Consider the following 71,806-nt stretch of genomic DNA (forward strand, 5'->3'; position numbering starts at 1 on the left):
TTATTTGTCAATTAAGCAACATGGTGAGGTCACCATGGAAAGCTGAAACTCCCGCCCATGCAAACCGGCTGATTACAAGGTCCTGTGTAGATTGTATTTCCCTGTATTATCAGGAAATAACACTGATCAATTTTCACACTTTTACGGTGTTAGTTTCATCAGCTGTTGTACAATATGATATATAACACAAGAAAAAAATATTTTTAAAGAGGCATTAGAAGACAAAAAGGTTCCATCAAACGCATTTGGTGTGTCATCATAGTGGTCTCTGACTTGTGGTCATAAAATTGCTTAGATGAAACAAACTTAAACTTTGCCTTTTTTCAATGATAAATTGAATGTCATTGAGAAAACAGAAAGGTGTCAATGTATTTTTTTTCCCACAAACATTTCTGAATTGAAAAGTAATCCAATAAGTAATCATCTAGTTTTTCAAAAGTATCTCATGTGATTACAATATTTTTGCTGGTAACGTAACTGATTAGTTAGTAAAAAAATAAAATATCAGATTACATGTAACTGATACATGTAATCAGTTACTCCCCAACCCAGTCTGCGATTGCAACATTGATAGCTACTGAATCTGTCTTACCTAGTTAAATCCCGTATTTATGGTAAATACTAAAATGTCTCTCGGACCCATTATCCTAGACTACATCATGTATTTGTTCGTCACCACTTCAAATAGTGCTTGTTTTAGTCTTGCTGTAGGGATTACGCAACGTTCAAGGAATGAATCACTGTAGATAAGATGAAATCAGTGGGTCTGCTGTGCTACTATTGCCCAGATATCTCCATCATATTCCCTCTTTTCAAACAAGACAAGCTTTAACATTAGTACACAGTCAGTGTACTATCTCAATATTGACCTTCTAATCTATTCAACTGGGGACATAGAACCTTACCTCTCAGGAGAAAAATATGGATTATGAGACCACTTGGATTATTTTAACAGTTTTTCACATTCATTTCAAAACAATGACATTTGTATTGAAAATACATTTTATTACACTGAGTAATAAATACATACAAAGATGCAAGTGTAACAGAGGTCAGTGTGCTGCTAACAGTTTAGCTTCCTCCACTGTCCGACTGCCCCATACTGGGCTAGAACCAGTGATCCTTCTGCTTCTCAACGCACGTGACCGCCCTCCTTGTAAACGTGCAAACCGATTATTGAGCCATACAAAAAGGTACACCTTGGATGGCTCCATCGGCGACAATTCCAGCTAGCTGTGGAGTGAGTTTACGGCATGTTCTTAACTCCTACATAAGTAAGAGCATTTATCATTAATATCAAAAAAGAAACTCAACATGAATAAACCAACGTATTTGGCACTTTTATGTCCTTCACTTGCTCACCCATGTGTTAAAAGGATCTGGAATTCAGACCAAAGTCTATCAAAAAGAGTTAATCTCCTAGTCTAACCCTGTACAAGCCATGCAATGTCTACAATTAAATAAAGGCCATGGTTGACCTGTACATTTGCATGCAAAAATCACTGTTTGTTATAAATATGAAGACAGGAAACTGTGACCCCAAAATGGGGCATGAAGAAAAACCAAATCCTTCTCATTCTGATTTCTATTCTGGTGTCCCCTCTCCCTCCCTTTCTCAAATCTTAACCTTTCAGAAGCATTTTCTTGACCTTTTTAACCATCCCTTGTTTTTTATTTGTATTCCTATTTTTAGAGGATGTGCCATGCAGCAGTCTTTTACATGGTGAGTGAGAGTGTTGGGTGTTGGTTCTTCTGCAGGAGAGGGTAATATTTCTGTAGCTAGGACCTGGCATTTCTCTCAGTCTCTGCCAAGCACTCCCGCACCAGTCCCCTGGCATGGATGATACCTTTGGGGAAGAGGACACACCAAAATGAACAGTCTGACTGATAACTCTCTAACCAAGTTAGGAAGAGGACTATTGTATAGTCTAGAATATGCAGTTTGTTTCAACACACAATAGAAGTATTGTATTAGTACAGAGGTTTCCACATTACCTCGTTTTAGTCTCTCCATTGCGCTCTTGCTGCCGGCGTAGGTGGGCCGGATCTCCTTCCCCAGCTCCTCGATGATGGCCAGCAGCTCTGAATACTTACTCTGGGGCACCTGGCTGCCACTGGATCCCTGCACACACATGGATAGGAGAGAGACACTTTACCAAAGGAGATACATATGATGTAACAATTCATTTCTAATAACATGGCAACTTTATTTCCTGCATTGTAGAAGTAGCAGACGCAATGTTGGTGTCTGTCTGTCGTTCTTTCAGTCTGTGAATTCCTGTACCTGTGAGAAGCCCAAGGAGGGCGGTGCGTAAACGTCATTCACCAGCGGCCTGTAGGACTGCAAAGTGGCCAAGTTGGCTGCAGACGGAGACTGGATGTTTCCTTTGATGTTTCCAACTGTTGGGAGACAAATACAAACACATCTAGGGTCAAATATGATATTACAGTTAACAGATAGTATAAAACAGGAGGAAAATAAGTTAATACAAATTTTACATATTGCATGTTCACGTCGCCAACAATGCCCACAGTTGTTGTGGGCATGTTCTTCTCAATGCAATAAGCGTTGTCAAACACTAGATGTCCTCGAAGGGTCATAAAAGAATACCCTAGCAGATCAATCAACAGCTCCGCGAGAGAATATCATGGAGGAAGCGGAAAAGGGCTGACTTAAGAAGCCAAAGTGATACATTTTTGTCACAATGTAACGATACCCTCCAGGACAGAATAGGACACAGAACGGGGATTATTTTTTCGAAACATAAGGAATTTCACACCTCTGCCCTTGTTTAGCCGATGCATATGAGGATGGGGCTTTTTTTACATTAGTAATAATGGCGGATATGAATTAGCCTAGCTCTCAGGATCTGACCCTATATATATAACTGGACAAAAACTACAGTCTTTCTGCAGGTATTCTCCGAAACCCCGATTTTAACACTCGATTTAACGGTTGGATGGTTGGATTTTTACCGATATTTTTCCCTTACCCTGGTTCCCGGAAGTTCCTGGAATGTGCTGGTGGACATTGGGTTTGTAAGACATTCCCAGAGACATAGTAAATTAAAGAAATAAATTTGACCCGAAATTCGGTGAAGCGTCTGTCTCTCACTTTTTGTTTACAGCAACGGCACCCGGCAAATATGGCCGTCACTTTATATTGACACCCACAATGCACATATTCTATCACCACAATAGTCAATTCGGGATAATCTGACCTAAAATGCTTCAAACAGATTTCAGTACATTTTAAAATATTCCTACATTTTATATTTAAAATTACATTAAGTAATAATTCAGATTTTTTTCCCCCCCTTCCTCCTTTTATTGAAATACACGGTAAATCCTACTGCTCCACAGCACACATGAGGAACTGTTGCCATATCTCTGGACCACGTGGAACTTTAATTTTAGTCGAATTTCAAGCGTAATGGACCATGCAACTATTTCATGAACTTCTTGAACATTTATTAATTCGTCTCAATTCCATTACTCCGAAATACCAAATAGTCAAAAGTTTAAAACAATATAATTTGCCTATAAAAGCTCCTACAACATGTGATACTAGTGTGTGTAAAGACTAGCCTATATAGACCCAGCCAGTTAAACGGTTCCTCGGATGGTGACTCATGCAACAGTATTGCTTTTGCTCGGCAACACTTATTGGTAGTAGACCACCACAGCAGAACGGAAGAGGATATGAAACAGAAAACAAACTACATTTAAGACAACCCCTCTTTGTCTGGGGAATGCATCCATTGTTCACACTCTCCCCTCCCAGAATGTCCCTCTGCTCTAATTATTAACAGCAGAAATCTCCACTACAAGGCATGTGCACTGGAAGCCCCTCTTCTGCACTTCCTCTGGTCCTTTTGACCAAGCTGTTATTTGGCCCGTGCTGATACGATGTAACTCCTCTCCAATTCGAGATGACACGGTCAGTCGCTTGACCATTGGTGGACCGGCAGCGGCCACGTTCTATGCCCCAATCATAACGTTCAGCATCATTATCCATAGGAAGTTGTGGGAAAGTACAGACCCCCAAGTGATGGCCTGAGCTCTAAATACAAAAAAGAAAAGTAGTGGGGGGACATCATTGGCACAGAGTGATGATGCTTTAACAAACATGTCTTAGGCATTTATAATATGCTTCTTTCATTAATAGGTCTAAATCCTGTTATGACTACAGAGTACATACAGCACATAATAAAACGTTGAACAATAAGTATATACAAATATCAGGAATAAAAAATAAAAAGTGAAACTGGATTCAAACTTTCTCCTTGGATTTATTGGTCATATGCAAGAGGTAGAAATCTTGCACTCAGTTAAATCATTTAATACAGATTATTTGTACAAATCAGTCCGAAGTGCAACTCGTGCAAGGATGAAACACTGTCCAAGTGTTTAACAAACGACTATTTAAGCAAAAAACGTCTTATTTCCAGATATGACAATATACACATTGGTATACCAAAAGGAGTATCCTAAACTCAACAGGCTGACCATCATAACTTCTTACAGCACTCTAAACCAAGAAAAGCTTTTAGAAAGTCTTCAGCCCCCCCTGTGCATCATGTCTCAAGTGATGGAAAACTGAAATCAGATGTAAAATTACTAGAGGCCAAGCAGTAATGTTGCTGACTGGGGGAGAATGGAGGTTAGGTTCCTGTTCAGAATCAGTGAGGGAACAAGTGCCCAACCCCAAAAACCCAATGCTGCTGACCCCTAGGTACTTCATGGATATCTAAAGGATCAGATAGATATGAGTGAATATGCTAATGAGATCCACCTCACCCTCCAAGGTGCTATCGTTACCACATTGGATACACCTATCCAATCCACACCAGCACATACAGGAGGTAGAAGCAAGTGGTCGGTTTGGAATTCAGCAAACTTTCTTGAATACTAACTTTTACTGTAGCAGTATTAAACAGCTTGTATCGACAAACAAGATCTATGACCTTCCAAGTACAGTTGTATAATACCACTCCAGGATTGTTATCTGCTGTAGTTTGCCGTAGAGTTTGATAGTACAAGATGTTGAATCTGATGCCACATATTAAAACAACCCGTTCCCGAAAATCTTTTGAATGCAGAGGAATTAATGTAGGAAAATAAAACAGGTATTTTATACCATGCACGGTCACAGTTCTTAATAGTCAAGTTGTAAAAACAACTGCAGGTTTACGGGATACACCCATGTTTGATACACTTTTGTTAGTCAATGAAATTACACCCTATTAGCTATATGGTGCACAACGTACAGGTAGTGCGCTATCTAGGGAATAGGGTGGCATTTTATGATTCAGCGACGATGAGAGTAGTTGTCATGCCTGAGACTTGAGTCATGAGAGTAATTACTAAAATGAGGCAAGAAAGCAGTTGGTTTGTGTGTGTAGTCATGCATCTCAGGTAAACAGATTAGAAAATATCAGTTTGCTTGAAAAACCAAAAAAAGGGTCACTAAAGCTTAACGAACCCCTGAGCACTGACCTGTCACCAGTAGAAAACAAAAACCTAGATGACGCCCACCCCAGCTTTCAGTACAGAAGGCAGTGGTAGGAACAAGTCACCGACAGAAAGCACAGGGCACGTTTACACAGAGCTTAGAGGGGGAGGAAAGAAAACAGAAAAACAGTCAGGCGTTATAATTATGCCTCTCTTCTCCACTGACATGCGTCCTCTCCCCCCTTTATCACCACAGCCTCTTCTAAATCTTCAGCTCTGAATCTCAGAGGAATAATAGTAGTCAAGCCAACTCCTCGAGCGAGACAGTCTCTTCTTTGGACATAAACCCTGAAATCTTAACACTGCCACCGCGGTTAAGCTACAGGGAGAACCACAACTCAGCGCTCGCAGCACCTCAGGTTCCTCAGGAGGAACGGAGAAGGAGCTAGGGAGAAGGGTGGGGGTGGTGCTGCTGCTGTCGTGCCACAGTGCGGAGGTGGAGATCCAGATAGAAATATGGTCGTATCCCATCAGGTCGGGTCAAGAACCCAGGGCTTAGAGGCAGAGATGGGGTCGGAGCCCATCAGGTCAGACTGGGTGATGAACCCATGCTATGTGTTGTGTACATGGCTGAGGCTCTGAGGGTGCAGCTGCTGCCACTTCTGCTGCTGCTGAACAGCCAGTTGCTGTGACTGGTCAGATGACGACAGGATGTTGGTCAGAGGAGAGACGCAGTTCGCTGGAATGATCAGGCCTGGAAACAAGAGACGGAAAGAAATAGGAAATAACCACATTTGCTAGCGTCCACGTAGTCCAACCTCATTTTAACAACTGTTTATTTAAAATGTCACTTGTTGGGGAGGAGAGGGAGCAGCTTCTACTTTGCTCCTCCGGTAAAATACATTAAAGGGAACATTTTCAAAAGAGTAAAAGAAAATATTTTGCCCAAAACTCTTCAAAGACTTCCAGCATCAACTTACCCACGATCCTCTGCCCGTCCTCTGTCCTGAGGCGGACGATTTGCATCTTGACATTGGTTCCGCTGACAGAGGCCAGGACCCCCTCCACCTTGGTCCACACGCTGAGCACAGAGCCACACAGCACATAGTACGTCCTGCAGCGCAGACCCACCTCACACTGCAGACCCACTGACGCCTTCTTACAGTTACCACGCCTAGAGGGAAGAGACAGGGTTTATAAACACACGCTTCACCTTTTCCTGACTAGTTCATACAACTATACTAGTAAAGCTTAAGACCGGATAGTGAACTTGATGACTCCGCCAAACCCACCACTACAACTTCAGTCATAGGAGAAACAGCACCTACCAGTAAGCATGAGCGCAGATCTCAGCTGAAGACTTGTACTGGTCGATCCAGTGCTGTTTGGCATCATCTGACAACACCTTTTTACACTTCTTCTTGATGTCAGCGTAGGCTTCCAGTTTAAGCTGTTTTCCCGTGTTAGGTCTATAGACCAGGAACAGCCTCTTCTTGCTGTTCACCTCCTGCACCAAGATGGCCGTCTTCTTGTTGTTCCTTATCTAGGAATCAGCAAAATACAGCAGTGTTACAACAAGTTTTTTTGTTTTACAATGTTCTTAGATACATTTTATGGCACAAAAGATATACAAACGTAAGCAAGGTTTGAAATGATTGTTTTAGTCAAATATTATACGTTTGGAGTTCTTGCGTCCAATTCGCAGTCTACAATTTGTATTTATTTTTTATAATTCTTACCCCCTTTTTTCTCTCCAATTTCGTGATTACAATCTTGTCTCATTGCTGCAACTCCCCAACATGCTCGCTAAAGGTGAAGGTCAAGTCATGCGTCCTCCGAAACATGACCTGCCAAGCTGCGCTTCTTAACACCGGCTCACTTAACACAAAAGCCAGCTGCACCAATGTGCTGGAGTAAACACAGTTCATCTGACTACCGATGTCAGCCTGCAGGCGCTCGGCACGCCACAAGGAGTCGCTAGAGCACAATGAGCCAAGTAAAGCCCCCCCCCGGCCAAACCCTCGCCTAAACCGGACAGACGACGCTGGGACAATTGTGCACCGCCCTATGGGACTCCCGGTCACGGCCGGTTGTGTGGGATCGGACCCCAGGCTGTGGTGATGCCGCAACACTGCGATGCAGTGCCTTAGACTGCTGCGACACTCAGGAAGCCCTACAAGTTTCGAATTATGTTCCGGCCACCTGACCAGCAGTTTAATAAAAAGAGAAATCTTCCCGTGGCTGAATCTAGTTGATGATGCCCGATGTAGAGTTTGCCAAACTCAGTTGAGAAGACAGGAAAACATCTTGTTGGTCTTTTGGTACCTGTACATAGAAGCCATCGTCTGGTCCACTCTGCTCGGCCCAGGCGTGGGTGGCATCCTCCCAGGACATGCCTCTCTCCACACTCACCTGACAGACAACAGAGACAGTATTTACAACATGGAAAATGGCTACCAGTCCATTGGAGATGTAAGATAAGAATTCCAGGTTAAACCAGTTTCTGTTGTCGCCTAGTGGGAAAAACAACAATCAGTCGTACCGTGTAGAGCTCCACATGTCCTGAGGTGGAGTAGCCTGGGGTCAGGAACTTCTTGGCTTCCATCTTCTTTACCTTCTCATCCCCAGAACCCAGGTCTACAAGACAAGATAAACCCCGTTCTAATCAGTTGTATAATACTGCAGGTTTCATTCCCAGTATAGTCCCTCATTCCCAGTAGTTGTCATTAATCTGATTTAACAGAAGAAAAAAAAGTTCCTCTCCAGTCTTACCCAGGATGCCCATGTCGTAGCGTCCGTTCTTCTTGGCGTTCTGTATGACAGCTGCCAGAGTGTCAGAGAAGTACTGGAACAGAGCGTTCTGCTCCTGCACTGCCATCCCTAGGATACGGTTCAGGAACTTCCCTATGTTGTTGTAGTCTGGGAAGGAGAGAGGAAGTGTTATGTACAGCATGAACCGTACACTCTTAGACTTCCTTAAAGTTCGAGCCAGTCTCACCTTTGTCCAGAGACAGAATCCCTGATTGGTCCTCCACATTGATCAGACCCACTCCAATCAACCCATGACGGATCTCTGCCAGAGAACAGGATGAAGACAAGATCACGTCAGATGAAAGTAAGACCACAGCCACGCACCAGATAGGTTAACTCAGTTTTTGGGCTGAATCATTCAAGTGTGAATAATGACACTATGAAAGAATCCCCAGTATCAAGCAGGAGGATGCAATTTCCCCTGGCTCAAAATATGGATGGGCAATTCCACAATAACAGAATGATGCCGAGACTCAGCATCAAGGACTTACCTTCAACAATTTCCACTGAAAAACTTACAAAAAGAAATGTACTTTAAGTAGTGTTGTTACGATGCCAACATTTTACTATTGATATGATACCAGGCCAAGTATCACGATACCGAGTAGTATCGCGATCCCCCGGACACAGATATGCATCTGTTGCTCACAGATACATAAAAGTAGTGGCGTGGATCAGAAAAATCAGTCAGTACCTGGTGTGACCACCATTTGCCTCATGCAACACGACATTTCCTTCACATAGTTGATTAGGGTGTTGATTGTGTCCTATGGAATGTCCCACTTCAATAGCTGTGCCAAGTTGCTGGATATTGGTGGGAACTGGAACATGCAGTCGTAGACATTGATCCAGAGCATCCCAAACATGCTCAACGGGTGACATATTTGGTGAGTATGCAGGCCATGGAAGAACTGGGACATTTCCAGCTTCCAGGAATTGTGTTCAGATCCTTTACGATATGGGGCCGTGCATTATGTGGCAACATGGTGATTGCAACGGCACGACAATGGGCCTCAGGATCTCGTCATGGTATCTCCGTGCATTCAAATTGCCATCAATAAAATGCAATTGTGTTCATTATCTGTAGCTTATGCCTTGCCCCATGGTGGCAGTGGACCTCTCAGTTCACAACGTTGACGTCAGCAAACCACTCGCCCATACGACGCAGTACATGCTGTCTGCCATCTGACTGGAATAGTTGAAACCGGGACTCATCCTTAAAGAGCACAAACTGGAGAAGGTGAGCATTTTCCCTCTGAAGTCGGTTACGACGCCAAACTGCAGTCAGACGAGCACGCAGATGAGCTTCCCTGATTTGGTTTGACAGTTTTTGCATAAATTATTTCAGTTGTGCAAACTGACAGTTTCATCATCTGTCTGGGTGGCTGGTCTCAGAAAATCCAGCAGGTGAAGAAGCCAGATGTGGAGCTCCTGGGCTGGTGTGGTTACACGTGGTCTACAGTTGTGAGGCCGGTTGGACGCACTGCCAATTTCTCTAAAACAACGTTGGAAGCGGCTGATGGTAGAGAAATTAGCAATAAATTATCTGGCAACAGCTCCGGTGGACATTCCTGCCAATTGTACGTTCTCTCAAAACTGGAGACCTCTGTAGCATTGCGTTGTGTGTCAAAACCGCACATTTTAGAGTGGCTTTTTATTGTCCAACACAGGTACACCTGTGTAATGACTATACTGTTTAATCAGCTTCTTGGATGGATTATTTTTGCAAAGGAAAAATCTTCACTAAACAAAATTGGGATCTTTTAATTCAGTTAATGAAAAAACACTTTACATGGTGCATTTATATTTTTTGGTCAGTATAGTTTAGGCTTACATTAGGCCTACACTAATCCTACCTTTGGAATACATCTCATGACTTGCAGACCCTTTTCCTTTATTCCTGTGCAAATCAAATTTGCCTAGACATATTGTCAAGTTAGCTGGTTGCTTGCTAGCTAGCCAACATGACTGAATTGTATATCAAACCAATAATTCATGACCTGGGATTAGTTAAAAACTGCCCGCGATATAAAATGCAGGCGAAATCACATAGGAAGAACAAAAAAGGTAGGTGCGGTAATATGGGTCATATTTCTTCTACAGACATGCTTGCATGTCTGTCGCGAACCTGTGCTCCATTTTTCTTCTCGGTCACTCAGGCTGCGTGACAGCAAACTTGCAAAGCATACTCAGACTGGCCTATGCGATTGGTTATACCAGGTGATGAAATTATACAAATGTATCAACTTTGATCACTGCGCCCTGCACCAATCTATCAAATGCACATGTATCCCCACCCGCCATCACGGCCAAATTACAGTACCAGTCAAAAGTTTGGACACACCTACTCATTCAAGGGTTTCTCCTTATCTTTACTATTTTCTACACTGTAGAATAATAAAGACATCAAAACTTTGAAATAACACATGGAATATGGAAGCGCAAACCAGAAGGGAGGGCATATCGCTGCGGTAGCCATACTGGTTAAGTGTGCCTTGAATTCTAAATAAATCTGTGTCACCAGCATAGCACCTCCACAGCATCATACCTCCTCCATGCTTCACGGTTGGAAACACACATGCGGAGATCATCCGTTCACCTTCTCTGGGTCTCACAAAGACATGGCGGCTAGAACCAAAAATCTCAAATTTGGACTTATCAGACCAAAGGCCAGATTTACACTGGTCTAATGTCCATTGCTCGTCTCAAAGCAATATTTTCCAGACTAGGTAGCTATTGTCCAATAAACATTCACGTGGGCGTGTTCTGGCAAATAAATGCATATAAAACAGTCAAGGATATTCGTATTGTAACAAAACTTGGTAAACATGTTGCAAACACTGTCAAGACTACATATGCAAGAACATTCATATCGACCAGAGTGGCACTATAACGGGCACATGTTTATGTCTCCTGATCTGTGACTCAGAGTGATGAAATTTGGCACACATGCTCAGGGATATGAGTCTAGCTAACCCACGCAATCTCGGACAACACTGGCCTGATTTTGACTAAAACTTGGGTGAATGATGCGTCTTGCCATAGAGAGCCTTTAATTACAAAATTATTCTGATTGCCCCAAGGCTGGATCATTAGTGGGGGACAGCATTGTTACTGTTGCCTTGTTTAACATGGCAATTATTGGGTTTTGTTTGGTATACATTTTAAAGTTAACATCTGAGTCTTAGCATCATTCTGTTACCAAGGAATTGCCCGGACATAAATCCTATGACTGTATTACAAGATCTGTCCAGACACACCTTTGTAGAAATCCCCTTCGAAGTCCGAAGGAGGATTCACTAACGGAGAGTCCAGGTTGACAATAGACTTCATCACGATCTCCAGTGCATTTCTGCCATACTGTGGAGTGGAGCAGAAAGTTAGAAACTGAACCCCACACACACACAGCGTGTTCCTATGTGGTGTATCTACTTACTTTGTTGTCGAAGTTGAACCTGCTGAGATCTCTTGTCTCTGTTGCTCTTCTGTCTCCATGCGTGAGGGCACCCTGTGGAATACACAGATCACATGTAGCATCAGCAGCCAAACTTCAAGAACTCAAACATGGGGGATAATATCCATATTTTCAACTGGTCAGCTCAATTGAACCACTGACAGGACAGGTTCTTACCAGGCTCTCCAGTCTCTTGGCCACAATGGAGGCAAACCTCTGTTCCCCAGCCAGCTCAGAGATGAGGAACACGTACTCTGGAGCCGTCACCTGGTTAGACCTGTGGGTCCTCCCTGAGAGAGAGATGGAACGAGATGTCAGACAATGGTAGCATTACGCAGAACACACATTTCATTATTCTAAAATACCTCATACCTACTATTCCCATTGTAACAGAGTGGAAACCCCCAGAGATATGCCAGGTAAATTAAGTACAATGAGCCACATTATTGAGAGACAAGTAAATCCCACAAGACTAGAGTGAAGACAGATTTGATTTCTATAGCATTTTTTACAAAAGTCTCAGTGCGTGAGATTGTATGGGAGTAATGAAACCACAGCCAGAGAGAAATTTCTCACCAAACTGCTGTATGGCTCTGTCTGCGCTCCAGGGCAGCTCCAGGGTCATGTGGACCCTCCTCCTCTGGTTCTTCACCCGCCGGTCAGCCTGCAGGGAGATACCGGAGCTAGCTGCCTCCGAGATGATGGCTATGTTCTGGAGAGGGAGGAGAACAAGGTTAGGAATAGTTCTGTGCTATGGTTTGTGACCAATATATTCAACTGATGCTATAATTTGTGACTCAAAGAAGGAGACCGCGCCACAACCTACATTTCTCAAGTCATTGTGCTTGTACCCCTCGCCTAAGACAGAATCATGGTGTATTACTTTTCCCTCCTCCCATGTCCTTCTCTCAGGTAGCCTAGCATATAGAGCAGTTGGCTCGGGGCTCTACCTCTCATAGTAGTACAGCATCCCTGGAGTAAATTAGGGTTAAGTGCCTTGCCCAAGGGCACAGACAGATTGTTCACCAGTAATTGAAAGGTCAATGGTTAAAAAAACCCCAGAGCAGACAAGGTTAAAAAAATAAAATCTGCCAATGTGCCCTTGAGCAAGGAAAATAACCCTAATTTGCTACAGGGGCACCATACTACTATTGCTGACCCTGTAAAACACCACATTTCACTGCACCTACACGGTGTGTGACAATAAAACATTTGTTTCTCCTATTTATCTCCCAGTCCTCCCTTACTTTCTCTCCGTCCATGAACCTCTGTTTCTCTGTGAGGTTGAGGATCTCCACAGGAACATCCAATTCAGAGCGGGACTCGTAAGAGATGCTGCCGTCGTCGTTACTGACCACCCGACCTTTACGGCCCGTCATCTGGAATACAGCAGAGAAAATGTGTGAACAAAACAAAAAGGATAAAAAGAGACGTAAAGACATTGAAAAAGGTCCAAATGTTGCTACCTACATTCCGGTTAGCGTTGTGAAGCATAAACAAAATAAACACGGAACACGCTGACACACCAAATGCTGGGACTCAGATCTTGAGGATATATTATTTGCCTGCCTGTGACCTACTGTTATTCATCACCAGCCCCAAGCGTCAACATTTCTATTTTACACAACATTTACACCAAACATCTTACAAGGTAAGCTTCCATTTGGTCTGTGTTGGAGCTATAGCTACATGGGGGGTATCAAATTAATCCTTACTAGCCTATTGCCAATGTCATCTGATGATGTAGAACTTAATGGCAACAACTTGCAGACTTGTTTACGTGCTGCTGTGCGTTTTGTTGCCGATCTTACTTTGCTACCTGACTACATCACGTTTTTTTCATTCAACTTTTTCACCCCGGAGGTTTTATCTGGACATGGTTCGTCAGGACTTCAAACAGCCGAAGCTAAGTAACATTAACATGATGCCTTCTAATTGCAGTCTTTGTACTTATAATATACAGGAGAACGATCGCCTTACGGCAAGGATAGCTGTGCTGCAAGCCCAGCTTCAGACGCAATCGTTAGGCAAGGGTAATTTCAGTGTAGGAAAGGATGAAACAGCGTCTGTGCCACCAGTAAGTACAGATAGTAACGTTAGTATAAACCCCCTCGCACGGTCCCCGCAGCCGGACCACTTTTCTCATGGCTTTTGGTGGGAAACGCTGTAGGAATGCTCAACCGGTGTCGCTTATTCTGCCGACAGAAACTTTAAACCGGTTCTCCCCATTAAGCGAGTCGGAGGCCGAAACTTCTCTGGTCTCTGCTCCTCCCGTTGTGGGGTCTGAGACGCCGAAGGCTCCCACCATTAGCTCTGACAAATTGAAAACCCTAGTCATTGGCGACTCCATTACCCGCAGTATTAGACTTAAAACGAATCATCCAGCGATCATACACTGTTCACCACGGGGCAGGGCTACCGACGTTAAGGCTAATCTAAAGATGGTGCTGGCTAAAGCTAAAACTGGCGAGTGTAGAGAGTATAGAGATATTGTTATCCATGTCAGCACCAATGATGTTAGGATGGAACAGTCAGAGGTCACCAAGCGCAACATAGCTTCAGCGTGTAAATCAGCGAGAAAGATGTGTCGGCATCGAGTAATTGTCTCTGGCCCCCTCCCAGTTAGGGGGAGTGATGAGCTCTACAGCAGAGTCTCACAACTCAATCGCTGGATGAAAACTGTGTTCTGCCCCTCCCAAAAGATAGAATTTGTAGATAATTGGCCCTCTTTCTGGGACTCACCCACAAACAGGACCAAGCCAGGCCTGTTGAGGAGTGACGGACTCCATCCTAGCTGGAGGGGTGATCTCATCCTATCTACGAACATAGACAGGGCTCTAACTCCTCTACCTCCACAATGAAATAGCCAGCCTGCCAGCTTAGTGGAGTCTGCCACTAGCATAGTCAGCTCAGCTTTCCCCATTGAGACCGTGTCTGTGTCTCGATCTAGGTTGGGCAAAATTAAAGATGGCGGTGCTCGCTTTAGCAATCTCACTAGTATAAAGACCTCCTCCATTCCTGCCATTATTGAAAGAGATTGTGATACCTCACATCTCAAAATTGGGTTACTTAATGTTAGATCCCTCACTTCCAAGGCAGTTATAGTCAATGAACTAATCACTGATCATAATCTTGATGTGATTGGCCTGACTGAAACATGGCTTAAGCCTGATGAATTTACTGTGTTAAATGAGGCCTCACCCCCTGGTTACACTAGTGACCATACCCCCCGTGCATCCGGCAAAGGTGTTGCTAACATTTATGATAGCAAATTTCAATAAAAAAAAAAAAAAAAAGACTTTTTCGTCTTTTGAGCTGAAACATGGTGAAGCCCCAAAACTGCCCTCGCTAGAAGCCTGTGTTTCAGACATAAAGTGGATGGCTGCAAACTTTCTACTTTTAAACTCAGACAAAACAGAGATGCTTGTTCTAGGTCCCAAGAAACAAAGAGATCTTCTGTTGAATCTGACAATTAATCTGGATGGTTGTACAGTCGTCTCAAATAAAACTGTGAAGGACCTCGGCGTTACTCTGGACCCTGATCTCTCTTTTGAAGAACATATCAAGACTGTTTCAAGGACAGCTTTTTCCCATCTACGTAACATTGCAAAAATCAGAAACTTTCTGTCCAAAAATGACGCAGAAAAATTAATCCATGCTTTTGTTACTTCTAGGCTGGACTACTGCAATGCTCTCCTTTCCGGCTACCCGGATAAAGCACTAAATAAACTTCAGTTAGTGCTAAATACGGCTGCTAGAATCCTGACTAGAACCAAAAAATGTGATCATATTACTCCAGTGCTAACCTCCGTACACTGGCTTCCTGTTAAGGCAAGGGCTGATTTCAAGGTTTTACTGCTAACCTACAAAGCATTACATGGGCTTGCTCCTACCTATCTTTCCGATTTGGTCCTGCCGTACATACCTACACGTACGCTACGGTCACAAGACGCAGGCCTCCTAATTGTCCCTAGAATTTCTAAGCAAACGGCTGGAGGTAGGGCTTTCTCCTATAGAGCTCCATTTTTATGGAATGGTCTGCCTACCAATGTGAGAGACGCAGACTCAGTCTCAACCTTTAAGTCTTTACTGAAGACTTATCTCTTCAGTAGGTCCTATGATTAAGTATAGTCTGGCCCAGGAGTGTGAAGGTGAACGGAAAGGCTGGAGCAACGAACCGCCCTTGCTGTCTCTGCCTTGCCGGTTCCCCTCTTTCCACTGGGATTCTCTGCCTCTAACCCTTTTACAGGGGCTGAGTCACTGGCTTACTGGTGTTCTTCTATGCCGTCCATGGGAGGGGTGCGTCACTTGAGTGGGTTGAGTCACTGACGTGGTCTTCCTGTCTGGGTTGGCGCCCCCCCCTTGGGTTGTGCCATGGCGGAGATCGTTGTGGGCTATACTCGGCCTTGTCTTAGGACGGTAAGTTGGTGGTTGGAGATATCCCTCTAGTGGTGTGGGGGCTGTGCTTTGGCAAAGTGGGTGGGGTTATATCCTGCCTGTTTGGCCCTGTCCGGGGGTATCATCGGATGGGGCCACAGTGTCTTCTGATCCCTCCTGTCTCAGCCTCCAGTATTTATGCTGCAGTAGTTTATGTGTCGGGGGGCTAGGGTCAGTCTGTTACATCTGGAGTATTTCTCTTGTCTTATCCGGTGTCCTGTGTGAATTTAAATATGCTCTCTCTAATTCTCATTCTTTCTCTCGGAGGACCTGAGCCCTAGGACCATGCCTCAGGACTACCTGGCATGATGACTCCTTGCTGTCCCCAGTCCACCTGGCCATGCTGCTGCTCCAGTTTCAACTGTTCTGCCTGCGGCTATGGAACCCTGACCTGTTCACCGGACGTGCTTGTTGCACCCTCGACAACTACTATGATTATTATAATTATTTATGAACATTTTAACATCTTGACCATGTTCTGTTATAATATCCCCCCGGCACAGCCAGAAGAGGACTGGCCACCCTTCATAGCCTGGTTCCTCTCTAGGTTTCTTCCTAGGTTTTTGGCCTTTCTAGGGAGTTTTTCCTAGCCACCGTGCTTCTTTCACATGCATTGCTTGCTGTTTGGGGTTTTAGGCTGGGTTTCTGTACAGCACTTTGAGATATCAGCTGATGTACGAAGGGCTATATAAATAAATTGATTTGATCGAGTGACTATCTTTGCGCATCAAAAATATGACGTCGCCTGCTTACGCGCTGTAGGCATCCATTACAGGGGATTGGCTATTATGGCACCTTGACAGTCTTGTAGCCAATGATAAACTTTCCAGGGATATGCCGTTGACCTGGGTGGGACAAAGCAAGGCCTAGAACCTTTTACACGCAATGCAAACTATTGTTACCTGGCTCAGAGACCAGACGCACCGAGCACGCTACATTGTAAACAGATTTCATCTCTTTAGCATACTGGATCCACTTTAAGACTTTTTATAGCTTTGGATTTAGTTTACATAGGCCTATGTAACAAGACATTTTAACGTTAGACTACTTTGGGATGATATATTTTTCATATTAGTTCACTGTTCTAACTTTAATCCTTGTAACTTGAGAGGCCACTTAACTCATGGCCATTTGTGGTTATCACCTCTGCCTTGGTCTTCAAAATGTTACTGCTTGCATCGTGTGTGTGTGTGTGTGCTTCACACCTATGTGAGTCACTTGGCGTTTTAGTTTAACGTAGTCGTTTTGTAAATTTAGTCAACTGTAATTCTGTGTGTCTTACAACAATACATCCCATTATTGTATTCACCACAGAGTGGAGGATGCAGAGGATCTGGATGACGACGTTTGGGAGCCCCCCGTGCCCAGCAAGCACCCCCCGCCGGTCAAGGTCTTCACTCCCCACTGCCACGTCAATCACCCTGTCTGATGGTTCTACATCCACTTTTCATAGACCTCTTAAAAGGAAATAGGATGAATGCTGCCACAAGCCCCTAACAGAATCGATTTCCCAAGGTAAACAACATGACAAAGACATCGGAGAGAGGGACCATACGTTGAATCAAGACTAACAAACTGCTTTTTGTGAAATGGAAGGACACTAGGGAAGTAACCATGCTCCCCACACAGCATAAGGCATTCAATAACGACCATGTCTCAAGGAGGGTGAAAATTGCCAATGGGGCACAGGTGAGGACAAATATCCCTATTCCTGTGAAGGACTACAATGCCAGCATGGGGGGTGTCGACCTATCTGATAGAGGACCTGGTAGTAGCCTACAAGACCACGAAGTGGGTTAAGACGTTTTTTTTACCACAAGAGTGTGCAAAGCTGTCATGAAGGCAAAGGCTGGCTACTTTGAAGAAACTGAAATATATTTTGATTTGTTTAACACATAATTACATGTGTGTGATTTCATATTTTTGATGTCTTCACTATTATTCTACAATGTAGAAAATAGGACAAATAAAGAAAAACCCTTGAATGAGTACTTTTGACTGGTATTGTGCATCTGTTTTTTTTATATTGTTTTTGTAAACAGTTCATTTGTATGTGAGACCAATACATTGGATGTGCCTAGGCTAAACGTTCAGGCACTTGAGGTAAAAAATAAATAAAAAAAAACGCATAATATTCCCCCTGACACGACCAATGTTTTAGAGGAGTTGGTGTTGTTGAAATGACATTTTTTTATAGTGAACAATAACATTTAGGCACATCCAGTGTGCAATAACAGTGCAGTTACCACATTGACACTTTGGAGAGGTTGAAAGGACACTTGAATGTACCCTGGATACCTCAAAACACCACCACGTTTGAATGAGGTTCATACGGTAGAAATTGTGTTTATACTGAACAAATTAAGGATTGCAAATATGTAATAGCACTGGAATGATATAATTTACAGACATATGCCACTTTGGAGAGGTTTAGGGACACTTGGAAATGTCCCATGACCACACCTGACTTAATAAAACAACTGTCCATTTCTAGTTAGGTTTATCGATCCCATTTGTTTTTCCTGCCATTGTTCACATGTTGCGGAAGCCATCTGATATGTATCCAGCTCTAGTCATCAATAATTCACTTAAAACGTTTCAATGAATTATGAAATAAGTTATTTTGTGTGTGCTTGATCTTGTGAACTATGTAACTCCCATCTTCTGATCATTTCCTAATAATCTCCCAGATGTCTTCCTTCCATATATACCAAGTTTTTCATGTCAGAATCATGTAATTACACACGAATAGCAGTTACTTTTGGGTATGTCTATTTAGGCGGAAATCTACATTTTGCCATCACATCTAAAAGGTTAACCCGTTACCTCAGCCACATTGTCCGGTCCTCCCAGCTCGTCTATGAGTTCATCCAGAGTGTTGGGGGGTAGATCCTGAGCCAGCTTTTCCAGCTGGTCCAACAGATCTCTCTTCATCTGCTGAGCATCTTCCACAGCATCCTGACTGGTCATACAGCTGTCATCTGCCTCTACCTTGGCTGATGGAGGGATTAGAGGGAGGGAGAGAAGGTAAATAAATAAATAAATAAATAAATAAATAAATATATATATATATATATATAAGCTAATCTTGACTGGTTATACAACCCTAACTCATGCTTTAGAAAATACATAGATGGCAAAAGGGGATTTGCACAGCAGTTCGACACGACACTCACCTATGGCAGGTGCGTTGTTGCTACTAACTCACCTATGGCAGGTGTGCTGGAGGTCTTGACTATGGGGGTGGTGAAAGCAGGCCTGATGGAGCCCAGACCAGAGGCTAACAAGGCACTGTGGATAGAGTCTGGGTCAATGCTCTTCTTCTTTTTCTTCTTTTTATTCATCTTCTCCTTGCCTTTCTTCACCTCTTTCCTCTTTCCAGACAGCCAGGGGTCTAAAAGAGGAAGAAAGTATAAGACAATTTTCGGTAGTAATCAAACGTCTTAAATATCATTATCAATCTCCCTCGCTCACCATCCTCCTCATCCTCACTGGAATCATCCTTGAAGGGGTTGAAGTCATCATCATCTTCTCCAGAGCTGACCGACTTGAAGCTGTCGTCACTCTCCGCATCATCCTTATCAGACTCCTCCGATTCGCTGTCGTCAGAGCTACTCCCCGACAGACCACCAGACTTTCTCTTCCGCTTCTCAGGTTTCTTTATCTCAGCACCTGCTGTAAACAGCCAAAACACTTAGTCTCCCACAATAAGGCCTTTTTAAAGATTCACGTCTCATATGTGGAACAGTAAGCCGGAATATTACATAAAACACCTAGGATGAGTCACAGGTTCACACAAAAATATAGGCAGGCCTCCCGAGTTGCGCAGCGGTCGAAGGCACTGCATCGCAGTGCTAGAGGCGTCACTACAGATCCGGGTTCAGTCCTTGTGACAGCCGGGCACATGCACACTGACTTCGGTCGCCAGCTGTACTGTGTTTCCTCCGACACATTGGTGTGGTTAGCTTCCGGGTTAAGCGAGCAGTGTGTCAAAAAGCAGTGCGGCTTGGCCGGGTCAAGTTTTGGTGGATGCATGGCTCTCGACCTTTGCCTCTCCCGAGTCCGTATGGGACAAGACTAACTACCAATTGGATATCACGAAATGGGGGAGAAAGGGTTAAAAAAAAATACAAAAGAAAGAATGTAAAAAGAACACCGGATAGGCAAGTAGAGATGTTGTTGCTGAAGTAACCAACTGAACAAAAACTAAGAGCAAACTCTTCGCTGTCCCATCAGATCCATCACCTGCTAGGGATGGGCATCTTCCCTTTTCAAGACGATTCGATACGCATCTAGATAGACGGCCTACAATACATTTAGTTTGATTAGAGGAAGGAAACTGATGCAATACGGTGCTATACACTAACATTTATTACATAAAAACATGAAATTAAAATCTGCTGCTGATGGAGCTCATGAGCTGTGCCTCTGAGCTGGATTGATTCGTCTGAGCTGACTTCTGAGTGTAAATGATGTATGTTGGCATCTGAGCTGAGCCATAAGGGAAACTGGGCATCTACCACCCCACACACACTTTTGTACTGAAAACACTCCAAATGAGCTTCTCTTCTCCCGTGTCAACCATGCAATGCGGGCAGCAAAAGTGATTGCTGTCCTCGTCATGACATTATCAACTATACCCTGTATATCTAAAAATGACCATATACAATGATTGTTTCAAACAAAACTTCCAAAACTATTGTTGATGAACTTGGAACAATTGAAATTAAGTCTAATGTAAGCCCTGATCAGCATGTAACCTACCTATAGCCAGATGAGTTGACTAGGCTACTTTTACTCCGGTAAAACGCATTTTTCAACAGCGCATTTCATAAAAATAACCTAGCAAATTACATTATTAGTTGAGTGACAACCAAAGCCTTATATTGCGCAAGCCATTTTACAAACATTTGAATGCTGAAGGTGACACGCAGATGTGCCAGCTCAGGAATACGCCTACCTCTCGTTGGACAGCGCACAACTGCGCAGTTTGACAAGGCTACTGGGGTTGTTCGGCATGCAAAATGACTTGTTGATCAATGACTGTCGACCTAATTCCAGTGCCTTCAGAAAGTATTCACACCCCTCGACTATTTCCACATTTAGTTTTGTTAGACGGAATTTAAATTAGTTTACATTTAGATTTTGTCGTCACTGGCCTACACAGAAAACCCCATAACGTCAAAGCGGAATCACGTTTTTAGAATCGTTTACTCATAAAAAAATGTAAAGCTGAAATGTCTTGAGTCAATAAGTATTCAACCCCTTTATTATGGCAAGCCTAAATAAGTTCAGGAGTAAAAATGTGCTTCACAAGTCACATGGACTCAGTGTCTGCATTAATAGTGTTGAACAGGATTTTTGAATGACCTTCTCTGTACCCCACACATACAATTATCTTTAAGGTCCCTCAGTCGAGCAGTGAATTCAAACAGATTCAGTGGTGGCTGAATCATGTTATGGGTATGCTTGTAATCATTAGTGACTGGGGAGCTTTTCCAGGATACATTTTTTTTTTACAAAATGGAGCTAAACACAGGCAAAAATCATAGAGGAAAACCTGGTTCAGTCTGCTTTCCACCAGACACTGGGCGATGATTTCACCTTTCAGCAGGACAATAACCTAAAAGTTCCTGAGCGGCCGAGATACTTAAATCTACAGCAAGACCTGAAAATGATTGTCTAGCTATGATCAACAACCAATTTGACAGAGCTTGAAGAATTTTGAAAGTAATAAAAATGGGCAAATGCTGTACAAACCAGGTGAGGAAAGCTCTTAAACTTACCCAGAAAGACACACAGCTGTAATAACTGCCAAAGGTGCTTCTACAAAGTATTGACTCAAGGGGGTGTGTATACTTACCTAAATTAGTTATTTCGGTATTTAATACATCTGCAAAAAATTCTAAAAACATGTTTTCACTTAGTCATTATGGCCTATTGTGAATAGATGGGTAAGAAGGCATTTTGAATTCAGGCTGTAACAAAATGTGGATTAAGTCAAGGGGTATGAATACTTTCTGAAGGCATGGTACAAATTTTGTGAACCTGCGATTCGTAACGTTTGAATCGATTTCCGGTCCCGCGGACCAATGCACTCATTTCTTAAACATTTGAAACCAGGACCAATGAGTATCGGTGAATCATTTACAACCCTACTGCCTGAACCTCAAGTACCTTTCCTCTTCTTGCCCTTTTGCTCTGCGGCGGCCTCGCTGGGCGATGGCGTCTTCTTGGCCGACAGGTCGATGCCCAGCAGACTGAACAGCTTTTGTCTGTCTGGAGCAGGGAAGTGCTTCTCTATCAAGGACTGCAGAACACCTCTGGGAGGGGAGAAGGCAAACAGCTTGTTAAAGATAGTACTAGCATACAGCTAGCTAGCATTACAGCTGTACAATACTAGCCCCAATAAGACAAAAGTATCACAATCCATGTTAAATATAATGTCCTAATAGATTCCAAGTTGTTTCTCAATATGTTCTCTTCATACAGGGCATCTGCAGGCTCCATGAAGTTTAACTTGGACTGCAATTTAATAAAATGTTGAAGTCAGCACGCACCACACACACACAATAATATTCCACACCAGAAACTAGCTGAGGAGCGGTCAACGCCGTTCTCATATATTAGTCAGAGTTGAGTATTGATTACTAGTCGCGCAATTTGCTTGCAACATTGAGGCGCCAGTCGATACTTGCAAAAATGTCAATTCCAAAAACGCTTTCATGTAGCTCTTTGTCCTGTACAACTGCGCTCCTTCCGTGGGGTGATGACATTTTATTGAATACAACCGACTTCTCCCTCATTTGTGTTGCTCAACTGGAGACGTAGCGGCGTACTATGTAATCTGAGATTCAATTGACACAAGCGCATTCGTGCTGAGTGAGCATCACAAATAAGGAAAAGGTCTGTGGTTGTATTCGATAAAAGTTTATTTAAAACTATGAATTTCAGCACCGCAGTTGAGCAAACAGTTACAGGTAAGCGTTTTCAGAATAGACATTTGTATAATTATCGACTGCTGGTGACTTAATGTTGCTGCTAGGAAATCATACAACCAGCTATCAATTCCAGCTATAATGATACCACTGGGGGGGGGGGGAATAATGCCTTGAAGTCAAACATACCCCAATTTTACTGTGTAAAACGGGGTTAAGTCTCCATCTGGAGGGCTAGGCCACTGGGTGTGCAGGCTTTTGATCCAGCACTGCTCAAACACACCGAGTCAGCTTAACAAGGTCATGAGCAGTTGATTTGTAGAATCTGGTGTGTTGGAGTGGATTTGGAACAAAAGTAGGTACACAGCCTGTAGCTCTCTTGGCGGTATTACGCGATAAGATTATTACGTTAGCTTACAACCAAAAAGTAAAAAAGAAATAATATTCCTTCATTCAGTGAATCAGGTATCAAACAGCTATACTTCAAAAAGGTAGCTAAGTTGGAGGGCTCTAGACTGACCTTTTCCAGTGCAAAGTAAGACATGAAAGAAGTTAGCTATTACATCTAACATGTTCAGGGAATGTATAATGGCACACACAAGCACACATTTGGATAGCTTACTATCATCTTGAAAGCATGCCTCCAGTATTATTTAATGATTCTTTAACGGAAACACTGCAGTCCTCTCCTTGCGCAGAAAAATACTTCTAAAAGAGTTTAAATCAAATGAATTAATTTAAGACGTTAAGGACCAGCGGACTCCCTGCCTGGGTGAAAACTTACTTTGCGGTGGAAACAAAGTCGTTCAGCTCTCCTCCTCCTTCCTCCAGGGCCTCCAGTGTTCTGGCCTCTCCTGTCGACTGAAGACCAATCACGACACACTACAGAGAGAGACACAGGCCTCTAGTCACACAGTCTGGGTTCACAGGAAAACATACGGGAGAACACCAGTCACCTCCTCTCAAACAAACCACAATACACTAAAACCAATATGCATGTGGCAGTATTCCTAAACTTCTGAAATCTGATGTAAAAAAAAAAATCCTGTAAAGACACAATCCCGTCTTTTTATCTTCTGAAACATCCCACCCACCTTTCCGTTTTTGACCTCCTCCCTGGCAAGCTGCACCACCCTGCGGACCTTGGAGGCGATGCAGAGGTACTTGAAGAACCTCTGGTGGGCCGACCAGAACTGACCCCACATGGACTTCTTCATCCGCTGCTCTGCCTCCATCAGGTTAGCAGCCGCCTGGAACTTCTCCCGCGCAGCCACCCACTGAAAGACAGGGTTAAAACAGAGTTTCTGTTTCTGAAAAGACCCCAGGGAAAATGGTTAAGGTTAGGATTAGGTCAAGGCTCCTTACCAGGCGTACAGACTTGTTGTACATCTTGATGTAGTGGGTTGTCAAGGGAACCTCCTCAATCTTGAACGTGACGCCTGTGAAGCTCAGCTGCCTGGCAATGTACATCCCCCTCAGCTTCATATCCATGGCAACTATCTCCATGGCACCAACACCTCTGAGGAAAATGGAATGCAAGGGAGGAAAAGGTTTATTTGGAATAGATATTTCTTCAAGGAAAGTCATTTGTGATACGCTAGACACCATATCGATAGACATAGACAAGGGGAGGTATAACAAGACTTCAGCAGGAGAAGTTTTTCTACAAAACACAGATTGATCTGCATATTCATGTTTTGTATCAGTTTAAGGGTTGAAGACATTCTGCCTCTACAGATTCCATCTGCCAAGAGTCATAACTTCAAGATCCCTTGCTGCCTCCATTCTGTGGCCGTTTTTAAACCACAAATACTCTGCACCACTATGACGAGTTACTAGTGTGTGTCTCCCTCACCTGCGTTCCACAGCCTGGATAAAGTTGCTGAACTCTCTGAAAGGTGTCCCCTCTCCCCAGATTCCCAGACGGTTCATGTAGGCCATGTTACGGGGCTCAGACGCACCTGAAAATGTTTTATCAAATAATGATAAAAGACCACACACAGATGGAGAACACTTCTGTACATTTAGGTTATCATATCTTGTACTATATTTCCCACCATCTTCTCTATATAGCACATATAGGAGCTACACAGATGGTTCAGCTAGAATAATGACTCTGCTCATCATTTGAAGCATGAAAACGCCAGCCGCCTCCTCTCTAGGTGGTTAGTATCTTACCAGTGGCGCTAGCGTACACCACCCGTGCCTTGGGCAGTTTGTTCTGCAGCTCCAGGACCGCCAGTCCCGTCTTGGTGGGTTTGGATGACCCGATGGGACAGACATTTTTGGCTTTGTGACACTCGTCATACACAATCTAAAAGGGGCTTGGGTTAAGGAAAGGTGTTATCGTCACTAAACTACTGACATTTCCATCTACCAGTTACTACAACTCCTACTTTAAGGGCAGTTACAGATTACATACTCAGTATACATTTGGACAAGTTGTGTTAAGGGCAATTATGTTTTTTATGATTTGTTTTTACAGTAGTCATCTGTTGGTCAGTGAAAGGATACGACTCCGTCAAAGTCCTCTCCACACCAGTGGAGCAGCTGTTTGAAGCGGGTCTTGTACTTCCCTCCAGACTGGCTCTCTCCGATCAGAGAGGAGTACGTAGCGAAGATCACCCCCTTCTTCACACTGCCATTGTGTTTGGACGAGATCTTACCATACTTAAACTGGGACAGACAAAATAGGATGGGTTTTGAGTGAACGCGAACAACACCTTTACATGCATGTGAACACGTCCTTTTGGAAGGCAGGTATGAAAAGCATATCCAGTGTGAAGGATCCTCTTCAATTTATTACCATGGACAAAAAAAAGCGTGGAGAAGTACATCTGCACCCAGCGGGCAACCTCTTACCTTGTTTAGTGAATGGACCTGAATGTTCTTGGCTCCTATGTCTTTCAGATCCCTCTCCGCATCATACTTCAGGTCATTAGAAACACTGAACCTGTGAAGATGGAATAGCGTTCATGAAATTAGTGTGTGTGAATAGGTATGTGTAATACGTGTGTCTTGTTTCATTGATGGGATGTATCAGGTAACCCTAGTTATAGTTTTACCAGAGTGACCTCTTTCTGCCGAGGAGGTAGTTCTCGTAGATGATCCCAGCGATGGTCCGGCCCTTGCCCACTCCGGCCCCGTCTCCTATCAGATAGGACGCTCGGTCGCCGTTAGGGAGGAATGTCTCATGTTGCTATGGAGACAAGAAACATTTCGGTTTGTGAATGCTCATCTACACTAGTACATAAAGCAGTGCTAAGCTGTAGTAGGGTCTTTATCTGGCCAAGTGAGCAGTGGCGTAAATGTGTAGGCTCTTTACCTGGGCAGCGTATGTGATGGCCTCCAGCTGCAGGGCAGACAGCCAGCCGCGGTCGACAGTCTCCTCTGGTATGGACATTCTGTACCAAACGTTTGGAGGCTTCACACTGGACAGGGAGCTGGTCTCCACCACTGGGTCTGGGTGACGCAGCCCAATCCGCACTGGAACCATCAATCAACAAATCAGCCAACTGACCAATCAAATCTTTGTTTTCCATTAAGCCTTCTGCTCCCTCAAAGCAAACACTCAGTGTGCATCTCTGCATGGGCTCCACCCATCTTTCATCAGTCAATATTATTTGAGTATGATAAATATTAAGCCTCACCCACACTTCAGGATTCAAAGCTCAAAATCAGGTTTGTTTTTAAAATCCATTTTGGAATACTGACTGTCCAAACAGCAAGTGACCAAATCGGATGTGTGCTTGCTCAGACTGTAGTAATGTTTTTTGACCTGGCTATGCTAGTTGCCATGGTAATGGCGGGTCTGTGTGCAGAGGCGTAGGCTGATTGGTGGTGCTCATGCTCCCTCAATCCATCAGAAGTTGTTGTATAGCAAGCTAAGGTGACAACGATGGAAGTCTCCGATTTGCGCTGAATCTTTGAAATCATAGCGTAAGAACACTTACAGCCTCAAAGGATAAACAAGATTATTTTTGGCTAGCCACAACAGTCACCTAAGCTAGCTAGCCGTTTAGTTCCTTAGCACATTCACTAATTTTCTGGTAAACAATTAAGTTAATTAGCCACCACGTATACTTGTCAAACATTCAGAGTAGCTACCAAACTACAAGATATGCCAAATAACAGACTAAAAATCACGTGAGGGCAAATCAAATTTCACCATTCAGACAAGTTCCATGGACAGGAATCAGATTTGTCTCCGATTTTAAACCACCTACGAAGGTGGCTTGAAATATCGGATTCCATACAATTTTTGGCTGTTCAGGCTACAGGAAAAATATCAGATTCAAAAACGGATATGCCCCCCCAAAAATTTGGTTTGAGTCCCTTCAAACAAGGCTTAACTGCTTCAGTAAACGTGAAAGGAAACTAAATAGTTAAGCTTACATTTCATGGGCATGTACTCAGCGTATGTCTCAGCATGACCCAACTCTTCATCCTCCTCTTCCTCAGCCTCCTCCTCCTCCTTCATTCCTGGGAGTTTCTACACAAAGACATAATCACTCGTTACTAAGCTGTCTGAAGCATTTCAGAAACTCAGCAGGCTATTGAATTAAATTCTCAGAAGGCTCTGTTGAATCCTAAAGAAAATAGTAATTATTAGGGAATCATTGTGTTGTTGCCGTTTATCGATAAGGGGGCTTCCACACCAAATTGGTTTGGAGCTTTTTTACTCACCCCCCCCAAACTCCGTTGCTTTTTCCACCTTAGTTTGGACTGGTATTAACAATACCCGCAGTCGTGAGCAAACTAAACAGAGCACAGTGGTTCACTCAAAAAGGGTGGTCTTGGTCCAATTCCATTAGTACCATGGTACAGTTCTCTGCAGGTGAGAACGCAGTCCGGACCAAACACAGGAAAAGAACCAGAGAACTATTATTGGTTGTTTGACTGCGAGCATTTGATGAAACGCACGCAATACCATAACTTGATATCTCTGAAACATTCTGTCAGTAGCAGGGAATTTATGAGCGCGTCTGGGGGAGACGGGGGTTTATACCGGCATATAGGCTACTGAAGATAGCCTATTCATATCGCAGTTATAGCGGCTATTGCATTGTTTCCTCCCACATGTTGTTGGAAGACCAAAGCGAAAGTAATGACGTTTGGGGACGCGCAAGTTAGACTTATTGACAATCATAAACGGATTTAACGTGAGCATTTATCTCCAACAAACAAATGACTAGTATGAACACATGGTTTTGTTGAGGCATTTTAGCTTGTTAGACATTTGGCAATGTGAAACCAACTCGAACAATTTTTTTTTTTTTTTTTTTTTTTAAATGTAACAAATAATTGAACTCTGATTCAAACTAATGCTCAGAACTGTGTGTGTGAAAACTTCTTGAGACTACTAGAGTGTCTGTCATTGAACAGGGGGAACGGGTTTTACTAGGACTGCCACGGCTTTCGCCTTTTTGGTTAAGAGTCAGCGATTGGACGACACCACTCACTAGTGTAGGTGAGAAGCTCCGCACTTTCATGTCGTCGTTCACCCAGAACCGAGCGACATCTTTACTTGACACCTCCTTCTTTATCCCGTTGTTCAGTTCCGCTGTGAGAAGAGGTACAGAAAGAATACAGAAATCATTAGTGGAAGTACAGACACGTCTACTGACCACGTCCATTGGAAACAAAGACTTTCAGACACGTAGGCATGATTCACTTGAACTGCCCTTGCGCAAGGTCACTTCTTGCTTTCAGTTTCGCTTGCTTTCAGTTTCACATACACTATAGAAGTCTAAACCAACCACATACAACTGAAATCAAGTGGTTGAAAGTGCTTTGAAGGTGTGAAAACTGGACCCGTTTATAACAACCCTCTTCGACGCTGTTACACGATAACACTAGAATCAGATGATACCTGATCTTGATCCTGTCCATACCTGGTTTGTGGATCATCTTTGTCGAGACCAGTATAATATCTGCGAGGATGAAAGCATTGAACACTGATTGAGCATGGACATGTTTGGTACACATTAATGATCCTGTGAGTGAAGTTAATCATCTGTACAGGGAAGGGTTTTGAAATGGGTTATATCCTGATCAGCGCTTTCCAAACTTAAAGAGCAACAATTTGACAAAAACTGATACGGATAGGAAAGGCGTGAATGGATTGCACCCTGGGGCTCAAAATAACATGGCCTGAAAATGTCTTCGGCCAATGCGGTAGAACGTTCCGAGAGTGCCACTTCTCCCTCCATGGCCATTGCTGAGTAATAAAATGAATGCTTATGAGTAGTGCTGTTCGCATCTGATATAGTTTTAAAACCTATGAAAATGTCCAGTGAAAGCAGATATGCAGTTAGCTGACACCAATATACAGTAAAGACTTAGACACACATTATCCCGAATGCTAATCAGTAAAAACTGATGAAATTCGCTGCTCCGTTTTGCTTTGTTTAAAGCCGGTCATTTCACAGTGAAATGTCGGAGCGTCTCTCGTATTGTTACGTCGCCAACATTTCAAGAATAAAGTTCCATATGGGCGCTAACATGGCGACTGTTCTAAAACCTGGCCTAACTCTCCATATATATGGCTCTGGCCTCTAATCCAAGATCTGCACCTGTAAATATGAGCAGTGTTTCCATCCACAGGGTCACTTCTGATCTTAGAAAATGGTACAGAATAGGTGAGAGACAAATGGTAGTGACATCAAGTGTTCATGTTCTCGCAGACACCAAAAGACGAGTGGGAAAAGAAAAGAAACCATTTTGGAGTCATTGGAACCCAGCCAGGGTTCCATGAGTACCGTGACTCACTGGTGCCTGTGGCTGTTGCCGTGGCGACCGGCTGGGCGATGTCTGGCGGTGGCTTGAGCCTCATGAGTTCCACCAGACTACTGCTCTTCATGGTGCTGCCGGTCCTCAACAGGTCCTTCAGCTGAATCTGACACAGAAGGAAATATACATGTTATTACAAGGAAGGCTCTAACTCAAGTTTCCCCTCTTTTGTTGCTATTTTGCAGATGGCAGCATAGGAACTGAAAGGCATCTTAGCCCTCGTGACACCTACTAAAATCAGAGCGTGCACACACACTTGTTTATTTCATATTTTCAGCTGCAGTTTTGTTCCCAATGCCATTCCCAGGGTAAAAGTGTTTCCTCCACTGACCTGCTCTCTGTTGGAAGGAACCACTGTGGAGACAGGGGAGGGGAGAGCAGTGGAGTAGGTAAGTGTGGAAGATGATCCCCGCAGGGCTGACGGAGCTGTATGGACCACCTTAGTGACTGTGATGGTGTGTCTGGCCGTGCCTCCAGTTGAGGGCTTGGTCACAACAATTGTTCCCAGTGATGGCAACTGATTCAGTTGATTTAAGACAAATGTGGTGGTTGAGGGCTGAGGCTTGTGCTGGTGGACCAGTGAGGAGGGACAGGGAGGAGAGGTTGAGATGTTACCACACAGAAATTATACTGCAGTACAACACGCTAGATATTCCATTCATTCATTATACAACTGGGTAAAGTAGTTTAACACAAAGCATATGTTTTTTACGAAATGTGTAGACGTAGCACAAATATTCTGTGTCCTTTTTAAGTGGAGACAAACAGGAGAAAACATTTTCAAACGGTTGATTGACTAGGTTTCTTGGTAAAAGCACACTGTAACCCATATTTTGTTGAACAGAGTTCCTACCCTGATTGAGACTGCAGGTGTGGGTGGAGCCATTGCCTCCATCCCTGAGCCAACACCCAGGGCACTGATGGAGATGGACTGGAGGAGAAACAAAACTCACATCAGCACCAGAGAACACTACACATCTGAAGCAGCAGCACCGAGGCTGACTTTAAAAAAAAATTTGCACAAGGAGCATGTGTGTGCCTAAGTTGAAAAATGAAGGTGCACCAAGAAATATATTTGAGATTACAGGCCATTTTCTTTGTAGTAATGGTGCAAGTGTGACAGACATGAATCAGCACTCAGTGTATTCTCCATGGCACTCAGGGGCTGCGGTACAGTGAGGTAATCATTGCAAAAATGATCTGGGCGATTTTTTTCCTAGGTGCTCCTAACTTAAAATTCCAGGTGGCACAGCAAACTATTTAGGCACATACACAAGTAAAACGGTCGCACTGTAGAGCCCTGCCCAGGCTGTCCTTTAGTTATGTATTTATGCAGATCAGAGGAGAGAATGCCACTACTGAGATACTGGGAGGTCACTAAACTACTGAGATAACTATATTAGTTAAATGCTTTTCCATTCATTAAATTCAAATGATGCAGAAGTGCTCGAAGCCACATTGGACTATTGGGAAGATGCCTCCCTGTGTTTCACTTACCTGTGGGGTGGGAGAGGGAAGAGCAGCATCCTGAGGGTCAAAGTCAAACAGGTCGTTAGGGCAGATTCCGCTCTCGCTCAGGGCTGCCAAGAGCAAATCCTGTCCAGGATCCATCATCTGCAAAACAAATTGGTAAGTGACATCAGCAGGAGCCGAATAGGAAAACAGACAATTGTTGGCAACACGTCACAATCCACTGTTAGTGATCTAACCAAAATTGTTTGTCTGTAGTTAACTGTATTTTTCAACACTACTTGGTCTGTTATGTCGTACAGACAGTGGGCTGTCTGACAGCTTTTATTTCACAGTAAGCTGTCTAACACACCCTGTGATAGAGCACACAATTTCACACCAACAAATACAAGCATAAGAGCTCAAAGATAATAAAAAAGTACACTATGAAAAGAAAAAAAAATTGTTATGAGTTTTGAATCAACTGCTTTCATGTAAAATAAGTAGCAACAGATATTTTTCAAACATACATTAGAACCTTCTAATGCACAGCACCATGTGGCAGACATGTGACCACTGAGTGACTGTTTACCTTGGTAATCTAACAGTTCATCCAACCATCAGACCAGATATCTTCACTCAGCTGTGCACTAAAAGTATGATGTTGGTTGCTGCTGCTGCTGTTAGTAATTCAAAAAAAATGAGCAGATGACGGCAACAGAATGTTGACTGGCATGTGGCACCGGCCAGGAAGCGTCAAGGATGTTTAGAAATGTTCGACAGTGGGTCCCAACTCTTAAAACAAATCGGTCAAGGTAGACTGCAAGAATATTCAGCAGTTACACACAATACAAGGTGTACATCCAGCTGTGTGATATTGAGAACTTGTCTGGTTACAATGTGACCCGGACCCTGGCACGTGTTTGCACTTGACTTGCTCCCTACTCCGTAGTCTCAATTTCCTGGAGTGACGTCGTTCGCAAGACTATTTAACAGTAGCTAGCTAATGTCAAATCTAACATGTTTTATAGATGCTTGCTAGTTAGATCAGGCTAAGACATTTAAAAGATTCGTGTGGCTTGTACACATACATAGCTAGGAAACCACACACCCTCTAAAGTCAATAGCACTGCAGTATATTAGCTAGCTAACGTTAGCTACTTGAAACTCACCTGACCACCTGAGCTGTCCACTGATTTGATAAATCAAGTTATTAACTATGGAATCAATGAACATCGATATTCAACTGTTATTTGTGTTAAAAAACAACCTTTCTATGCACGCGACAGTGGCGTAAACAAGTCCCATTCACCTTGGCATTTAAGCTAGTTAGCTTACTGGATAACTTAACTATGTAGCTATGCCATTAGCTACTACATTATAACGTTACTGCAACTAACCCCTACTGCCCGTTATGAATTTGACTGCACTAGGAAAATAATGTACTAAAAGACAGCCCAAATAACACATTAGCTAACTAGCATTATTACCCATAGTAAGGTAATTATATCGACAGTAATAGTTAATGTTACAAAAGGTATTTAGCTAACGATACTGTAGTTAGCTTTAAGTTATCTAGCTAGTTAGCTAATAGCGTACTAAGCCGTGTTGGTGTTATGCTCTGTCACGCCGTTAGCTAACAGCTAACGTTAAACGTTGCCGCGTTAGTTGCAATGGGAAGAGGACAATAAAATACAATTTCACGAAAACAACATGTCACAGCCTCACTATAAACACTTCACCGTGATCCTGGGGAAATCACCAACCATTTACAAATATTTGTGCCAGGCAACAACACTCACTTGGCAGTCAACGGGTGTTCAGTTTATCGCGGCGATTACAGGGGCTGTTACCCTCTTCGCTCCGCTGTTTTCTAACCACCTTTCGCCATCTTTACCAAAGGACCAGAGTCGCGTATTGGTCACGTGACGTTTAGCCCGAGAGCTGGAATTTTCAGGCGCGAATTCCTACCACTCCGTCGATAAAAAATGATATCCAAGTGGTCGCAGGGCGTCCGTTGGCGATCAGCAATCGATAAAGAAAAGAATGTTGGCATTTCAAGCATAATTTTAAACCTTACAGATTCCAGAAACAGAGTGCTAAACCCTCGTCACGTGACCGCGTGAAGTCTTTGAAGGAAGTGACGTCCAGTCGACGTTTCCTTATTATGCAAAATATGTCATTGGGAACCCCCATTTTGGTAAGGTCAAGGTAAAACATTTGCTACGTTATTGGAGGTCTGTGTGTCATGATTTCAAATTATGACGGCGTTAAGGTCTAATCCTTTGTGCTGCATGTTTATATATTGCATAAATCAATCAATCAATAGTAACCCAGTCTAGATCATAGAGACCCAAAAAGCAAGCAGCAGCACAGAGGCAAGGAAAATCTCCCTGGAAAGTAGAAACCTTGAGAAGGACCACTCAGATGGTGACCTCTCCGGCTGCATTACTCCATGCTCTTAATAGCATCAATAATAAACATAAAATATATAACATTTTACACAACTATTCAATGTTATACCGTGCAGTGTCAAAAATATTGTAAGAAGAATACAGAGAAACTATGAGGAAGACATACATTTTTGCTAAATCATGAGGTCTTGATAAAAAGGCAGTATGAAAAGTTTGACAAAATATAAAACAGCCACAAACAAAACATGACACACCAATACCAAAGTACAGAGATAGAGTTTTTCAATGTGTTGTTTACTTAGATTCTGTAAAATACTAATTTTCACAAGGTAATTCTTTAATGAGGATGATGATAATGATTCATGTTGATTAACTCCCCAAAACAATGTTAGACAGCGCCGCCTGCTGGCTCTCCCTTAGAACTACCGTCCCTTTAAATGTTACATGGCTCTCTCCCTTGAATGAGTTACATTAAAACATGGCGGAGGGGAGGAACTGTGGAAACTGCCTGGGCTGAAGAATTTGAAAGGAAAACATACAAAAGTGACCTTTGTGGAGACGGAGGAGAGTGTACGAAGGCAGAGGAGAGGTGGGATGACTGTTGTATGACGCTGGGGACATACGTGGAGACACGGCTTCTGGATATTGTTTTACTGCAACAGAAGAGTGGACCCGAAGCCCTTTTCGCATAAATACAAAAAAAAAAAAATCCAGAAATGAACGGGGTAAGTTGGCTGTAACAATTCGTCAAATGTGTACTTTGTTATTTTACAAAAAATAGGTTACATTCATTTAGGACAATAGATGGGAGTATACTGTTATTTCTATGCTAGTTAGGTATTTGTTTAACGTTATTTGATCAATGTCCAACATTGTTGCATGATGTTAGCTAGCATGGTTAGCTAGCTAGCTAACTATACGTTATTCTCTCTACTCCAGCTAGCTACTCCTATCGGCTGAATAAGCGAACGGTCGAAATAAAAAGTTAGTCGCTTTTAGTGGGCGAGGCATTTGTAACTCAAATATACAGCCACGTTTGCATGTTATCGAAAACAACATGTTTGTCACAAATAATGTGATGAGTGAAGCGATTGAGCTAACAACTAGGAGGCCCGTATGTTGTGCAGGTGTGTTTTGTCATAGTTAGCCAAATTATGTTGCTGGCTGGCGTCACTGCTAGTGTATTGACACAGGTCTCCTCTTTTTCATAAGATCAGGTCAGGTGACTGCCAGACATTACTCAACAGTTGTTATGGTCGAATGTCCTCGACATTTCCTTGTGGAAAATGAATTTCAACGTTATGTTATTTACATTGTTGACGTCTCCACACACACCGCAACAACAAATGATTGATGGTTTCCACCTCTTCCTTTGACAGGACATGGTACTAAACAGCCACTCCATCACTCTCCTGGGCCACAGCAAGTCCAAATCACCTGTCCATGATGAGATGACCATCAAACTCATTCAGGAGGGAAAGTACGCTGGATGCTGCTCTATACAGAATGAAACACCAAGGCAAGGGGATGGTATGTAGTGTACAGTAGCCTATTCATTGAACTACTACAGTGCATGTCCTGTTCTTTCTATTTGGCTCCTCTTTCCTGCAAGTCTACACATTTTGCCATCGGGTGGAGAGAAATGTTTGCAGTTTTTAATATGATATCTGAGTGAGAGTGACTAACAAAATCAATGGGGCCCTGTAGGTGGTAACTTGACCATGATTAGTCATTGCATGCCGCCAGTTGCCCATACCTGGCCTAGATCAATGTGTATAGACATTATATGGCTTAGTGAATACTGAGTAAAATGTGTGTTTTACTTGAAACCTAAAACATGGCTGCATGATGAGGTTGGCTTCATCATGGTCCATCACTTCTACTCATTCAAAAATAATATATTCACATCACATCTAAGGAGGAGCTGTTGGTTTAGTCTGTGGCATCTCAATAGTCTAAAGTTACTTCTTCTTGTTTCCTACGTTTTTGATAGCCCATTTTACATGAAATGTACAAAAGCAATCTGAACGAGATGAAGCCATTGACATGAACGCTGTTATATCCTCATCTGACTTCCTCTTTGCTTGCCCCACCCAGCAGCCAGGAGACTGAACTCTGAGGCGACATGCGTCCTGAAGCTGGCAGACATGGAAGAGAGCCACAGCCAGTGGCCCTGCAGGACAGATGAGAACCAGCACCAGTCCTCCCAGCAGCTTCTCCACTTCTCCCCAGTCTCCTGCCTCCGTTCCCCAGCTGATGTCTCCTCCCCTCCTGCCCCCAGTAACATCACCCACACCCTACTCGCCAACAACACCGCTGCTCACCTCGCTAACCAGAGGAGGGACATCCGACGCAAGGCCAAAGGGAAGAAGTCAGCACTAAGAATGTAAGCTCTCTCTGGATGTCACACAAAATCACATTTTGTCGGGTATTTTCATAGCTAAAAAACACTTGTCACAATAGCTTGGGACTGTCAAATGCATGCACTAAACTGGAGCATGTGAATAATTATGTAAAAAGGGTGTATTATAATTGGGATTGGTGAACTGCAGAGTTTGCGTCTCCCATGTGCACATATTAGGAGTGAACTGAACTTGAGGGAGTGTTGGCTTTTTGTGAGAATTGTTATTTCAATCAAAATACTACTCATTACAGAGTAAGCGATACAGCTTCATATGACGCCAATTTCTTTCCCCTTTTGTTTCATCACAAAACCAGAGAGCAACCTCTGTCTGAAGTCCACAAAGCATATTGCATGTAACAAACAGTTACATGGTCAAGCAAGTTAATGTTTCCGACATTTTCGGACCACTAAACAGCTATTGACTTAGAACCAAGGAGAGTTACCGCAAGTCGCAAAGAAAACCGGAGCCGCCTCCACTATTCCAGCACCATTTCAACATCAATTCACCTATGCTTAGTCCAATACAGTGACAACTAAAAGATAGCAAAAATAATTTAGTCTAATCAACGTAAAATTTTATGATGTGGCTGTCCGTGCTTCTGATTTCTGTGTGCGTGCACGTTCGTGCAAGTAGAAAAAAACATTTTGACTCACTCCAATGCCATCCTCTTTCATGTTGACGAAACGGTCTATCACTCTGTCATACATTACACAATTACATTTTTTGTTGTCGTAGGTAACCTGGCTAAAATGCTTGCTCGCTAGCCTAACTTCCTTTCATGGGCAACGTTAGCTAGTTAACATTAGCCTTCTACATCTAGCTACATATTGAACTTCTATCCTCTCAGGCCAGGGGTAGGGCTGTGGCGGTCACAAAATTTCATCAGCCGGTGATTGTCAAGCAAATAACTGTCGGTCTCACGGTAGTTGACAGTTAATTAACATAAACACAACATTAGCATCTTCTGGCTTCCACACATAGTCTACAAGCCAATTTAAACGTCTAATAAATCCATGTAATATGTCCTACACATCACAATAAACATTATTTACTTTAGACAGGTCCGAAGAAGCATGATATGAAAAAAATGTATTATTTGTTTATTTCAGAAGAAAATAATAGCATACTCTTGAGTTGCCCTCACCTGGCTATGCCAAATGGCTGTGGGCTACACTAGTTCATTTAGCAGACAAGATTTGCATAAAATTCCATGGCATTATTTTATAATATGAATTAAACAAAGCTGAATTAAATATTTTCTCCAAACGATTTGAGGGAGTGCGCACATGCGGCTATTATGTGAGCAGTTAACAAATAAATAGTTACTCATATATGGTTAGTTTTGAGTTATTAATGTAAATTCAGTTGTTTTTACAGAAGTTGGGCTATATGTTTTGATGTTTAATACATTGTAAGGCTGCATGATGAGACTCTAATGATGATTTGAAAAAAGTCTCTTGAAAGGCTTGAGCTCTGCTTTTTTTTTTGCGGAGGCTGTACACACCATCAGTCTCTCATTCACAATTTGACAAGCAGTTGATAATGAATTTCACGGTGGCATACCCCTTTTGTGGCCATAATGCACCCTAAAAAAATCCATGCCTTTTGCGGCCCGGAGTGCTGCGTTGTGCCCTTCTCCTTGAGTGTGCAGCGCAATCCGAAGCGCCTCTTACTCACATGGCTCTCCGTCACGTGATCAGGTCTTTCTCACAGGCTACAAGTCAGACACGTCGAGGACGCAACTATGTGCGTCCTTATCCAATTCCGAGGTGCATATTGAAGATATTGGAAGAACTGTCCACATTTTACTTTTTTGTCAGCCAACAAAATGAGTAGGCTTAACGAACAGCAAAAGCACTAGCCTATGTCAATCTACTATCCCCCATAGTACAAAAGTCGACCTATTCTGTGTGAGAAATAAATATTCCAAACATAGTCTGGGACAGTTGTGGGATGCTATAGATCCCACATTAATACAACCACTAGCATCAAAAACACTTTTTTTTAATGCAATGTGGCTGTCGCAACAGATCAGTACGTTTACCTTAAAATGTTGAGAAACTATTAGGCTCTTTCTTCCATTATAAGCCCAGCAATGTGCCCATGGTAGTAGGCTATAAGCGCGAATGTTCCGTTAGCGGGACACACCATTATCAAAAGTTACCGCAAATACAATTATCCATATAATTATTTTATTATAAAGGTGCATTTTTATGGTGAATATTATCTTCCCCAAACTTGAAACTAATGCACTGCTTATATATGCCAGTTATATATGCCAGTTGGCACCCCTTGTAAAGCGGATTAATGTACTTCATTTTAAGAAGTTATTTGTCCACTTTAGTTGTGATACAAACCTTATTAAAACATATAGGCCTATGGGCTAGGCTACCTAATGTGTGTTTCTATGATTCAAAAAAGGCATTGTTTCTTATGCTGGGCATGATTCACAAGTGATAATATGTCATTCACAAGTGATAGGCTAATATTGTTACCCATCAGACAATTCTTGATTTAATCTTGTCTAAATAATATGTGTGACATTTGTTTGATTTAAAATGGACCATTATCATGCACCTGTATCGAAACAAGGGCAGTGGGAAAGAATACATGTAATCTATGCACTTAAATAGCGAATGGAGGACGCTTTTCCCCGTGTTTTATTTTCATACCAGCCAGGTAGGCTATACTCCTGCTGCTTAATATTAGTGAAGTTGTGAAATAAATATAGTAGGCCTAGCCTATATAAAGCTGATGGGATCCTTGCCACTAACAAAAAGACAATCACTCTGTTTTCTCCCGCAATTGCATAGTATATAGAAATGTTGCGCAACATGAGCTCATGGGCCCTCATGAAGTGTTTGATTATATTTTCAAATACATTTGCATTGTCAGAGTGATTAGCAAGACAATGGAGTGCTGAGTACCAGGCAGTTAGCAAGTTTGGTAGGCTGTTAATGGCCATTCAAGCTTGGAGAAGCCTGTGACTAAACAGTTATGTGGGATTTGACTGCCTTCATGGCCTCTGGTGTGGCAGTAATACGGTCACCGCAACAGCCCTAGCCAGGGGAACAAGATATGAGTTAATGGTTGGATCAGAATCGCCATTATTATCATTGGCCAGTATGGAGAATCAAGTAGAGCCACAAGTCCAAATCGCTATCTCCATCCACGGCTAATTTAGGAAAGGGACAATTTTTGCTAGTTAGCCACCGGAGGACAACAACACAACGAGATGCATTAATGCAAGTTGTTTCTGTAAGTGACGTATGCTCTCAATGTGATTTGATAGGAGTGACGCCAAATCCAAAGTGGCTCCACTTGATACTACTTTTTATGTCGTTTTTTTTCTTCTTTTTTGTTTGCTTGCTCAGTTTAGCTCATCTCTGATTGGCTATTATTATGTACTTTTAAATATTTTTTTATGAAGGGATGTCATGCTCGCTGGCTTCCTTTGCATTCAACGCTACGGGCGGCAACAATGTCATACTCTTTTTGACCAGAAAGCATCAGATGGCCTAAACAGACAGAGCGGTGCTGTTTCGCTCGCTCGGATGCTTTCTGGTGAGAGGCATTCAGCCTCTTGTGAATTGAAGGAAAATATGAAACACAAAATATTTTATTTAATCTTTTTTGGGGGGGAAGCCTGGCTTCCCTTGGCTTCCATGAATACATGGCACTGTTGGCAACAGTTGGAGATTTGCTGAAGGAGAAACAGGGTAGCATTCAGATACCGATGGACTAGAGGCCTTACTGTCTAAAACGGGTGACAAACGCATTTTGCCCCAGGGGCCACAGTCGGTCTTCAACGAGGCCCGGAGGGCTGCTCGGAAGATGTATTATATTTCCTCACTGTCAAAATGTGCAAAAACATTGTCCTCTATCCATCGTTTAAAAAAAGAAATAAATTCTATGCTCCCTGGCTGTCTAGCTTTCATTTGTAATTTATTAGCGAGCTGGATAGTCAAAAAACTGTATGAATGTAGGTCCATTATCAGTTCTACACAGTTTTGATTTGGTTTTAGGAATCTCTCACACACACACACACACAAGTATGTGGACACTCCTTCAGATTAGTGGATTCGGCTCTTTCAGCCACACCCGTTGCTGACAGGTGTGTAAAATTGAGCACACCGCCATGCAATCTCCATAGAAAAACCTTGGTAGTAGAATGCTTTACTGAAGAGCTCAGTGACTTTCAACGTGGCACTGTCATAGGATGCCACCTTTCCAAGAAGTCAGTTGGTCAAATCTTTGCCCCGTTAGAGCTGCCTCGGTCAACTGTTGTACTATTGTGAAGTGGAAATGTCTAGGAGCAACAACTGCTCAGTCACAAAGTGGTAGGGCACACAAGCTCACAGAGCAGGACCGTCGAGTGCTGAAGGGCGTAGTGCATAAAAATCATCTGTTTTTCATGGTCGGGCTAGGCACCTTAGTTCCAGCGAAGGGAAATCTAAACACTACAGCATGCAATGACATTCTAGGCGAGTCTGTGCTTCCAACTTTGTGGCAACAGTTTGTGGAAGGCCCTTTCCTGTTTCAGCATGACAATGCCCCTGTGCACAAAGCTAGTTCCATACAGAAATGGTTTGTCAAGATTTGTGTGTGTGTGTTTTTTTATTTTTATTTATTAGAGCTGACCCTGTTTGGTCGACCAACAACCTAAGATTTATTTATTTTTTGTAAAGCAGTCACATTTTGTTAGGTTACAGCCTTATTCTAAAATGTTTTAAAATTGTTTTTCTTCCCCCTCAATCTACACACAATACCCCATAATGAAAATTTATGCTAATTTATTTAAAAAATATATATTTTTACATAAGTATGTTGACCCTTTACTCAGTACTTTGTTAAAGCACCTTTGTCAGCGATTACAGCCTAGAGTCTTCTTGGGTATGACGCTACAACCTTGCCACATCTGTATTTTGGGAGTTTCTCTCATTCCTCTCTGCAGATCCTCTCAAGCTCTGTCAGGTTGGATGGGGAGGGTTGCTGTACAGCTATTTTCAGGTCTCTCCAAAGATGTTCGATCTGGTTCAAGTCCGGGCCCTGGCTGGGCCATCTAAAGGACATTCAGAGACTTGTCCCGAAGCCACTCCTGCGTTGTCTTGGCTGTGTGCTTAGGGTCGTTGTCCTGTTGGAAGGTGGATCTTCGCACCAGTCTGAGGTCCTGAGCGCTCTAGAGCAGGCTTCCATCAAGGATCTCTCTGAACTTTGCTCCGTTCATCTTTGAAAAACATCTCCACAGCATGATTCTGCCACCACCATGCTTCACTGTAGGGATGGTGTCAGGTTTCCTCCATACGTGACGCTTCGCATTCTGGCCAAAGAGTTCAATCTTGGTTTCATCAGACCAGAGAATGTTGTTTCTCATAGTCTGAGAGTGTTTAGGTGCCTTTTGGCAAACTCCAAGCGGGCTGTCATGTGCATTTTTACTGAGGAGTGGCTTCCGTCTGGCCACTCTACCATAAAGGCCTGATTGGTGGAGTGCTGCAGAGATTGTAGATTGTTATCCTTCTGGAAGGTTCTCCCATCTCCACAGAGGAACTCTGGAGCTCTGTCAGAGTGACCATCGGGTTCTTGGTCAACTCCCTAACCAAGACCCTTCTCTCCCGATTGCTCAGTTTGGCTGGGCAGTTAACCAATGATATTAGGCCATACTTGGCCATGATTACAAACACCTGTGTGTCTCTTGACACTATAGAAATGACTCATCTCGCAGTGTTTGATGATACCCTGATGAAGACAGCTTTGCTGTCGAAACGTTGGTGATTAAATTTTTGCATCTGAGCTCTTAGAGTGTGCGGCTTTTCTTTATTTTCACCTGCAAGTTCCCGGACATTTCTGGGGGGAATGGCCCTAGCCCTCACCCTCCGATCCAACAGGTCCCAGATGTGCTCAATGGGATTGAGATCCGGGCTCTTCGCTGGCCATGACAGAACACTGACATTCCTGTCTTGCAGGAAATCATGCACAGAACTAGCACTATGGCTGGTGGCATTGTCATGTCAGGATGAGCCTGCAGCAAGCATACCACACGAGGGAGGAGGATGTCTTCCCTGTAAAGCACAGCGTTGAGATTGCATGCAATGACAACAAGCTCAGTCCGATGATGCTGTGACACTCCGCCCCAGACCATGACGGACCCTCCACCAACAAATCGATCCCGTTCCAGAGTACAGGCCTCGGTGTAACGCTCATTCCTTTGACGATAAACGTGAATCCGACCATCACCCCTGGTGATACAAAACCACGTCTCGTCAGTGAAGAGCACTTGTTGCCAGTCCTGTCTGGTCCAGCGACGGCGGGTTTGTGCCATTAGGCGACGTTGTTGCCGGTGATGTCTGGTGAGGACCTGCCTTACACAGGCCTACAAGCCTTCAGTCCAGCCTCTCTCAGCCTATTGCGGACAGTCTGAGCACTGGTGTAGGGATTGTGCGTTCCTGGTATAACTCGTGCAGTTGTTGTTGCCATCCTGTACCTGTCCCACAGGTGTGATGTTCAGATGTACTGATCCTGTGCAGGTGTTGTTACACGTGGTCTACCACTGCGAGGACGAACAGCTCTCCGTCCTGTCTCCCTGTAGCTCTGTCTTGGGTGTCTCACAGTACGGACATTGCAATTTATTACCCTGGCCACATCTGCAGTCCTCATGCCTCCTTGCAGCATGCCTAAGGCACGGTTACACAGATGAACAGGGACCCTGGGCATCTTTTGTTTTTTTCAGAGTCAGTAGAAAGGCCTCTTTAGTGTCCTAAGTTTTCATAACTGTGACCTTAAACGCCTACAGTCTGTAAGCTGTTAGTGTCTTAACGACCGTTCCACAGGTGCATGTTCATTGATTGATTGTTTATGGTTCATTGAACAAGCATGGGGAAACAGTGTTTAAACCCTTTACAATGAAGATCTGTGACGTTAATTCGTAAAAATCCAAATCTCTTTGAAAGACAGGGTCCTGAAAAAGGGCTTTTTAACATTTTTTTTGTTGTTGCTGAGTTTAGTTAATACAATGTTTTTAAAGTTCCTTGCAGACAGGCCGTGTTTTGCCAATGCGATTTATAGGATATTTATTTTGATCATGTTATTTTCTACCTACAGGCTGCAGTGGTTTTTATTTGTTGGCTTTATGTAGGTTGTTTTTACATAGATGGCAATACAAGTTACTTTTAGAATTTTTATTTTGAAATATGACTTTGTTCCACAAATGTCCATATGAAAATCATAACTGGCACGCAGATTGGTAGAAATAGTAAGATAAATTGGCACTCCAAATGGAAAAGGTTGCCGAACCCCTGGTGTAGCCTATTACCTACCGGCAACTTCAGGAGCGTAACAGCCAACTCTGCCAAGGCCAGCAGCAGCGGGGAGGAAGAGGGTCAGGAACATTATTTTTTATTTTTCTCCTCCTTGTTAAGCGGTCTTGTTTTCTGGATCCCTCTCAAGTCATTTGTGTGCTTAAAGCATCAAACAAGCGCGCGCACACACACACGTGTGTGTGTGTGTGTACCACAAAGGGCTGCAATGTCTGTTTCTGTTGGACACTTTGTACTTGTTTTTCACTTTAATAAGAACATGGCTCATATGTGCCCATATATGTAAAAAGTTGTTTGTTAATGCTTGTTCATACATTTCCTTAACAGAGCAGAGAGCAGGAATTCCCAAAACCGCAAAGTAACAGACTACTATCCCATAAGGAGAAGCTCCAGGAAAAGCAAAGCAGAGTTGAAGGTGAGAGCAAAGTGCATTTATTACCTTGTAATATTAAAGCATTGACCACTTCCATGCTGTTATATATCAAAGATTTAGTGGTGTACTGTGCAGATTATTGAGAGAAACAGATCTAGTGTGAAATGAGGGCCATGTGTGGAATGGGTGCAACTCAATATTAGGAAGGTGTTCCTAATGTTCGGTTTACCCAGTGTATATCCCCTGTCTGATTCCCAGTTCATATCCCCTGTCTGATTCCCAGTTCATCCAGTAGATCAGGGTTTCCCAAACTCGGTCCTGGGACCCCCCCTGGGTGCACGTTTTGGTTTTTGCCCTAGCGCTACACAAGCTGGTTCAAATAACCAACTCATCAAGCTTTGATTGTTTGATTCAGCTGTGCTAGGGCAAAAGCCAAAATGTGCACCTGGGGGGGGGGGACCCTGCACTAGATGGCGCCACTTGAAACCAGTTGCGTCTGGTTTGGGTAGTGAGTGACTGTGCCAAAATTGCTGAACGTTTTTTGTTTGCAATAAGGCTGGACCAAATCTGAACCAATCATAGAGGTCTGTTTCACAAGTTTGGCCAGTACTGTAGAGCAGGGGTTCCCAAACCTTTTCATTCGGGGGGGCCTGCTTCCTGCATTATCCCATGCACGCGCCATGTATATTTCTATGGGCTCAAGCACTGTTCATAACAAACTATTCACAGTTTTTTAAAGCTTATTTCCTGCAATTCTGTACTTTTTTCCATGTCTGTCTATTAATGTGATATTTGAGTGACAAATTACAACAATATCTATAGGCTAAAAAACATTATTTTTTTTAAATAATAAAAACATTAGCTGACATGGGCTAGTTGATATGGACATTTCTGACAAGTTCTAATATAGAGCTGGGACGATAAACCATAAATGACAGACACTGACATTGCCTTCCTCTTACCGAAGCATTTTGCTTACGTTAGTGATTTTGCTACACAACGTTCCTGTAGATTTGTTCTAAAACCATAATTTGGTCAACATTAATGGCCTATGCCTTATGTTGATTCCTGCTATGGAAGTGTCTGCCTGTCGGCTGCTGACTCAATCCCTCTCCCCACTGCACTCGGAGGAGGGAGCGACGTGTTCTGAGAAGCACCGTTGCTTAAAATACTATTGCGGCGAAAAGACTTTTAGCTTAAATGCCAATATGCACAAATTCTCTTCAGAGCCCAAAATAAATCTGATTGTATTTGGATAGGTTACACATCAAAATACAATCATGCATTTGCTGTGTGTGATATATATATTGTGCATATTGGCATTTAAGCTATATTATTTACCACTTGAGGAAGTAGGAACTCAAAACACTTAGCTTGATTGCTAACTCTGAATATGATATTGTTGATAGATAGCCAGTAAATGTAATGTAATCTAACGTCCTACAAAAACGGTCCAGTGCTAGGCCACTAGATGTAAACCTATTAAGTGAAAATGGCACGCTCCACTTGGCTCCGCAGGCACTTCAAAACCATACTACATAGCCTACTCCAGTTGTAAAGTGGTGCCATGAACTCCATATTAAGTGGTGAGAAATACATTATATACACTCACAGAAAGCTGTGACTCTGTGTAACTAGAACAGTAGTTGCTTTGAAAACTGTCTTTTCGCCAAAATAGTATTTTAAGCAACGGTGCTTCTCAGAACGCATCGCTCCCTCCTCCGAGTGCAGTGGGGAGAGGGACTGAGTCAGCAGCCGACAGGCAGACACTTCCATAGCAGGAATCAACATAAGGCATGTCCATATTTTATTATTTCATATCAATAGAAAAAGGGGAAATAACTGTTTACCCAATGTGGACCTGACAAGTGTTCATTGTTTTGGGCTTTGGAATTTCCCATTAAAAAGCTCATAATTTTAATGTCATTTCATAATGCATTTATCATAGGCTACCATCTGTCTTACTTGGTACTGGAAATAATTGTCTAGAGCCCTGCCACTAATGTAAAGTAGTTTTGTTGTTATTGAGCAAAATAGTTACATTTATCACTGACTTTTTGTCCATATCCCCCAGCTCTAGCACCTCCCCGGGAATTCTTTTTTATCGGAAGTTATCGATTTATCATTGTACATTTATTTTTCTTCAATTTATGGATTTTTGTTCATATGGCCCAGCTCTAGTACAGTAAAGTAGTTCAGTGTTCAGAAAAGTAGAGTACAGTGCACACGAGTTGAGTACATTATACTGTACTGAACTATACTCTAATTGACTGAACTGTACTTAGCTCTACTATGTTGTACTTTGTTGTCCAAACTTGTGAAACATGGACGTCTATGATTGGTTCAGATTTGGTCTGGACCAACCAAAATTGGTGTTTGGTGATTATGCATTTCTGTGTAGTACAGATCAGGGACCTATGATGAAATTATGTTACCGGGTGTAAATCCACTTCACTTAATGCAGTTAAATAACCAAAATATATGTATTTCAAAGTTGCGGCGTCATGTCATAGCTGACACCCCATTATTTCTGTAGACATCTTTGAATCTTAATTTGGAGCAGATATTTAATTGTTTTAAACTGAGGGAGAGATGACCTAAATTCTCTTACCAAACTTTGCATCTGCACAGTTCTTCTAGTAAATGTGTTTTTGTAAAATGTTCAGTGTAAATTGTTAAAAGTAGTCCTTGTGCATAGTTGTATGATTTTGTTAAACTTTTTAAATCAATGGTTTAAGTTTGGCCATACATTTTAAGTGAAAAATTGGTGGAATTGCCCCAATACAGTCTGGCTGACTGCTATTGCCTGAGCAGAGATTAGATTAGATGACTTTAAGGAATGAAAAATTATGGTCATCAAATAAATACTAAGTCATATACATGACTGAAATATTGTATTATTTCATATCAATAGAAAAAGGGGAAATAACTGTTTACCCAATGTGGACCTGACAGTGTTCATTATTTTTGGCTTTGGAATTTCCATTTAAGAAAACACAAATTGTTTTAATGTCATTTCATAATGCATTTAAGGTTTTCAAAAATATTATCGAACGGAAATCAAACTGTGATTTTTTTAATTTATTTTTTATATATGTCCGAAACTGAACCAACCTCCAAGCACTAGTAACTTTGCAGTGTAACTTTTTATTTAGAAAGGACAAGGGTTCATAACATGTGAGATTAGCTATAATGCCATTAGCAACTGTGAATAAGGACTTGTGTTCCTTCAAATATGTGGAGCCAAATTTTTTATTTCTTATTACATGTCCTCTATGCTTGGATTCTCTTACAGTGTGAACAAAAGAAACACATCGATGATCTGATCATAAATGGGATCGAGGAAGGAATGGAGGTACACACATTGATCACAGCGCTTAGCCAATCTGACTGGAAGGCCGTGTATTTGAAAACCTTGTTGCTATGTTCATACTGACATATCATGAAATGCATCTCGCACAATTTTCAGAGGAAAATTAAGTTCTAAGTTCATTTTATTATTTCAATAGACTATATTGTATTCCATGAGTGAAAATACAGTGCATTTGGAAAGTATTCAGACCCCTTCATCTTTTCCGAATGTTTATGTTACAGCCTTATTCTAAAATTGATTAAATCATTGTTTTGCCTCAATCTACACACAATGCCACATAATGACAAAGCGAAAAGTGTTTTTGTATTAAATAAATTGCAGATGTATTAAAAAGTATTCAGACCCTTTGCTATGAGACTCTAAATTGAGCTCAAGTGCATCCTGTTTCCATTGATCATCCTTGTTGTTTCTACAACTTGATTTACCACAGTCCACCTGTGGTAAATTCAATTGATTGGACATGATTAGGAAAGGCACAAACCTGTCTCTAAGGTCCCACAGTTGACAGTGCATGTCAGAGCAAAAGCCAAGCCATGAGGTCGAAGGAATTGTCCATAGAGCTCCGAGACAAGATTGTGTCGGCACAGATCTGGGGAAGGGTACCAGAAAATGTCTGCAATCGGGGGAGAAGGGCCTTGGTCAGGGAGGTGATCAAGAACTTGATGGGCACTCTGACAGAGCTCAAGAGTTCCTCTGTGGAGATGGGAGAACCTTCCAGAAGGACAACCATCTCTGCAGCACTCCACCAATCAGGCCTTTATAGTAGAGTGGCCAGATGGAAGCCACTCCTTAGTAAAAGGCACATGACAGCCCTCTTGGAGTTTGCCAAAAGGCACATAAAGAACTCACAGACCATGAGAAACAAGATTCTCTGGTCTGACGAAACCAAGATTGAGCTTTTTGGCCTGAATGCCAAACGTCACGTCTGGAGGAAAGCTGGCACCATCCCTACGGTGAAGCGTGGTGGCAGCATCATGCTGTGGGGAGGTTTTTCAGTGGCAGGAACTAGGAGACTAGTCAGGATTGAGGGAAAGATCAACGGAACAAAGTACAAAGAGATCCTTGATTAAAACCTGCTCCAGGGCGCTCAGGACCTCAGACTGGGGCAACGGTTCACCTTCCAGCAAGACAACGACCCTAAGCACACAGCAAAGACAATGCAGGAGTGGTCTCACTGTCCTTGAGTTGCCCAGCCAGAGCTTAGACTTGAACCCGATCAAAACATCTCTGGTGAGACCTGAAAATAGCTGTGCGGCGACACTCCCCATCCAACCTGACAGAGGATCTGCAGAGAAGAATGGGAGAAACTCCCCAAATACAGGTGTGCCAAGCTTGTAGCGTCATACCCAAGAAGACTCTAGGCTGTAATTGCTGCCGAAGGTGCTTCAACAAAGTACTGAGTAAAGGGTATGAATACCTATGTAAATTTAAAAACCTGTTTTTGCTTCGTCATTATGGGCTATTGTGTGTAGATTGAGGGGGGGAACAATTAAATCCATTTTAGAATACGTCTAACGTAACAAAATATGGAAAGTTAAGGGGTATGAATACTTTCTGAACACGCTGTATATTTATTCCCCAAATGGTACAGGTGCAGCATATAGAGGGGAAGGGTCGAGGAGTGTTTGCCACCCAGTGTTTCGATAAGGGCCAGTATGTAGTGGAGTACCATGGCGACCTGCTGCAGATCACTGACGCCAAAACGAGGGAGGCCGAGTACGCTCTTAACCCTGCTACCGGCTGCTACATGTACTACTTTCAGTATCTCTGCAAAACATACTGGTATGTCAAACCACTATCTCTTTTACGTGTGTGGCATCTCTGGTATAGCCGCAAAACTATTTCAGCGTTCTCACTGTTGGCTGCTCACTAATGCAGTATTTGTTTAAGTTTCATGATGTAATAACTTTTCAACCATAAAACTGTTAGATTAACCTAATATCAGTGGGGGTTTTTTTCCTTTTTTTTTTTTTTTTCTCAACTGCTTCTTCCTCTAGTGTGGACGCCACGAAAGAAACGGGGCGCATGGGCCGTCTGATCAACCACAGTAAGAACGGCAACTGTCAAACCAAACTCCATGACATCAACGGGATGCCTCACCTCATCCTGGTGGCATCGCGAGACGTCGATGAGGGCGAGGAGCTGCTCTACGACTATGGCGACCGCAGCAAAGCTTCCATCGCAGCCCACCCCTGGCTCAAACATTGATGGAGACATGATCCAGCTCAAAGAAAAGGGAAAGCGCTAACAACACCTTGGTTTCTTAATAGATCGTTTTTTAAATGTAAAAATTGCCTTAGCAACAGAATGTGTCATCACATCATTTTTTTTTTTTTTTCTGAAAGGGAGGGGGTAGTTTGTGTACTTAGTGGGGAGGGAGTTTTTGAGGAGGGTGGGTTAGGTTACAGTGACTTAAACACACATTTAGATTGAGGTACACCTTCTAAATGTCTGGCGACATCAATACTTTTAATATATTTATCAGTCTATAGGAAACATGCTAGTTTTTTCCAGCACATTTCTTTTTGTATATTTTGTATTACCGGTAGACCAGTGCTTCCACGGCATGCAGGTTGTAGTTCAGTGTTCTGCATTTTTATACAAAGTTTTTCTTAATTGGTTGTATGGTAGTTAGTTGCTAAGCAATAATTATATTTATGGTACCAGAACCCTTTCTGGTTGATGCAGAAAGCAGAACTATTAGATGCAAACTTACGAGCCGTCTTTAAAAGGTTCCAAAAACTGGAATAGGATTCCAACCATTGAAACTCACACTTTATTTGAAATGTCAACTTTATGCTATGTTATGTAGAGTTGTTTTATGAACTTGAACAAATCTGTACCTCTAACACACAAAGCTGTCAATGTCCACAAACAAATGCTCCATGAGGAAGTATTTAAATATGTATGCTGGGGTGGAGGCATCATTGAATAAACAGGTTTTATGCAAATTATACCCCGGCTTGCTTTTGTCATGACTTCGGACTCTTCTCTTTGCATTTAAAACACCTTGCTGATCACAAAGCTGAATTTGAGGATAATGGATTGATGATTTGTATAACTACTGTTCAGAGGGCATCAGATCCCCTCTAATATTTAATATGTTGATTGCATGAGGTTGGCTTAGTGAGACGCATTTCCAAACGGAACGTTCTAAATTAAACATTTCCCACGCAGGCTGTTTTTCATCACTAAAAACATAGTTACATTAAAAGTGCCCATCCAAGAAAGGTCATTGGCCACGGATAAGACAACGTCAAATCACGTTCTATCAACAGTAGCTTTAATTAGACTGATCATGACATCGTACTTTCAAAATCTTAGCTAGCAGTCGTCATCATGAATCAAGTCAACAATCTACTGGCAAATCCTTTTTAATCCTTGTCATATGAAGATAAATTATAGATAAAACGTATCGGTGCTCATCGGCCATTGGACATAAACATTACACAAGTTGGAATTCGCAAATTCAACAATGAGTTGTTTGGAAGGAATCAGTGCATTGCAAAGCAATCACTAGCCTACTTATTCAGTGGAGTGGGTGTGTGGTCCCATGTCTGAGTTGAAGGGTCTCTTTTCCAAGCTTAAAAGGGTAAACATTCAACATTGGCCATGCTGTCAATCCAGCATGACTTCTGCCACGCTCAAAACAACTGGAAACTCGGAACGGGTGAATCTGACTCTAGTGAGTTCAAGACAACTGGAAACTCTGGAAAACATAGCTCTGACTGGGAAAATACTTTTGAACGGTCATCCAACTCGGAATAGTAAATCAGGAACTTGTTCCCAGTTGTATTGAAAGCACCATAAATCCAGAGAATTCCAGACCTTGATGACAAAGTTTGATGACAATATTAGCCCACAAAGGACCGCCGCACCACCTTCCTGTTCAAGTGAGCACAGCACAACAAGATGACTCCAAAAATATATTGTATGCTGCGGCATAAATTATGTAATATGCCAGGGAGATATGTATACTGTAGCTAAGAAAGCAATACTAAGTGTATGTTGTGTAGTAAGCTGTTAGTAGCCCATGTGCCTCACCCTAATAATTTGGTCCCTTTTCCCCTCATAATTTAGCCTACTGTTCTGACTTGATGGTGCACATGTAGCCTATAGCCTGTTTTAGAGAAACGTAATCATTGAATATTGTAAGTGCTACATCCGTCCTAGCTTTCTCATGAATGTCTTAATAGAAATTACGGATCGCCTCTTGTCCGCTCGTCGTCCCCTTATACCATAGTTTGTACATCTCAATTGTCAGTAGAAAACACATTTGTTTAAGCAAGTCAGCCATATCAGCTATGTATTTTTAAAAGGCAGTAAATGAGGCTGAACGAACAGTGAAATAGCTGCCAGACAAGGCTCCGCTGATAGCCAGGTGTAGCAGTGGTAAGATGTTGGGACTGCTGTTGGGACAGTTTTATGTAGGCCCTAACAGTTTGTGGGCACCGTTTGTCACCGTTATAGTGCAATTAATGTATTGTTTAGTGTTGTTTTTTGGCATAACAACCCCAAAAAATTCAGTTTGCCCCACCAAGATTTACATCCTAAAATCGCCACTTTCAGCGTGACGCTTTGTGGATGACTCCCAATGTTAGGACGGAGAGACAAGTATCTTGTTAGTACATCCATCATTTTTGCTTGCAGCAATGACTCGTGAGTAATGACCATGGCCCACCTCAAAATAATATGTATCTCTAACAAATATAAATTGTCAGATACATGATTACATTCTGTGAACTTTATTTATGAGCTGTTTTCTTAATTATTTTTTTTACTGACACTGTTTCTGAGTCCAGTGGCAAAAGTCTACGACCGTCACCCTCGCAAGGTGGGCAGCATCGATGGCACCGACGTAGAGTCGCATGACCAGGCCGTCTGGAGGGTCTTGGTCTCCCGCTACAAACCCAACAAAGCCTTGGTGTGGGACCTGCTCTGTTCATGGCCTGCTTGAACCCTCAAACAACGGAGGACAAGCTGAATTAAGTGTTCTCCAAATACGGAGACATTCGCCGGCTGCGCCTGGTGAGGGACAGAGTGACTAGGGCTAGCTGCAGTTCAGTGAGAAGGACAGACTCTTCCGCAAACCCATCAACCTTCCTGAAACCATGAACCAGGAATTGGGTGGGAGAGAGAAGGAGGAGAGAGGGAGGAGCGCTATACAGAGAGAGGTCCTTGAGCTGTGAGAGAGCGCCAGAACTGGACAAGAACCCGACATTCTCAGCTCACAGGGGGAAAACATCTACCTGGAGGTGAACACATTCCCTTCCAAATATGCCCCCTTAGGCACAACTACGACAAAACAACCAACAAAAATGGGTCACATCTCTTGCAAGGCTTCGAGGGGACTCCTACTGTAGATACACCTACAGCTCATCCCTTGGCAGTAGTACTGTAGATTACATTATCACAAACCTCAACTCAGAGTCTCTCAGAGTGTTCACAGTCAGCCCACTGACACCCCTATTAGATCACAGCAAAATCACAGCCTACTTGAACAGAGCAATACTCAATCATGAGGAATCAAAGCTGAACAACTGCATAATATTAAGAAATGCTATAGAAATGCTATAGGAAAGTAGTTTAGAAACATACCAACAACAAATCCAATCCCTTTTAGACAACTTCCTGGACAAAACATTTCACTGCAATAGCGAAGGTGTAAGCTTTATATTTGACCTTTCAACTTCCCTGCCAAATCCTAGAAATGTCAAGCAGGCAACCTAAACAAATGAACAACAATGACATGGTTTGATAAAGAATGCAAAACCCTAAGAAAGAAATTGAGAAACATATCCAACCAAAAACACAGAGACCCAGAAAACTTTAGTGTTCACTATGGTGGAACAATACAGAAATACAATAAGAAAAAAGAACAGCACGTCAGAAATCAGCTCAATGTAATTGAAGAATCCATAGAATCTAACCACTTCTGGGAAAATTAGAACACACGAAAACAAACAACAACACAAATAGCTACAGTTGAAGTTGGAAGTTTACATACACTTAGGTAAGAGTCATTAAAACTCGTTTTTTAACCACTCCACACATTTCTTGTTAACAAACTATAGTTTTGGCTAGTCGGTTAGGACATCTACTTTGTGCATGATACAAGTCATTTTTCCAACAATTGTTTACAGACAGATGATTTCACTTATAATTCACTGTATCACAATTCCAGTGGGTCAGAAGTTTACATACACTAAGTTGACTGTGCCTTTAAACAGCTTGGAAAATTCCAGAAAATGATGTCATGGCTTTAGAAGCTTCTGATAGGCTAATTGACATAATTTGAGTCAATTGGAGGTGTACCTGTGGATGTATTTCAAGGCCTACCTTCAAACTCAGTGCCTCTTTGCTTGACATCATGGGAAAATCAAAAGAAATCAGCTAAGACCTCAGAAAAAAATTGTAGACCTCCACAAGTCTTTAAGCATCAGCTACCAGAGCAGCTTACAGATCATTGCACCTGTACATAGCCCATCTGTAAATAGCCCATCCAACTACCTCATCCCCATATTGTTATTTTAAATATTTTTCTCCTTTTCACCCCAGTATCTCTACTTGCACATTCATCTTCTGCACATCTATCACTCCAGTGTTCATTTGCTAAATTGTAATTATTTCGCCACTACGGCCTATTTATTGCCTTACCTCCGTAATCTTACTTAATTTGCACACACTGTATATAGACTTTTCTATTGTGTTATTGACTGTACGTTTGTTTATTCCATGTGTAACTCTGTGTTGTTGTTTGTGTTGCACTGCTTTGCTTTATCTTGGCCAGGTCGCAGTTGTAAATGAGAACTTGTTCTCAACTGGCCTACCTGGTTAAATAAAGGAGAAATAACAAAAAACAGTCTGGTTCATCCCTGGGAGCAATTTCCAAACGCCTGAAGGTACCATGTTCATCTGTTAAAACAACAGTGTGCAAGTATAAACACCATGGGATCACGCAGCCGTCATACCGCTCAGGAAGGAGACGCGTTCTGTCTCCTAGAGATGAACGTACTTTGGTGCGAAAAGTGCAAATCAATCCCAGAACAACAGCAAACGACCTTGTGAAGATGCTGGAGGAAACAGGTATAAAAGTATCTACAGTAAAACGAGTCCTATATCGACATAACCTGAAAGGCCGCTCAGCAAGGAAGAAGCCACTGCTCCAAAACCGCCCCAAAAAAGCCAGACTACGGTTTGCAACTGCACATGGAGACAAAGATTGTACTTTTTGGAGAAATGTCCTCTGGTCTGATGAAACAAAAATATAACTATTTGGCCATAATGACCATCGTTATGTTGTGAGGAAAAAGAGGGAGGCTTGCAAGCCGAAGAACACCATCCCAACCGGGAAGCACGGGGGTGGCAGCATCATGTTGTGGGGGTGCTTTGCTGGAGGAGGGACTGGTGCGCTTCACAAAATAGATGGCACCATGAGGCAGGAAAATTATGTGGAAATATTGAAGCAACATCTCAAGACATCAGACAGGAAGTTAAAGCTTTGTCACAAATGGGTCTTCCAAATGGACAATGACCCCAAGCATACTTCCAAACTTGTGGCAAAATGGCTTAAGGACAACAAAGTCAAGGTATTGGAGTGGCCATCACAAAGCCCTGACCTCAATCCTATAGATCATTTGTGGGCAGAACTGAAAAGCGTGTGCGAGCAAGGAGGCCTACAAACCTGACTCAGTTACACCAGCTCTGTCAGGAGGAATGGGCCAAAATTCACCCAAGTTATTGTGGGAAGCTTGTGGAAGGATATCTGAAATGTTTGACCCAAGTTTAACAATTTAAAGGCAATGCTACCAAACACTAATTGAGCGTATGTAAACTTCTGACCCATTGGAAATGTGATGAAAGAAATAAAAGCTGAAATAAGTCATTCTCTCTACTATTATTCTGACATTTCACATTCTTAAAATAAAGTGGTGATCCTAACTGACCTAACACAGGGAATTTTTACTAGGATTAAATGTCAGGAATTGTGAAAAACAGTTCAAATGTATTTGTCTAAGGTGTATGTAAACTTCCGACTTCAACTGTACCTATTCAAAATGAAGATGTATGGATAAACCACTTCTCAAATCTTTTCGGCTCTATAACAAAGAACAAACAGCTAAAACACATACATGATTAACTACAAATATTAGAATCAGCTATTGACGATTACCAGAACCCACTAGATTCTCCAATTACGTTCAATGAACTACAGGACAAAATACAAACCCTCCAACCCAAAAATGCCTGTGGTGTTGATGGTATGCTAAATGAAAACATACAGACCACAAATTCCAATGAGAGAGAGAGATGCAGCTTGAGCCCCACCCTCTTCAATATATTTATAAATGAATTGGCGAGGGCACTAGAACAGTCTGCATCACCTGACCTCACCCTACTGGACTCGGAAATCAAATGTCTACTGTTTGCAGATGATCTGGTGCTTCTGTCCCCAACCAAGGAGGACCAACAGCAGCACCTAGCACTCTTCTACACAGATTCTGTCAGACTTGGGCCCTGACAGTGAATCTCAGTAAGACAAAAAATAATGGTGTTCCAAAAAATGTCCAGTAGCCAGGACACCAAATAAAATGATATCTAGACACCGTTGCCCTAAAGCACACAAATAACTATACCTACCTCGGCCTAAACATCAACACCACAGGTAACTCCCACAAGGCTGTGAACGATCTAAGAGACATGGCAAGAAGGGCCTTCTATGCCATCAAAAGGAACATAAAGCTCAACATCCCAAATGGGATCTGGCTAAAAGTACTTCAATCGGTTATAGAACCCATTGCCCTCTATGGTTGTGAGGTATGGGTTCCACTCACCAAACAAGAATACACAAAATGGGAAAAACACCCAATTGAGACTCTGCATGCAGAATTCTGCAAAATAATACTTAGTGTACAACGCAAAACCCCAAACAATGCATGCAGAGCAGACTTAAGACTATACCCACTAGTTATCAAAGTCCAGAAAAAAGCTGTTAAATTCTACAATCAAATAAAATCAAATGTATTTATATAGCCCTTCTTACACCAGCTGATATATCAAAGTGCTGTACAGAAACCCAGCCTAAAACCCCAAACAGCAAGCAATGCAGGTGTAGAAGCACGGTGGCTAGGAAAAACTCCCTAGAAAGGCCAAAACCTAGGAAGAAACCTAGAGACGAACCAGGCTATGAGGGATGGCCAGTCCTCTTCTAGCTGTGCTGGGTGGAGATTATAACATAACATGGCCACGATGTTTAAATGTTCATAAATGACCAGCATGGTCAAATAATAGTAATCACAGTGAACAGGTCAGGGTTCCATAGCCGCAGGCAGAACAGTTGAAACTGGAGCAGCAGCACGGCCAGGTGAATTGGGGACAACAAGGAGTCATCATGCCAGGTAGTCCTGAGGCATGGTCCTAGGGCTCAGGTCCTCCGAGAGAGAGAAAGAAAGAAAGAGAGAATTAGAGAGAGCATACTTAAATTCACACAGGACACCGGATAAGACAGGAGAAATACTCCAGATATAACAGACTGACCCTAGCCCCCCAACACATAAACTACTGCAGCATAAATACTGGAGGCTGAGACAGGAAGGGTCAGGAGACACTGTGGCTCCATCTGATGATACCCCCGGACAGGGCCAAACAGGCAGGATATAACCCCACCCACTTTGCCAAAGCACAGCCCCCACACCACTAGAGGGATATCTTCAACCACCAACTTACCATCCTGAGACAAGGCCGAGTATAGCCCACAAAGATCTCCGCCACGGCACAACCCAAATCAAATGTCAGAACACATCAGTGACTCAACCCACTCAAGTGACACACCCCTCCTAGGGACGGCATGGAAGAGCACCCGTAAGCCAGTGACTCAGCCCCTGTAATAGGGTTAGAGGCAGAGAATCCCAGTGGAGAGAGGGGAACCGGCCAGGCAGAGACAGCAAGGGCGGTTCGTTGCTCCAGTGCCTTTCCGTTCACCTTCACACTCCTGGGGCAGACTACACTCAGTCATAGGACCTACTGAAAAGATGAGTCTTCAATAAAGACTTAAAGGTTGAGACCGAGTCTGCGTCTCTCACATGGGTAGGCAGACCATTCCATAAAAATTGAGCTCTATAGGAGAAAGCCCTGCTTCCAGCTGTTTGCTTAGAAATTCTAGGGACAATTAGGAGGCCTGCGTCGACAACCTAAAAGTAAGCGATGCCTACACATTCCACCATACAGCCCTCACATACAGAGAGATGCTGGTTCAGGGGCTCTGTTAACTAACACAAACAGACACCACCCAGGACAGCAACACAATTAGACCAAACCAAATTATGCGAAAGCAAAAGAAAACTATTTGACACACTACAAATAATCAACCAATAAATATAGAAAATTGGAATGCCATCTGTCCCTAAACAGAGAGTAGACAGTGGCAGAATACCTGACCACTGTGACTTACCCAAAATTAAGAAAATCCTTGACAATGTACAGACTCAGTGAGCGTAACCTTGCTATAGAGAGAGGCCGCCATAAGCAGACCTGGCTCTCGAGAGAAGACAGGATATGTGCCCACTGCCCACAAAATGAGGTGGAATCTGAGCTGCACTTCCTAATCTCCTGCCAAATGTATGACCACATTATAGATGCATATTTCCCACAGATCACACAGACCCACAAAGAATTAGAAAATTGCTAAAACACTGTACATAGCTGATAATATAACATTTGAAATGTATTTATCTGTTTTAAACCTTTTTTGAGTCCAATATTTACTGTTAAATTCTAATATTGTTGTTGTTGATTTGACGAGAGAGAGGGATGACAGGAGAAAAGTACAGAGAAAGAAGATGAGACTTAATGGACCCCCAATGGTCCTTCTGACATCACTGGACTCCATCTCTGGAATCTAAAAGGATCACAGGTGGAGCAAGTGATTAAAAAAAGGGTTGACTAGATTGGTCTTTGCCATCACACCAAATTCTCCACTGCACCCTTCTGCTTGCCTGGCAAAAAGGGTCTGAATTTGGCAAGTGTCAATGGGGCGTTCCCTGACAACGCCCCTTCTTTCTTCTCATTTTAGTCCCGCAAAGTACCCCGTAGAGTAGGTGGCGCAAATACATCTTATTAATTGTAGTCTGCCAATAAAACTCAAAGAAGAAAAAAAACGCCATATCTGTTTCAGAGCCTTTGAAAGTCTTTGTGTTAAGCACATACACTACCTGACTCCAGGAAAAAAACAGATCTAGTGCTCTGACATAATCAGAGGTAAAGTTTGGTTAGATAATTGATAAGATGCGCTATGTCTTACTTGTATTTCGCATAATCATTCAGTATTGCAGAAGTTCTCAGAGTATATAACAGATCTAAAAACGTACTGAATAGAGCCCCACAATGGTGGTGTCATAATACCCATGAAACCTAGCGGTCAAACAGGGAAATTGTTCCAATCGTTTTTCCCATAGGGGATATTAGAAACACTTAAAATAAGTCCTGTCTTTCATGTAGGCTTACCCTGGAGTGAGGTTTTGATAACCATGTAAATCTCTCTCGGACAAAGTGACTTTTATCAATATATTTGGCTCCACTCACTCTCAGATTCGAAAATGTTAATTAGCATCGAAGTAGACCAAAACTACAAATCCCTGCAAGCTCCTGCACGTCATCTCTAGCTGACACCTAACAGGTATTGTGTCAATTTAAAACTTGCAAAAGGCAGTTCACAGAATTGTCCATTTAAAGAAATTTTGCCAATTTATTAATTACTATGTTTAGCTAACATTAGATAGTTAATCCAGAGATTCTTACAGTTGCCTCGAGTCTCGTCCAGATCATCATGGCATTTGTAGTTATTTATGATAGCCACATTAGCAGCTAATTAGCATTTCATTTTTGGGGGGTAAATACAGGCAAATTATATTGATAAAAGTCACCTTGTCCAAGAGAGATTTACACGGTTATCAAAACATCACGCCAGGGTAAGCCTAAACGAAACACAGCCCTTATTTTAAGTGTTCCTAAAATCCCCTATGGGAAAAATGAATGGTGGAAAAACTATTGGGACCATTTCCCTGTTTGACCGCTAGGTTTTATGGGTATTATGACTCAAACTGTGGTACTGTAAATCCAGGCTAGCTTCTGGCTTGCTTTGCATTTAAGCCTGTGAGACAAAATGGTGTCTGGAATGATTTCTATTTTTATCATACATGTTTTTAGCTCCTAATGGTTTTATTGCACAAATTAAGGCTCACATTATTTGTATTTTCATGTGTACATATGAGACATGCCAATTATTATATGTATTTTAACAAGTTATATTATATGACGTTTGTATTTGACTGTCGAATGCTAACCGCTAACTAGCTCAGCACTAGCCTGCCCAATTCGCCCTAACTATTTGTAGCTCCTATGGTAACTAGTCTATTGGTTTTTGTTACATGAATATGTATACCTCTTCTATAATTTGTTTTACTAGTAGCCTGTATGAAGAGAGAATTGAAGGCATTGTTGTAGCCTATGTACTACAAGGCTGTTATTTTAGTGGTTTGTTACACCACCACTGGCATGGAAATGGTTATATTTGTCTGACAAATTTGCTCCCACCATTATGAAATGTAATGTTGTTCATTATTCTGCTTTACTTATCAACCCAGAAATGGATCAGGGGGGAAGCTGCTGTCTTCTAACCTGCACAGTTTCAACACAAGATTTAAATAATATTACACACAAAATATTTAATTCAACTGATATTAAATAAATCTCTATTAGGTGCAATGTTATTAAACTGAAGCGGGAAGACTTACATTCAGTAAACTGGTGCTTATTTTTGTCTACCGCGGGTTATGCGGGGACTGGGATAACGGGCACCTAAAGGGATTCTACTCGGACAACCCCCATCCAGGATTCTGCAGCCCATTTTTGCATGACTGTGGACGGGTTCTTTGATTTACAATCTCTCTATCTCACCCACACTATCATAATACCAATGGATATGTAGTACAGAATACGAATGGGTGTAATAGATGAAAACCAACGTAGGGATGTGGACTACTACTTGACAACTATCGACCCATATCAAAATTGTCTGTACTGTCTTAGGTACTGGAGTCCTTAGTTAGTAGGGAGCTGAAGGCCTACCTCCAAGAAAACAACATCTTAAATGGAATGCAATCAGGTTTTAGGTCTGGCCCCAGCATTGTTTTAGCAACATTGAAGGTTTTAAATGACATCCACTGTGCTCTTGACAAGAAGTTACTTTGTATGTCTGTCTTTATTGATTTGTCGAAGGCATTTGACACCGGGAACCATGCTGTGTTAGTGCAAAAGTTAAAATGTTGTGGAATTTTCTGGTTATGCTCTAGATTGGTTTATAAATTACCTATCAAATCGTACACAATGTGTAATGGCGGGTTGTTGTAAATCTGAGTCCAAAGAGTTGTGCTCAGGTGTTCCGCAAGGTTCTATTTTGGGCCCACTGTTGTTCAATTTGTATATCAACAACATTGGGGATCATATTGAAATAGCGGATGTTCATTTTTATGCAGATGTTACTGTTCTTTATTCAAGTGGTAGTAGTTTATCTTTAGCTTTTGAAAATACCCAAAGAGCATTTAACATCATACAATAGAATCTGTATGATTTAAAGCTGGTTCTGAATTCAGGTAAAACAAAATGCATGATCTTTTCAAATGCCAGGCATGTTACTAATCATGTCATTGCTATATTGGCTGGACATACTATAGAGCAAGTCAAAGTGTACAAATATTTGGGTGTGTGGGTTGATGACAAGCTGAGTTTCACTGTGCATGTGGAGAGCTTGATAAAGAAGCTCAAGCTGAGAATAGGTTTTTATTACCGGCATAAGGCTTGTTTTTCTCTGGAGGCCAGGAAGGAGCTGGTACGATGTACATTACTGGCGGTTTTAAATTTTTGTGATGTTATATATATGCAGGCCTCAACCACTACCCTGAGAGCACTTGATTCAGTATATAATGCGGCCCTCAGATTCAGTCAGAGCAGGAAACTCATTGCTTTTCCTGCTCTTCCAAGACCACGCCTCACTGCAGCAGGTCCAGGATAGGCAGGCTGAGCCGATACTCATCTTGCAGGATCTCAACAACTACAACCGGTGGTTCTCAGGCCAGCCCAGATCTCTCGTGGATCGACTGCTGGACGTCCCCACGCTGCTGTGCCACGCCTTCAGGGAGATGTTCTCCATGAGATGCCAACTTCTGGATGTCCTGTAACCATATTTGTGTCTGGTCTACCTGGCCTCTCCGCTGGACTTCATGCTTAAGGCCCTGTTCGGCCTGCTAGGCTTCTTTGACGACTGCTTTGTCATCTTGCTTCTCTTCATTATGTACCACAAAGTGGTGACTCAGACAGGCAGGTTGACAGCCTCTGGACAGGAGTATGAAATAAATCCCATACCTCTTTATATCATGTCAGGTCAAAGACACTGTGATGGTCAGTTCGCTATCTATTACTTTGGACTTCCATGGGGCCCTGATAAAAGTCCCTTGTTGTACTATGGGGCGGCAGGTAGCCTAGTGGTTAGAGCATTGGACTAGTAACTGAAAGGTTGAATCCCCAAGCTGACAAGGTCAAAATCTGTCATTCTACCCCTGAACAAGGCAGTTGACCCACTGTTCCTAGGCTGCCATTGAAAATAAGAATTTGTTCATAACTGACTTGCCTAGTTAAATAAAGGTTCAAAATAAATTAAATAGTGTGGGCTATGGCTAAACCTGGAAAAGGTACACATCAGCAGATACAAATTGTTAAAGGGGAGGGAATATCAACAAAAATCTAGTTATTTTGTTAAGGGCACTGGAGAAATATACAAATATTTCGTTTCCCCGACAGAGCAAAGTGGGCTTTAGCCATAGTTTGGATTATACAGAAGTTGGATTCTAAATTCAAAATACATATTGTGGCAGACCAGGGGGTTTGGTCAAGACGTTTACACAGATCAGACACGGACAGAGTTGGATTAGCTCGGTTTCAAGGATGTTAATTTAAATAACAAACAAAAAGAAAAGAATAGGTCTCCTCCGGGATACCGTCTTCTGGCCTCCGGGTCTTGCTGTATCCTGTGGGGAACAAAACCGAGCTCCCTCCGTTATCCCTGGGACTGAGCACAACTTAACAGGAGTAACCTCTCTTCCCCCAGTCCTTTCCCAGTGTGCTGCCCTTCTGGCAACTTTATGGGACTCGTCCAGTTCGTGAGCAATCAGCCCCTTGATTACTCACAAACCACAATCAGCCCCAATTAGTCCTGGCCGGAGAGCCCGTCGAGACCGGGCACGTCCAGCAGAGGGAGCCATCGCCTCGTGATGTAGACTCCGTCTGTCACCAGGCCTCGACGAGTCTCCTCTGGTGTCTGACCTGCTGTATGCCACAATATTTATCGGATTACATAACCAAGCACACGCACACCGGTTTAAAAAAATGAAAAAACAATAATAATAATGGTGAAGGTGCATTACTGTAAGATAGAAGAATTATGATATCACGTCATTGTTTTTAGCACTACCAACAGAGTTCTTTAAACTACGGCACGCAACATGGTTTAATGTGCCAGTAAATCAGAACAATCTACTTTTTAGTTTTTCCAAATTGCCGCTGTCTTGGAGCTAGATTTGGGATCATGTATACTGTGCTAATACCGATACAAAAAAAAGAGTAATGGAGAGTATGTATGTATTGCCATCACCTACTATACGGGTAGTAAAAAATACCCAGAAAAACAAATTATGTTTTGGATGAACAAATTCATACTAATTACCAAAAACAAGAACACTAACCAACTTCACACTACTACCTTGAATTTCAAACAAAAACAACAAATGTACTATCCTCTCCATGGGTTCGGGAACCTGGGAGGTGGAACCTCTTTTAATTTAATTTTATTTATGTATTTTACCTTTATTTAACCAGATAGGCAAGTTGAGAACAAGTTCTCATTTACAATTGCGACCTGGCCAAGATAAAGCAAAGCAGTTCGACACATACAGCAACACAGAGTTACATATGGAGTAAAACAAACATACAGTCAATAATAGAGTAGAAAAATAAGTCTATATACAATGCGAGCAAATGAGGTGCAATAAGGGAGGTAAAGGCAAAAAATGACCATGGTGGCAAAGTAAATACAATATAGCAAGTAAAACACTGGAATGGTAGATTTGTAGTGGAAGAAAGTGCAAAGTAGAAATAGAAATAATGGGGTGCAGGGGTAGTTGTTTGGGCTAAATTATAGATGGGCTATGTACAGGTGCAGTGATCTGTGAGCTGCTCTGACAGCTGGTGCTTAAAGCTAGTGAGGGAGATAAGTGTTTCCAGTTTCAGAGATTATTGTAGTTCGTTCCAGTCATTGGCAGCAGAGAACTGGAAGGAGAGACGGCCAAAGGAGGAATTGGCTTTGGGGGTGACCAGAGAGATATACCTGCTGGAGCGCGTGCTACAGTGGGTGCTGCTATGGTGACCAGTGAGCTGAGATAAAGGGGGACTTTACCTAGCAGGGTCTTGTAAATGACCTGGAGCCAGTGGGTTTGGCGACGAGTATGAATCGAGGACCAGCCAACGAGAGCGTACAGGTCGCAGTGGTGGGTAGTATATGGGGCTTTGGTGACAAAACGGATGGCACTGTGATAGACTGCATCCAGTTTATTGAGTAGGGTATTGGAGGCTATTTTGTAAATGACATCGCCAAAGTCGAGGATCGGTAGGATGGTCAGTTTTACGAGGGTATGTTTGGCAGCATGAGTGAAGGATGCTTTGTTGCGAAATAGGAAGCCAATTCTAGATTTAACTTTGGATTGGAGATGTTTGATGTGAGTCTGGAAGGAGAGCTTACAGTCTAACCAGACACCTAAGTATTTGTAGTTGTCCACATATTCTAAGTCAGAACCGTCCAGAGTAGTGATGCTGGACGAGCAGGCAGGTACGGGCAGCGATCGGTTGAAGAGCATGCATTTAGTTTTACTAGTATTTAAGAGCAGTTGGAGGCCACGGAAGGAGAGTTGTATGGCATTGAAGCTCGTCTGGAGGGTTGTTAACACAGTGTCCAAAGAAGGTCCAGAAGTATACAGAATGGTGTCGTCTGTGTAGAGGTGGATCAGAGACTCACCAGCAGCAAGAGCGACATCATTGATGTATACAGAGAAAAGAGTAGGCCCAAGAATTGAACCCTGTGGCACCCCCATAGAGACTACCAGAGGCCCGGACAACAGGCCATCCGATTTGACACATTGAACTCTATCAGAGAAGTAGTTGGTGAACCAGGCGAGACAATCATTTGAGAAACCAAGGCTATTGAGTCTGCCGATGAGGATGTGGTGATTGACAGAGTCGAAAGCCTTGGCCAGGTCAATGAATATGGCAGCACAGTATTGTTTCTTATCGATGGCGATTACGATATCGTTTAGGACCTTGAGCGTGGCTGAGGTGCACCCATGACCAGCTCTGAAACCAGATTGCATAGCGGAGAAGGTGCGGTGGGATTCGAAATGGTCGGTAATCTGTTTGTTGACTTGGCTTTCGAAGACCTTAGAAAGGTAGGGTAGGATAGATATAGGTCTGTAGCAGTTTGGGTCAAGAGTGTCCCCTCCTTTGAAGAGGGGGATGACAGCAGCTGCTTTCCAGATTTTGCAGCTCTTTCAGAACATCAGCTGACTGGATTTGGGAGAAGGAGAAATGGGGAAGGCTTGGGCAAGTAGCTGTGGGGGGTGCAGTGCTGTTGACCGCGGTAGGGGTAGCCAGGTGGAAAGCATGGCCAGCCATAGAAAAATGCTTATTGAAATTCTCAATTATAGTGGATTTATCGGAGGTGACAGAGTTTCCTATCCTCAGTGCAGTGGGTAGCTGGGAGGAGGTGTTCTTATTCTCCATGGACTTTACAGTGTCCCAGAACTTTTTTGAGTTTGTGTTGCAGGAAGCAAATTTCTGCTTGAAAAAGCTAGCGTTGGCTTTTCTAACTGCCTGTGTATATTGGTTTCTAACTTCCCTGAAAAGTTGCATATCACAGGGGCTGTTCGATGCTAATGCAGAACGCCACAGGATGTTTTTGTGTTGGTTAAGGGCAGTCAGGTCTGGAGAGAACCAAGGGCTATATCTGTTCCTGGTTGTAAATTTCTTGAATGGGGCATGCTTATTTAAGATGGTGAGAAGGCATTTAAAAAAAATAACCAGGCATCCTCTACTGACGGGATGAGGTCAATATTCTTCCAGGATACACAGGCCAGGTCGATTAGAAAGGCTTGCTGGCTGAAATGTTTCAGGGAGAGTTTGACAGTGATGAGAGGAGGTCGTTTGACCGGTGACCCATTACGGATGCAGGCAATGAGGCAGTGATCGCTGAGATCTTGGTTGAAAACAGCAGAGGTGTATTTAGAGGGCAAGTTGGTTAGGATGATATCTATGAGGGTGCCCGTGTTTAAGGCTTTAGGGTGGTACCTGGTAGGTTCATTGATAATTTGTGTGAGATTGAGGGCATCAAGCTTAGATTGTAGGATGGCTGGGGTGGTAAGCATGTCCCAGTTTAGGTCACCTAGCAGCACGAGCTCTGAAGATAGATGGGGGCAATCAGTTCACATATGGTGTCCAGTGCACAGCTGGGGGCAGAGGGTGGTCTATAGCAGGCGGCAACGGTGAGAGACTTGTTTTTAGAGAGATGGATTTTTAAAAGTAGAAGTTCAAATTGTTTGGGTACAGACCTGGATAGTAGGACAGAACTCTGCAGGCTATCTCTGCAGTAGATTGCAACACCGCCCCCTTTGGCCATTCTATCTTGTCTGAAAATGTTGTAGTTAGGGATGAAGATTTCAGAGCTTTTGGTGGACTTCCTAAGCCAGGATTCATGCACGGCTAGGACATCCGGGTTGGCAGAGTGTGCTAAAGCAGTGAATAAAACAAACTTAGGGAGAAGGCTTCTAATGTTAACATGCATGAAACCAAGGCTATTACGGTTACAGAAGTCATCAAAAGAGAGCGCCTGGGGAATAGGAGTGGAGCTCGGCACTGCAGGGCCTGGATTCACCTCTACATCACCAGAGGAACAGAGGAGGGGTAGGATAAGGGTACGGCTAAAAGCTATGAGAATTGGTCGTCTATGACGCCCAGAATAGAGAGTAAAAGGAGCAGGTTTCTGAGGGCGATAAAATAGCTTCACGGTATAACGTACAGACAAAGGTATGGTAGGATGTGAATACAGTGGAGGTAAACCTAGGCATTGAGTGATGATGAGAGAGATATTGTCTCTAGAAACATCATTGAAACCAGAAGATGCCATAGCATGTGTGGGTGGTGGAACTGAAAGTTTGGATAAGGTATAATGAGCAGGGCTAGAGGCTCTACAGTGAAATAAGCCAATAAAAACTAACCAGAACAGCAATGGACAAGGCATATTGACATTAAGGAGAGGCATGCTTAGCCGAGTGATCATAAGGGTCCCGTGGGATTCAGACAGCTAAGCTGGGCCATAGGTAGCAAGCTGGCAGAAGATGGAGGGAGGTCTGTTTTTAGCCACCTTGTGCGTTTCTGTCTGTAGATTAGTGGGGTTCCGTGTGGTAGGGGGGACCAGTCCAATTGGCAAAATAGTTATAGTTATAGTGGCCCAAGAAAATTGTCCGATAGACCTATTCAGATAGAAGCCGATAAGACAGCTAACGATTAGCGGGCCGCAGATGGGTGTTCAGGTTACGTCGCGACGGAGGGGCCAGTTGGATATCTCCCTCGGGCAGATAACATTGGTAGTCCAGTCGTGAAGGCCCGATGGGGCTCCACATCGGCAGTAAAACGGGTCCGGATAGGTGATTGTAGCCCAGGAGAGGCTGATGGAACTCTTCAGCTGGCTAGCTCCGGAATAATTGATGTTAGCGCCGGGACCGACGTTAGCCAATAGTCACTCGGGTAGCAGCTAGCTAGCTGCAAAATCCAGGTGTAAATGTCCAGAGCCTGCGGTAGAAATCTGGGGATATGGATAGAAAATAGGTCCGGTATGCTCTGGTCTGAATCGCGCTGTACAAAACTGGCGATAGCTTTTCTAGCTAAGGGATAGCTGATGACCGCCAACCATGGCTAGCTTAACTCCAACGTTAGCCAGTGAACTGGCCAACCTCTGGCTAACCTCTGGCTAGCTTCTGTTGTGGATTTCAGATTTGAGGTAAATAATACTCTTCATTCAGTACTCCCTGTAAAATGTTGGCTGTAAAGTCCTGGAGATCCACAATGATGTTGAAGGGGTTAAACCAATGCCTCATACCTTTTAAAGGGTTAATAAATTGGGTTATGATAAACTGTAAGGTCTCCTCTTTAGGAGACCTCTGTGTGTGTGTTAACACCTGTTTTGAGTGTTCAGACACTATCAGAAGGCGAAAACGCCTACGCTCATACACTTCCTGTCCGGGCCCCACCGTGGCTACCTGAGGTTCTGAGAATACGACTGGTTTTCTTAGAACACAAGGTTGCCGCAGGCCTGATGAAAACAGCCTACTGTCAGAAGATGCTTAGAATCGTTAACCTTATACCCTATACTTGTGATGAAAGCTCAAGTTTCAGTTAAACCCACTTCTGAGCTTTTAATTGCTGACAAGATGGTTGCTGCTGTCAGGGGGAGGTTACATTTATTGAAATGTTGTTGCCAAGGAAAGTCACGCAAGGAGGACTGGGGAGGCTATATGAGTGACAGGATGTCTTAGACACGTTGCAGAACCTGGGGAGAGCTATCATATCCTGTACTTTGTATCAACTTCTGCCTACAATTGTATTACTTAAGGAGAATTGTAATACTTAAAGTCTGTGTTTCCTTGCCATGACTAATGTATGTTTGATAATTATATAGACCTGATCATCTGTTCGATTTTTTATTAGTTTGACTAGTGCAATTTATCACTTGTGCTATAAACGCAACAAAGTCCACCTTTTTCACTATTAATGGGTCAGGATCCTTCTGCATGGCATCCACTACCATCTCCTCTCTACTCACTCCTTCTGCTATTTTCACTGCCTCCACATACAGTGCATTGAGAAAGTATGCAGACCCCTTGACTTTTTCCACATTTTGTTACGTTACAGCCTTTTTCTAAAATGGATTAAAAACATTTTTCCTGATCAATCTAAACACAATACCCAATACTGACAAAGTGAGATTTTTTTTGAAATTGTATTAAAAATAAAAAACAGAAATACCTTATTTACATAAGTATTCAGACCCTTTGCTATGAGACTTGAAATTGAGAGCTTGCTACCTGGCCAAACAGGGCAATCGGGGGAGAAGGGCCTTGCTCAGGGAGGTGACCAAGAACCCGATTGTCACTCTGACAGCGCTCCAGAGTTCCTCTGTGGAGATGGGAGAACCTTCCGGAAAGACAACCATCTCTGCAGCACTCCACCAATCAGGCCTTTGTGGTAGAGTGGCCAGACGGAAGACACTCCTCGGTAAAAGGCACATGACAGCCCACTTGGAGTTTTCCAAAAGGAACCTAAAGGACTCTCTGGTCTGATGAAACCAAGATTGACCTCTTTAGTCTGAATACCAATTGTCACATCTGGAGGAAACCTGGCACCCTCCTTACGGTGAAGCATGGTGGTGTCAGCATCATGCTGTGGGGGATGTTTTTCAGCAGCAGGGACTGGGAGACTGGTCAGGATCGAGGCAAAGTTGAATGGAGCAAAGTCCCGAGAGATCCTTGATGAAAACGTGCTCCAGAGCGCTCAGGACCTCAGACTGGGGCGAAGGTTCACCTTCCAACAGGCAACAACCATAAGCACGCAGCCAAGACAACGCAGGAGTGGCTTCAGGACAAGTCTCTGAATGTCCTTGAGTGGCCCAGCCAGAGCCCAGACTTGAACCCGATCGAGCATATCTGGAGAGACCTGAAAAAAGGAAGTACCCGTGCTAAGACCTGTTCAACGCTGGTCTGACCAATCGGAATCCATGCTTCAAGATTGTATTGATCACGCGAACTGGGATATGTTCCGGGTAGCCTCTGAGAATAATCACTGTATTTAACCATGGCAAGTTGACTGGGAATATGACCGAATACAAACAGTGTAGTTATTCCCTCCGTAAGGCAATCAAACAGGCAAAACGTCAGTACAGAGACAAAGTGGAGTAGCAATTCAACGGCTCAGACAGGAGACGTATGTGGCAGGGTCTACAGACAATCACGGACTACAAAGGGAAAGCCAGTCACGTCATGGACCCCCACATCTTGCTTCCGGACAAGCTAAATACCTTCTTCGTCCACTTTGAGGATAACACAGGGCCACCGACACAACCCGCTACCAAGGACTGTGGGCTCTCCTCCATGGCCAACGTGAGTAAGACATTAAAGCGTGTTAACTCTCGCAAGGCTGCCAGCCCAGACAGCATCCCTAGCCACATCCTCAGAGCATGCGCAGACCAGCTGACTGGAGTGTTTACGGACATATTAAATCTCTCCCTATCCCAGTCTGCTGTCCCCAATTGCTTCCACCATTGTTCCTGTACCCAAGAAAGCAAAGGTAACTGAACTAAATGACTATCACCCCATAGCACTCACTTCTGTCATCATGAAGTGCTTTGAGAGGCTGGTCAAGGATCATATCACCTCTTCCTTACATGCCACCCTAGACCCACTTCAACTTGCTTACCGCCCCAATAGATCCACAGATGATGCAATCGCCATCGCACTGCAGACTGCCCTATCCCATCTGGACAAGAATACTTATGTAAGAATGCTGTTCATTGACTATAGCTCAGCATTCAACACCATAGTACCCTCAAGCTCATCATTAAGTTTGGGGCCCTGGGTCTCAACCTCGACCTGTGCAACTGGGTCCTGGACTTCCTGACGGGTCGCCTCCAGGTGGTGAAGGTAGGAAACAACACCTCCACTTCGCTGATGGCCATCATAGCGCTTGATGATTTTTGCAACTGCACTTGAAGAAACATTCAAAGTTCTTTACATTTTCCGGATTGACTGCCCTTCATGTCTTAAAGTAATGATGGACTGTCGTTTCTCTTTGCTTATTTGAGCTGTTCTTTCCATAATATGGACTTGGTATTTTACCAAATAGGGCTATCTGCTGTATACCACCCCTACCTTGTCACAACACAACTGATTGGCTCAAACGCATTAAGAAGGAAATAAATTCCACAAATTAACTTTTAACAAGGCACACCTGTTCATTTAAATGCTTTCCAGGTGACTACCTCATGAAGCTGGTTGAGAGATTTCCAAGACTGTTCAAAGCTGTCATTAAGGCAAAGTGTGGCTACTTTAAAGAATCTCACATTTTAAATATATTTAGATTTGTTTAACACTTTTTTGGTTACTACAAGATTCCATGTGTTATTTCATAGTTGTGATGTCTTCACTATTATTCTACAATGTAGTAAATATTAAAATAAAGAAAAACCCTTGAATGAGTGTGTCCAAACTTTTAACTGGTTGTCACGTCCTGGCCAGTATAAGGGTTAATTGTCATTGTAGTTTGGTCAGGACGTGGCAGAGGGTATTTGTTTTATGTGGTTCGGGGTGGTGTTTTGGAAAAAGGGCGTTTGATTTAGTATTTCCGGGTTTTTGGTTTATGGTTTATGTATTTCTATGTGGAGTCTAGTGAGTGTGTTTCTATGGTTGATTAATTGGGGTTGGGATTCTCAATTGAAGGCAGGTGTTTTCTCTTTGCCTTTGATTGAGAGTCCCATATATTAGGGTGTGTTTGTCATTTGTGGGAGATTGTTCTTTGTCTAGCATGTATGAGCGTGAGAAGACTGTCAGTATATCGTGAGTTTGTGTTGTTGTTTTTGGTAATCATTTTGAGTTAATAAATGTTCAAAATGAACAAAACCAGTCCTGCTGCATATTGGTCCTCCTTTTCCGACGATGATTTCGCCATATCGTCTGACGACGACGAAATCCCTGACAGAATCTCCCACCAAACCAGGACCAAGCAGCAGAGGAAGGAGCAGAGGGATTTTGAATTGGACAAATGGGAGAGATGGACATGGGAGCAAGTTATGGCCGGAGAGGGCCCATGGAGAATGGCTGGTAAGGACCGGGAACGTTTCCGAGGAACACGACTGGCGTTGAAGCACGAGAGGCACCCCCAATCATTTTTTGGGTGGGGGCACACGGGTAGTTTGGCTAGGCCAAGGAAGAGCCAGAAGCCAGCTACCCGTGGTTATATGGAGGAGCGTATGAGGTGGAGGGCGCCATAGTGCGCTCTTCAGCGAAACATCTCACCCATACGCACGCACAGTCCGGTGCGCATTATTCCAGCCCCTCGCAGGTGCCGTGCTAGAGTGGGCATCCAGCCTGGTAGGAGGATGCCTGCGCAGCGCATCTGGTCGCCGGTACGCCTCCTAGGACCAGGCTACCCAACTCCCGCTCTACGCACGGCAACCATCAGGCCCCTGCACAGCCCAGTCCGCCCTTTACGAGCACCCCGCTCGTACAGGGTTACTAGTTCCATCCAGCCAGGACGGGTTGTGCAGGAGGTAAGATCAAGACCGCCTGTGCGCCTCCATAGCCCGGTGTTTCCAGTTCCTGTCTCTCGTGCGGACCCGGAAGTGAGTCAGCCCAGTCCGACTCGTCCTGTTCCCGCTCCCCGCACTAGCC

General features: G+C 43.0%; 3 protein-coding genes across 9 annotated transcripts; 1 reads left to right on the plus strand and 2 right to left on the minus strand.

The window, feature by feature from the left end:
* Positions 1 to 984: 984 nt before the first annotated feature.
* LOC106562472 (cyclin-dependent kinase 2-associated protein 1) lies at positions 985 to 3,160 on the minus strand. Its single transcript, XM_014127373.3, has 4 exons — positions 2,994 to 3,160; positions 2,285 to 2,400; positions 1,996 to 2,122; positions 985 to 1,847 (listed from the first exon to the last, which is right to left on the minus strand). Exons 1-4 carry the CDS (start codon positions 3,058 to 3,060, stop codon positions 1,780 to 1,782), a joined length of 378 nt encoding a protein of 125 aa, XP_013982848.1. The 5' UTR covers positions 3,061 to 3,160; the 3' UTR covers positions 985 to 1,779.
* Positions 3,161 to 4,272: 1,112 nt separating this feature from the next.
* On the minus strand, positions 4,273 to 33,472 carry sbno1 (strawberry notch homolog 1 (Drosophila)). Of its 6 annotated transcripts, XM_014127391.2 has the most exons (34): positions 33,138 to 33,472; positions 31,928 to 32,015; positions 31,384 to 31,500; positions 30,740 to 30,817; positions 30,218 to 30,454; positions 29,866 to 29,992; positions 28,989 to 29,027; positions 28,557 to 28,657; positions 27,490 to 27,586; positions 26,420 to 26,580; positions 26,160 to 26,293; positions 25,957 to 26,047; positions 25,609 to 25,770; positions 25,273 to 25,408; positions 24,950 to 25,055; positions 24,460 to 24,613; positions 24,189 to 24,371; positions 23,879 to 23,976; positions 22,334 to 22,479; positions 19,631 to 19,831; positions 19,365 to 19,550; positions 18,983 to 19,152; positions 12,967 to 13,098; positions 12,296 to 12,431; positions 11,897 to 12,009; positions 11,702 to 11,773; positions 11,526 to 11,625; positions 8,453 to 8,527; positions 8,227 to 8,373; positions 7,997 to 8,091; positions 7,780 to 7,866; positions 6,783 to 6,997; positions 6,435 to 6,628; positions 4,273 to 6,208 (listed from the first exon to the last, which is right to left on the minus strand). In XM_014127391.2, the coding sequence occupies exons 3-34, from the start codon at positions 31,498 to 31,500 to the stop codon at positions 6,066 to 6,068; spliced, it is 4,233 nt and encodes a 1,410-aa protein (XP_013982866.1). In that variant the 5' UTR covers positions 31,928 to 32,015; positions 33,138 to 33,472; the 3' UTR covers positions 4,273 to 6,065. The 6 variants fall into 6 exon arrangements, with proteins under 6 accessions (XP_013982866.1, XP_013982875.1, XP_013982860.1 ...); XM_014127400.2 differs by lacking the exon at positions 31,928 to 32,015 and having other exon boundaries at positions 19,631 to 19,828; XM_014127385.2 differs by lacking the exon at positions 31,928 to 32,015.
* A 742-nt stretch (positions 33,473 to 34,214) lies between these two features.
* On the plus strand, positions 34,215 to 50,167 carry LOC106562505 (N-lysine methyltransferase KMT5A-A). Of its 2 annotated transcripts, none has more exons than XM_014127423.3 (7): positions 34,215 to 34,474; positions 35,129 to 35,279; positions 35,847 to 36,135; positions 43,795 to 43,882; positions 47,136 to 47,195; positions 48,805 to 48,995; positions 49,211 to 50,167. In XM_014127423.3, the coding sequence occupies exons 1-7, from the start codon at positions 34,466 to 34,468 to the stop codon at positions 49,419 to 49,421; spliced, it is 999 nt and encodes a 332-aa protein (XP_013982898.1). In that variant the 5' UTR covers positions 34,215 to 34,465; the 3' UTR covers positions 49,422 to 50,167. The 2 variants fall into 2 exon arrangements, with proteins under 2 accessions (XP_013982898.1, XP_013982904.1); XM_014127429.3 differs by having other exon boundaries at positions 35,850 to 36,135.
* Positions 50,168 to 71,806: the final 21,639 nt, after the last annotated feature.

This window comes from Salmo salar, chromosome 01 (assembly GCF_965601325.2).
Source record: "Salmo salar chromosome 01, fSalSal1, whole genome shotgun sequence".
In the NCBI taxonomy this organism is placed as follows: domain Eukaryota; kingdom Metazoa; phylum Chordata; class Actinopteri; order Salmoniformes; family Salmonidae; genus Salmo; species Salmo salar.

Excerpts from the sequence above, each read along its gene's own strand:
- LOC106562505 (XM_014127423.3), top strand. Across the intron at positions 35,280-35,846 it reads AACACCAAGGCAAGGGGATG|CAGCCAGGAGACTGAACTCT; the intron begins GTATGTAGTGTA and ends TGCCCCACCCAG. Across the intron at positions 36,136-43,794 it reads AAGAAGTCAGCACTAAGAAT|AGCAGAGAGCAGGAATTCCC; the intron begins GTAAGCTCTCTC and ends TTTCCTTAACAG.
- sbno1 (XM_014127385.2), bottom strand. The coding sequence starts at position 31,500 with ATGATGGATCCTGGACAGGATTTGCTCTTGGCAGCCCTGAGCGAGAGC. Across the intron at positions 30,455-30,739 it reads CACCTGCAGTCTCAATCAGG|CACAAGCCTCAGCCCTCAAC; the intron begins GTAGGAACTCTG and ends CTGGTCCACCAG. Across the intron at positions 29,993-30,217 it reads TTCCTTCCAACAGAGAGCAG|ATTCAGCTGAAGGACCTGTT; the intron begins GTCAGTGGAGGA and ends CTTCTGTGTCAG.
- LOC106562472 (XM_014127373.3), bottom strand. The coding sequence starts at position 3,060 with ATGTCTCTGGGAATGTCTTACAAACCCAATGTCCACCAGCACATTCCA. Across the intron at positions 2,401-2,993 it reads AGGAACTTCCGGGAACCAGG|TTGGAAACATCAAAGGAAAC; the intron begins GTAAGGGAAAAA and ends GTCTCCCAACAG. Across the intron at positions 2,123-2,284 it reads CCTCCTTGGGCTTCTCACAG|GGATCCAGTGGCAGCCAGGT; the intron begins GTACAGGAATTC and ends ATGTGTGTGCAG.